Source organism: Mytilus edulis, chromosome 3, assembly GCF_963676685.1.
Source record: "Mytilus edulis chromosome 3, xbMytEdul2.2, whole genome shotgun sequence".
NCBI classification, from domain to species: Eukaryota; Metazoa; Mollusca; class Bivalvia; order Mytilida; family Mytilidae; genus Mytilus; species Mytilus edulis.
Genome location: NC_092346.1, coordinates 44051819 through 44119858, shown reverse-complemented (window position 1 = coordinate 44119858; position 68040 = coordinate 44051819). Strand labels below are relative to the sequence as shown.

At 32.2% G+C, this 68040-nt stretch overlaps 3 protein-coding genes across 3 annotated transcripts in view; 2 read left to right on the top strand and 1 right to left on the bottom strand.

The window, feature by feature from the left end:
* The window catches only part of LOC139516593 (uncharacterized), a 4337-nt gene extending 3791 nt beyond the window's left edge, over positions 1-546 (top strand). The window contains exon 6 of the mRNA XM_071306785.1: positions 1-546. This exon is cut by the window's left edge and continues 9 nt beyond it. The gene's annotated coding sequence lies outside the window, so the exon portion shown is untranslated.
* A 37430-nt stretch (positions 547-37976) lies between these two features.
* On the top strand, positions 37977-43062 carry LOC139516592 (uncharacterized). The gene is made up of 6 exons (XM_071306783.1): positions 37977-38119; positions 38348-38457; positions 38852-38923; positions 40231-40476; positions 40912-41007; positions 42574-43062. Exons 1-6 carry the CDS (start codon positions 37995-37997, stop codon positions 42615-42617), a joined length of 693 nt encoding a protein of 230 aa, XP_071162884.1. The 5' UTR covers positions 37977-37994; the 3' UTR covers positions 42618-43062.
* A 3705-nt stretch (positions 43063-46767) lies between these two features.
* Positions 46768-52737, bottom strand: LOC139516591 (uncharacterized). Its single transcript, XM_071306782.1, has 9 exons — positions 52190-52737; positions 51803-51861; positions 51441-51554; positions 51203-51257; positions 50906-50964; positions 49433-49539; positions 48300-48914; positions 47811-47920; positions 46768-47420 (listed from the first exon to the last, which is right to left on the bottom strand). The coding sequence occupies exons 1-9, from the start codon at positions 52686-52688 to the stop codon at positions 47020-47022; spliced, it is 2019 nt and encodes a 672-aa protein (XP_071162883.1). The 5' UTR covers positions 52689-52737; the 3' UTR covers positions 46768-47019.
* Positions 52738-68040: the final 15303 nt, after the last annotated feature.

The following is a 68040-nucleotide window of genomic DNA, read 5'->3' as shown; positions in this document are numbered from 1 at the left end:
TGAACTGCAACAATGGCAATAGTCACGAACTATGAACTTTGAACTATGAACTATTTTCTTGACTTTCTTTCTCTATTTTCACTAACGTTCATATATAGAATATTTTACTGAATTTGCAATTTGTTACTTGTATGTATTTTACTTTCTAACTTTTACTCTTCTTGTTATTGTGATTGAATGCTTATGTATTACCTGTTTTTATGTTAAAAAAATTAAAAAAATAAATAAATGTATACTTTCAAACGACATATGTATATGGGAATTTCAACATTTACTATTTCGTTTTGGCTATATAAATACATATATCTAAATTTAGCAATACATGATTTGCAGAACAGGATGCAACCCTCTGGCGCACCTTGAAAAGTCGTAAGGTTGTAAGTCCCTGGCGTAGATGGAATATATGCTGGTAAACTTGGCCTGCTGCAAATCAAATCATGCACATGTTGGTTATTTTTTATGTGAGGGTTGGGAGGAGGGAACATTTGATTAAAAAAGTAAGCTTGTATATATGTCGTTTGGTGGGGTATATCAATAGTATATTAATTTGTTTTTTCTTGGAACATACAGACATTTTAAATAATAAAAAAAAATGTTATTTGGTGTTTCACTGGCTGCTGACAAGAACGATTTCACACAATAACAGTACTTCAGTTGCCTCTCAATAGGGGATATACATACTAACTATCTTTACACATGTCAACCAATACATAAAAGAAACTGAGTTTTTTCATAAAAGTTTACAAGGATATTAAATTTTTTTATTATAAGATTTTCATATTAACAACAATGCAGTATGTTTATTTTGAAAGTATTGATATAAAAAGACCATTTGATATGATTAAGACATCTCCCCACAACAGGCCAAAGACATCGACATTAACAACTGGGTCACCGTACAGCCTTCAATCAATAAGCAAAGCCAATACCGCATAGTTTGCTATATAAGGCCCGAAATGATAGTTTTCAGTGACAGATTCAGAGGGGGGCGTAGAGGGCGTACCCTTTTTTGCTTGGATTTTGTTTTTGTAAAATAATTAATCAGACTAGACTTCGTGAATTTTACCATTTCCCATGTATTTAATTTTATGCGACAATTCTTTACTTATTAAAATATTTACTGATTATGTCAAAGTCATGTGATTCTCTATGGTGGAGTTGACCAAATTCATACGTGCGTCAAAAAAGCGTTACTCAGTCATTTTGAAAATTCAAATTACAGTAACACATTGCTTAGGCTGAGGATGTCAACCATGATACCTTCAAAGCGACACAGGACTGAGCAAGAACGGAGTGATTTCTATTTCACAATTCAACCAAACAGAAAGCAATACTCTAGAACTCTCATGGAAAAAAATCCACAGCAATATTATGTACCTACGAAAACGTATTGAAGCCCAAACGGCCCAGCCTATTTTAAAATAACTTGCATGATAGCTGAATAATAATATCCATTCAGTAGAAACTCTAGATAGATTTAAAGTCTAAGGTACGAACGATCTGATTTGAGGATGCAGTCCAAGGTTTTTGAGAAAAACCATCTGACTCTGATTTTTGCATTAAATAAAAATTCTGGCTGTATCTGGATTGAAAACAATAATCTTGTCCATTTTATTTTTTGCTATTAGAAACGAAAATTTCCAACAGAATTATTTAAGCATTACTGAATGAACATGATGAATAAAAAACGGACGTACTATTTTGAGGCCGGGGTTTGCCTGTCTGACCGGAATGTCTGTTTCGCCGAGCTGTTATATTGAATGCTTTTTTCAAGACCAGATTGCAACCTGACTGCTGAGTGTGGCCTTTATGTCTCTATTTGTCGACCTGTCATTCACAAATTCGTTGTCATTTCAGACTCATTCGTTGTCCAACGTTTTATTCAAAATTGTAAGACAACTAAGTCTATGAGAAACACTGGGGAAATACAACCTGATGAATTACAGCAATCAACTTTATTATGCCTTTGGTTGATTTGGAACCCCTCAGCTCCCTTAATTGCCTTAATTCTGTTGGGTGAAACATACCAATCAAACATTTGGATAAAAATGGCTTGTTTGACTTTTTTTTAACTCGTGTCGGTCGTATTGTAAATCATCGAATAACCCGGCGTATTTCTTGTTTACAACAAGACAGCTGTGAGGTTATGCTAACTTAACATACAACAATAGAGAATTTTTCATGTCTATTTTATAGTACCAGTCCCACATCAAATATATCAGTACATAGCTTTGGATCAATATAGTCTAGTCAAAATAGATGAAAAATATGGCCAACCTCAAAAAAATTGCAACAGAATTATTTTTTGTATTTTTCAAATCTAAAAGTCTTTCTTTGTAACATACTAAAAGTCTACCAAGATATCTGAGTGGGAAAATGGATTTTTTGGGTGAAAAATAGCAAAATTTGACAAAAATAGTGAAAAACTGGAAAAAGCTTGTTAAACATTCATTTTTGATGATAATAATTTCAAATCAAAAGTTTTATAGCAGGTTAAACGGTGTTCATGAAATATTATAATAAAAAAAATAGTTTTTGTTTTATAAACATGAAATTTTAGGTGAAAACATCCGATTTTTGTTGGAATTTGAGATCTTCAAAGCTTGCATTGATTACCAACAGGACTGGAAAAATATAAATATTGGTAATAGCTAGAGGTTCATTTGATAGTTCAAAAAAGACAAAATCCTTTATTCTAATCATTCCAAAACTTTACAGCAATTTTATAGGGTAAATGGTGATTTTGGGTAAAATATAGCAAAATCATCAAAAAATCGTTAAAAACTGGAAAAACACCAATTTGGAATTTTAACTGTTTTTAAATCACTCCAAAAATAAAATAATGCAAATCTTAATAGAATAATAATCAGATCAAACAAAATTCATTGTAAAACTAGTTTGAAAATAACTGATTTTGTGTAAAAAAAAAAAGAAGCAAAATTGGCCCAAAATTGACAAAACTAGAAAAAAATTACAAAACTCATAGTTTTTTCAGAAATCAATTAAGATCTCAGATAACATTAATTTATATTCTTTATATGAAAAAGTGCAATGCTTAGATTCATACTATTTTAACCAACAAGAGATGTTAAGCGAAAATCATAGATTTGTTGACCATGCATAATGAGAGATAAAAAGTATCATTGACCAAAACGGATGATTTAAAAGTAAGTGACAAGATAAATGGAAACATTTTTTTTTAAAGATTATTCCATAGTTTTCTGTATACAACAAATATCTTTTCATCAGTAAAGTCAGATTCAGCAATGGGAACAGTATAAGGAAAACTCAAACCTCAACATTCACCGCATCCTACCGACCATTTTGTCTACAGACACATCATTTGGTGTTGCAGTTTTGCTTACATTTGCATCTTACAATGTTAAAACTTTTATCAGTTGCAGGAGGAAGTTCAATCAAAATTGGACGAAGTTTTCCACTTGGAATTTGCTAACCATTGTCTGCATGATCTGTAGGATCTATGTCAACTTCTTCTTACATCCATTTTTGGCACCGATAATACATTCGAAGACTATGAAATTGCCCTGAATCAGATGCTTCTTCTCCTGCTTTGATGATATCTGCTTTAATAAAGCATTATTCATTAAAACTTGACATGCGTTTTCAGATATCCTTGGTTAAGTGTTTTTAAAACATGTCTTTACTTAATTACTTAGTCCTTACTATGCCTTACGGCACATAGGGCAAGGACAAGTTTCCTCCACTCTTCAGGGTTGCTTGCTTTTCTTTCCACTGTGCCCCAGGTATATTATCTTTCCTTTAGCTCATTTTCTATGGTGCGTCTTTATGTTGTTTGAGGTCGGCCTCTTTTTCTTTGTTCCTCTTGTGTCTATCTAAGGGCTAACTTGGTCATGCCATCAGATGTTTTGCGTATAACATGACCAAGCCACCACTAGCTTTTTTATATCAGCAAAGTCTCCATGTCCTTGGTGCTGGTCATCTAATGTAGGTCTTTGTTGGAGATTTTGTTTGGCCAGAATACTTTCATTATTTTCCTCAGACATTTGTTATAGTAGCTGGAGAGCCTGTTGATATCTTTCTCAGTCATTCTCCGGTACTCTGACCCATATAGGAGTACATAAAGTACACAGCTGTTATAGAGCCTGAGCTTGGTCTTCTTTGCAAAGGCTGTTTTCCAGATGTTGCCTAGTCTAATGAATGCGGATCTAGCTTTTCCTATTCTGATCTTTATATCTCTTTCAGCACCACCTTCTGTGATTATACAACTGCCTAGATAATTAAATGAATCTACTGTTTCCAGTTGTTTTCCTTCTATAAATATGATAGGGTGTCTTTCTGTATTGAGGTACATTAGCTTTGTCTTTTTGGCATTGATCTCAAGTCCAATCATTTTAGCTGTTTCTTCTAGCTTTTTGGTCTTCTCCTTCATATGATCTTTGGTATGGGATAAAAGTGCTAAATCATCAGCATAGTCTGTGTCCTGTGGTACAAAGTGTTCATCTCAGTCCATTGTTACTTTCTGCTGGGGTTGTTCTCATTACCCAATCAATAGCAATTATGAACAGCACAGATGACATAACACATCCTTGTCTTACTCCTGATTTTACAAGGAAACTAGTGTCAGCTTCAGAGTTGATGGTACTTGAGAAATTTGTATAGAACTGCTTGATGAGATGTTCTATCTTACCTGGTATTCCATAGTTTCTAAGAACTACCCTAAAGACTTTCCCGGTGTAAGTTGTCAAATGCTTTCTCGAAGTGCACAAAATTTACTAGTAGATTCATCTGCCACTCATGACACTGTTCTCAGTTGTTACGTAGGACCAATATGTGGTCTATGCAGCCTCTACCTTTTCTGAAACCAGCTTGTTCTTGTCGTAGTTTCTTATCAACAGCCTCTATAATTCTTGATATTAAAATTATGCAGAAGACCTTACTTGGAATCGATAGTAAGGTGATTCCTCTCCAAATATTGCAGTAAGTTAAGTCTCCTTGTTTTGGTATTGTTATGATGTTGCCTTCAGACCAACTGTTATGAATAACAGCTTGCTCCCATATTTTCAGGAATACTGGGTGTACAGAATCCGCTGCTAGCACTGTATCTATCTTAAAAAGTTCTGTATTTAGTTGGTCTATGCCAGGTGACGTTTTGTTTTTCAAGCTTTTAATGCCTGTATTTCTTGTTTTGAAGGTGGATCTATGTCTATCTCAAGGTCTAAGGGTGCCTCAGGAAAAATTGCTAGATTATCTGGTTCTTTTGTATTAAGATCCTCTTGAAAATGTTCCTTCCATCTCAAATATTGATCTCGTTCTGTTGTTAGCATATTGTCGTTTTTGCCTTTAATTGGCATATCAATTTTAGCTTTTTTATCACTTAGTCGTTTAGTTACTGTGAATTCATTTATTTTCGTGGATTGCTGAAAACTTGCATTTTCGTGGATATTTGATTTCATGGTTTTGCTGGTCTCTGTATACAAAGCCCATTGGTATTATGCTATTCGTTGAATATTTGAATTCGTGGTGCATATGTACCCACGAAACCCACGAAATTAGTTTTCAACGAATAATAATGAATCAACAGTACTTAATAAATCTGTCCCATTCTCTGATTCACCCATTCCTCTGCCCCTGGTTAGGCCTCCACAAGATTTGACACTTCTCATCAATATTTTTTCTATAGTCAAATCTGTTGAAAGACCACTCCAAAAAAGGTCTGTTGTATGTAGTATTGATGAAGAAAAAAATCTATTATCCATTACTAAAAAGGAACTTTTCATGTCAAACAGTCAAAACAAACAAGCTTGTTTGTTTTCCCGTTTGAATGGTTTACACTTAGTCTAGTAATTTTGGGACCCTTTATAGCTTGTTGTTCGGTGTGAGCCAAGGCTCTGTGTTGAAGGCCGTACATTGACCTATAATGGTTTACGTTTATAAATTGTTATTTGGATGGAGAGTTGTCTCATTGGCACTCACACCAGTGACACCACATCTTCCTATATCTTATTATCGTGATTTGTGACGAGCTAAAAGATAATAACATTAGATGTAAGAATGCGACTGGTGATGCAGATTGTGCAAACAGCTTTGGATTGTGCTTTGTCTTTAGTAGTCATAGTAAAAGTCATGGTGAAGATACGGATCTATTAGTGTTACTTATTCATCATGTTAATCAGCAGTGCAAACGGGTTATTTTTAAATCTGAATAAATGACAATCAACCAAATCAATGAAAATATGGAACATAAAACAGTCTAAAGGATTTCTTGTGGATGATGTTTGTAATTTGTTGCTCTTTTTGCTTCTATAACAGGTTGTGACTCATCATCTAAGCTTTTTGGAATAAGCAAAGGATTTCCATTAAGATCAAGTTTTCATGAATAAGGCTTCATTAAAGGAGATATCATCAAAGCAGGAGAAGAAGTGCTCATATGTTTATATTGAGGACTTCCTTTAGAAGGACTTGACATTCTTCTCTGGAGAAAATTCAAATCTATAGTAATTACTGGAAACACATTGGTTCAGGTGAAAAGTTTACCACCAACATCAATTTCTGGGCAATTTCATAGCCTTCAAGTGTATTATCAGAAGAAGTTGACATAGATCCTACAGACCATGCAGACTATGGTTGGGAAATCAAACATGGAAAACTTTGTCCAATTTAATGGAACTTCCACCTGCTCCTGATAAGCTTCTTAACATTTAAATATTAGATGCAACTGTAAACAAACTGTGACACCAAATGGTGTGTCTGTTGAAAAAATGGTTTCTGAAAAATATAAATATTTTTTTCCAGTTTTTACACCTAAAATCAGTTATTTTACTATTGTTTTACAATAAATTTTGTTTGATCTGATTATAATTATATTTCTCTTTTTGAGTGATTCAAAAACAGTTAAAACTCCAAATTGGTGTTTTTCCAGTTTTTAACGATTTTTGATTGATTTTACTATATTTTACCCAAAATCATCATTTACCCAATAAGGAATTGCTGAAAAGTTTATGAATGATTAAAATAAAGGTTTTTGTCGTTTTTAAAGAATAAAATGAACTTCTATTATCATTTTTTATATTTTCCTGTCTGTTTTGGTAATCAATTCACACTATGTGAATCTCAAATTCCAACAAAAATTGTACGTTTTCACCTAAAATTTCATGTTTATAAAATAAAAAACTATTTTTTTGTTATTTCATTTCATAAACACTGTATAAACTGTTGTAAAACTTTTGATTTGAAATAATTATCATCAAAAATGAATGTTTTATAAGCTTTTCCCAGTTTTTCGCTATTTTTGACAAATTTTGCTATTTTTCACCCAAAAAAATCCATGTTCCCACTCAGATATCTTGGTAGACTTTTGGTATGTTATAAAGAAAGTCATTTTGAATAGAAAAATACAAAAACAAATTCTGTTGCAATTTTTTTGAGGTCAAATGCTATTTTGACTAGACTAATACTATCATTTTATGAGAGACAATCAATAGAGAAAATACAGTATAAAAAATGTCCAACCCCTTCACTTTACAACAACTATAAAATATACATGCCCCACGCCAGGAACCGTTTAAAAAGTGCATTTTACACTTATTTTATGTTTTAAGAAGATATTACCAAGTAACTCACTGTATGAGCGATTTTTATAATAAAGATACTAAATGAAGTAGAAATGACCGCGCTGAAGTACGTTCATTATTCATAGTTCATTATTCATTATTCAATAATGAATAATGAAATAGTTCACTATTCACTATTCAATATTGAAAAATGAATAATGAATAATGAAATGGTTTATGTTTCATTATTCAAATTGAAGCGGTGAATAGTGAAAAAAATATAAAAAAAAATTGACTGTGACACTATAGCTATATTTTGATTCGAAATGACCATAAGACGGTTTACGGAGGATCTAAATGCCACAATATGCATAAAAATGATGAAATATAAAAAAGAAGATGTGGTATGATTGCCAATGAGACAAATATCCAGAAAGACCACACTGACACAGACATTAACAACTATAGCTCACCGAAGAACCTTTAACAATGAGCAAAGCCCATACCGCATAGTCAGCTATTAAAGGTTCCGCAACAAATATTAGAACACCTAAATGCCAAAATACGTGTGAAAAAAAAGAAATAGCCAATTTTGAATAATGAAATGGATATTTTGAATAATGGAATGGACTGCTGCGACCCTTTAGCCACTAATTATAGATAAACCTTATTCCTCATTCGAAAGATGATTACAAAAGGAACAAAATGTATATAGTCAAAATGTTCCGCAAAGAATATATTAAGAAGACCTAAATGTCAAAATACGCGTGAAAATTAAGAAATATCCAATTTTGAATAATGAAATGGATATTTTGAAAAATGGAATGGACTGCGGCGACTCTTTAGCCCCTAATTGTAGATAAACTTTATACTTCATTCGAAAGCTGATTACAAGAGGAACAAAATGTATATAATCAATATGTTCCGCAACGAATATTAGAAGACCTAAATGCCAAAATACGCGTGAAAATTAAGAAATAGCATATTTTGAATAATGAAATGGATATTTTGAATAATGGAATGGACTGCTGTGACCCTTTAGCAACTAATTATAGATAAACCTTACACTTCATTCGAAAGCTGATTACAAGAGGAACAACATGTATATAGTCAATATGTTCCACAACGAATATTAGAAGACCTAAATGCCGAAATACGCGTGAAAATTAAGAAATAGCCAATTTTGAATAATGAAATGGATATTTTGAATAATGGAATGGACTGCTGCGACCCTTTAGCCACTAATTATAGATAAACCTTATTCCTCATTCGAAAGATGATTACAAAAGGAACAAAATGTATATAGTCAAAATGTTCCGCAACGAATATAAGAAGACCTAAATGTCAAAATACGCGTGAAAATTAAAAAATATCCAATTTTGAATAATGAAATGGATATTTTGAAAAATGGAATGGACTGCGGCGACTCTTTAACCCCTAATTGTAGATAAACTTTATACTTCATTCGAAAGCTGATTACAAGAGGAACAAAATGTATATAGTCAATATGTTCCGCAACGAATATTAGAAGACCTAAATGCCAAAATACGCGTGAAAATTAAGAAATAGCCAATTTTGAATAATGAAATGGATATGTTGAATAATGGAATGGACTGCTGTGACCCTTTAGCAACTAATTATAGATAAATCTTACACTTCATTCGAAAGCTGATTACAAGAGGAACAACATGTATATAGTCAATATGTTCCACAACGAATATTAGAAGACCTAAATGCCGAAATACGCGTGAAAATTAAGAAATAGCCAATTTTGAATAATGAAATGGATATTTTGAATAATGGAATGGACTGCTGCGACCCTTTAGCCACTAATTATAGATAAACCTTATTCCTCATTCGAAAGATGATTACAAAAGGAACAAAATGTATATAGTCAAAATGTTCCGCAACGAATATAAGAAGACCTAAATGTCAAAATACGCGTGAAAATTAAAAAATATCCAATTTTGAATAATGAAATGGATATTTTGAAAAATGGAATGGACTGCGGCGACCCTTTAGCCCCTATTATAGATAAACCTTATACCTAATTCGAAAGCTGATTACAAGACGAACAAAATGTTTATAGTCAATATGTTCCGCAACGAATATTAGAAGACCTAAATGCCGAAATACGCGTGAAAATTAAGAAATAGCCAATTTTGAATACTGAAATAGATATTTTGAATAATGGAATGGACTGCGGCGACCCTTTAGCCCCTAATTATAGATAAACGTTATATCTCATTCAAAAACTGATTACAAGAGGAACAAAATGCATATAGTCAATATGTTCCGTAACGAAAATTAGAAGAACTAAATACGAAAATACGCGTGAAAATTAAGAAATAGACAATTTTGAATAATGAAATGGATATTTTGAATAATGGAATGGACTGGCAGGACCCTTCAGCCCCTAATTATAGATATATATTGACTATATACATTTTGTTCGTCTTGTAATCAGCTTTCGAATGAGGTATAAGGTTTATCTATAATAGGGGCTAAATGGTCGCCGCAGTCCATTCCATTATTCAAAATATCCATTTTATTATTCAAAATTGGCTATTTCTTAATTTTCACGCGTATTTTGGCATTTAGGTCTTCTAATATTCGTTGCGGAACATATTGATTATAAGCATGTTGCTCCTCTTGTAATTAGCTTTCGAATGAGGTATAAAGATTATCTATAATAGGGGCTAAAGGGTCCTGCCACTCCATTCCATTATTCAAAATATCCATGTCATTATTCAAAATTGACTTTTTCGTAATTTTCACGCGTATTTTGGCAATTAGGTCTTCTAATATTCGTTGCGGAACATATTGATTATATACATTTTGTTCGTCTTGTAATCAGCTTTCGAATGAGGTATAAAATTTATCTATAATTAGGGTTTAAAGTGTTGCCGCAGTCAATTCCATTATTCAAAATATCCATTTCATTATTCAAAATTGGCTATTTTTTTAATTTTCACGCGTCTTTTGGCAATTACATAAAGGTCTTCTAATATTCGTTGCGGAACATATCGATTATAAGCATGTTGTTCCTCTTGTAATCACCTTTCGAATGAGGTATAAGGTTTATCTATAATTAGGGCCTAAAGGGTCGCAGCAGTCTATTCCATTATTCAAAATATCCATTTCATTATTCAAAATTGACTATTTCTTAATTTTCACGCGTAATTAGGCATTTAGGTCTTCTAATATTCGTTGCGGAACATATTGACTATATACATTTTGTTCGTCATGTAATCAGCTTTCGAATGAGGTATAAGGTTTATCTATAATTAGGGTCTAAAGGGTCGCCGCACTCCATTTCATTATTCAAAATATCCATTTCATTATTCAAAATTGGCTGTTTCTTAATCTTCACGCGTATTTTGGCATTTAGGTCTTCTAATATTCGTTGCGGAACATATTCACTATATACATTTTGTTCGTCTTGTAATCAGCTTTCGAATGAGGTATAAGGTTTATCTATAATTAGGGGCTAAAGGGTCGCCACAGTCCATTCCATTATTCAAAATATCCATTTCCTTATTCAAAATTGACTATTTCTTAATTTTCACGCGTAATTAGGCATTTAGGTCTTCTAATATTCGTTGCGGAACATATTGACTATATACATTTTGTTCGTCTTGTAATCAGCTTTCGAATGAGGTATAAGGTTTATCTATTATAGGGCTAAAGGGTCGCCACAGTCCATTCCATTATTCAAAATATCCATTTCATTATTCAAAATTGGCTGTTTCTTAATCTTCACGCGTATTTTGGCATTTAGGTCTTCTAATATTCGTTGCGGAACATATTGACTATATAAATTTTGTTCGTCTTGTAATCAGCTTTCGAATGAGGTATAAGGTTTATCTATAATTAGGGTCTAAAGGGTCGCCGTACTCCATTACATTATTCAAAATATCCATTTCATTATTCAAAATTGGCTATTTCTTAATTTTCATGCGTATTTTGGCATTTAGGTCTTCTAATATTCGTTGCGGAACATATTGACTATATACATTTTGTTCGTCTTGTAATCAGCTTTCGAATGAGGTATAAGGTATATCTATAATTAGGGGCTAAAGGGTCGTCACAGTCCATTCCATTATTCAAAATATCCATTTCATTATTCAAAATTGACTATTTCTTAATTTTCACACGTAATTAGGCATTTAGGTCTTCTAATATTCGTTGCGGAACATATTGACTATATACATTTTGTTCGTCATGTAATCAGCTTTCGAATGAGGTATAAGGTTTATCTATAATTAGGGTCTAAAGGGTCGCCGCACTACATTCCATTATTCAAAATATCCATTTCCTTATTCAAAATTGACTATTTCTTAATTTTCACGCGTAATTAGGCATTTAGGTCTTCTAATATTCGTTGCGAAACATATTGACTATATACATTTTGTTCGTCTTGTAATCGGCTTTCGAATGAGGTATAAGGTTTATCTATAATAGGGGCTAAAGGGTCGCCACAGTCCATTCCATTATTCAAAATATGCATTTCATTATTCAAAATTGGCTGTTTCTTAATCTTCACGCGTATTTTGGTATTTAGGTCTTCTAATATTCGTTGCGGAACATATTGACTATATACATTTTGTTCGTCTTGTAATCACCTTTCGAATGAGGTTTAAGGTTTATCTATTATTAGGGTCTAAAGGGTCACCGCACTCCATTCCATTATTCAAAATATCCATTTCATTATTCAAAATTGACTATTTCTTAATTTTCACGCGTAATTAGGCATTTAGGTCTTCTAATATTCGTTGCGGAACATATTGACTATATACATTTTGTTCGTCTTGTAATCAGCTTTCGAATGAGGTATAAGGTTTATCTATAATAGGGGCTAAAGGGTCGCCACAGTCCATTCCATTATTCAAAATATCCATTTCATTATTCAAAATTGGCTGTTTCTTAATCTTAACGCGTTTTTTGGCATTTAGGTCTTCTAATATTCGTTGCAGAACATATTGACTATATCAATTTTGTTCGTCTTGTAATCAGCTTTCGAATGAGGTATAAGGTTTATCTATAATTAGGGTCTAAAGGGTCGCCGTACTCCATTCCATTATTCAAAATATCCATTTCATTATTCAAAATTGGCTATTTCTTAATTTTCATGCGTATTTTGGCATTTAGGTCTTCTAATATTCGTTGCGGAACATATTGACTATATACATTTTGTTCGTCTTGTAATCAGCTTTCGAATGAGGTATAAGGTTTATCTATAATAGGGGCTAAAGGGTCCTGCCACTCCATTCCATTATTCAAAATATCCATGTCATTATTCAAAATTGACTTTTTCGTAATTTTCACGCGTATTTTGGCAATGAGGTCTTCTAATATTCGTTGCGGAACATATTGATTATATACATTTTGTTCGTCTTGTAATCAGCTTTCGAATGAGGTATAAAATTTATCTATAATTAGGGTTTAAAGTGTTGCCGCAGTCAATTCCATTATTCAAAATATCCATTTCATTATTCAAAATTGGCTATTTTTTTAATTTTCACGCGTCTTTTGGCAATTACATAAAGGTCTTCTAATATTCGTTGCGGAACATATCGATTATAAGCATGTTGTTCCTCTTGTAATCACCTTTCGAATGAGGTATAAGGTTTATCTATAATTAGGGCCTAAAGGGTCGCAGCAGTCTATTCCATTATTCAAAATATCCATTTCATTATTCAAAATTGACTATTTCTTAATTTTCACGCGTAATTAGGCATTTAGGTCTTCTAATATTCGTTGCGGAACATATTGACTATATACATTTTGTTCGTCATGTAATCAGCTTTCGAATGAGGTATAAGGTTTATCTATAATTAGGGTCTAAAGGGTCGCCGCACTCCATTTCATTATTCAAAATATCCATTTCATTATTCAAAATTGGCTGTTTCTTAATCTTCACGCGTATTTTGGCATTTAGGTCTTCTAATATTCGTTGCGGAACATATTCACTATATACATTTTGTTCGTCTTGTAATCAGCTTTCGAATGAGGTATAAGGTTTATCTATAATTAGGGGCTAAAGGGTCGCCACAGTCCATTCCATTATTCAAAATATCCATTTCCTTATTCAAAATTGACTATTTCTTAATTTTCACGCGTAATTAGGCATTTAGGTCTTCTAATATTCGTTGCGGAACATATTGACTATATACATTTTGTTCGTCTTGTAATCAGCTTTCGAATGAGGTATAAGGTTTATCTATTATAGGGCTAAAGGGTCGCCACAGTCCATTCCATTATTCAAAATATCCATTTCATTATTCAAAATTGGCTGTTTCTTAATCTTCACGCGTATTTTGGCATTTAGGTCTTCTAATATTCGTTGCGGAACATATTGACTATATAAATTTTGTTCGTCTTGTAATCAGCTTTCGAATGAGGTATAAGGTTTATCTATAATTAGGGTCTAAAGGGTCGCCGTACTCCATTACATTATTCAAAATATCCATTTCATTATTCAAAATTGGCTATTTCTTAATTTTCATGCGTATTTTGGCATTTAGGTCTTCTAATATTCGTTGCGGAACATATTGACTATATACATTTTGTTCGTCTTGTAATCAGCTTTCGAATGAGGTATAAGGTATATCTATAATTAGGGGCTAAAGGGTCGTCACAGTCCATTCCATTATTCAAAATATCCATTTCATTATTCAAAATTGACTATTTCTTAATTTTCACACGTAATTAGGCATTTAGGTCTTCTAATATTCGTTGCGGAACATATTGACTATATACATTTTGTTCGTCATGTAATCAGCTTTCGAATGAGGTATAAGGTTTATCTATAATTAGGGTCTAAAGGGTCGCCGCACTACATTCCATTATTCAAAATATCCATTTCCTTATTCAAAATTGACTATTTCTTAATTTTCACGCGTAATTAGGCATTTAGGTCTTCTAATATTCGTTGCGAAACATATTGACTATATACATTTTGTTCGTCTTGTAATCGGCTTTCGAATGAGGTATAAGGTTTATCTATAATAGGGGCTAAAGGGTCGCCACAGTCCATTCCATTATTCAAAATATGCATTTCATTATTCAAAATTGGCTGTTTCTTAATCTTCACGCGTAATTTGGTATTTAGGTCTTCTAATATTCGTTGCGGAACATATTGACTATATACATTTTGTTCGTCTTGTAATCACCTTTCGAATGAGGTTTAAGGTTTATCTATTATTAGGGTCTAAAGGGTCACCGCACTCCATTCCATTATTCAAAATATCCATTTCATTATTCAAAATTGACTATTTCTTAATTTTCACGCGTAATTAGGCATTTAGGTCTTCTAATATTCGTTGCGGAACATATTGACTATATACATTTTGTTCGTCTTGTAATCAGCTTTCGAATGAGGTATAAGGTTTATCTATAATAGGGGCTAAAGGGTCGCCACAGTCCATTCCATTATTCAAAATATCCATTTCATTATTCAAAATTGGCTGTTTCTTAATCTTCACGCGTTTTTTGGCATTTAGGTCTTCTAATATTCGTTGCAGAACATATTGACTATATAAATTTTGTTCGTCTTGTAATCAGCTTTCGAATGAGGTATAAGGTTTATCTATAATTAGGGTCTAAAGGGTCGCCGTACTCCATTCCATTATTCAAAATATCCATTTCATTATTCAAAATTGGCTATTTCTTAATTTTCATGCGTATTTTGGCATTTAGGTCTTCTAATATTCGTTGCGGAACATATTGACTATATACATTTTGTTCGTCTTGTAATCAGCTTTCGAATGAGGTATAAGGTTTATCTATAATAGGGGCTAAAGGGTCGCCACAGTCCATTCCATTATTCAAAATATCCATTTCATTATTCAAAATTGGCTGTTTCTTAATCTTCACGCGTATTTTGGAATTTAGGTCTTCTTATATTCGTTGCGGAACATATTGACTATATACATTTTGTTCGTCTTGTAATCAGCTTTCGAATGAGGTATAAGGTTTATCTATAATTAGGGTCTAAAGGGTCGCCGCACTCCATTACATTATTCAAAATATCCATTTCATTATTCAAAATTGGCTATTTCTTAATTTTCATGCGTATTTCGGCATTTAGGTCTTCAAATATTCGTTGCGGAACATATTGACTATATACATTTTGTTCGTCTTGTAATCAGCTTTCGAATGTGGTATAAGGTTTATCTATAATTGGGGCTAAAGGGTCGGCCCACTCCATTCCATTATTCAAAATATCCATTTCATTATTCAAAATTATTTCTTGATTTTCACGCGTATTTCGGCATTTAGGACTTCTAATATTCGTTGCGGAACCTTTAATAGCTGACTATGCGGTATGGGCTTTGCTCATTGTTGAAGGCTGTACTGTGAGCTATAGTTGTTAATGTCTGTGTCATTGTGGTCTTTCTGGATATTTGTCTCATTGGCAATCATACCACATCTTCTTTTTTATATTTCCTCATTTTTATACATTTTGTGGCATTTAGGTCCTCCGTAAACCGTCTTAAGGTCATTTCGAATCAAAATATAGCTATTGTGTCACGATCAATTTTTTCTATATATTTTTCACTATTCACCGCTTCAATTTGAATAATGAAACATAAACCATTTCATTATTCATTATTCATTTTTCAATAGTGAATAGTGAATAGTGAACTATTTCATTATTCATTATTGAATAATGAATAATGAACTATGAATAATGGACGTACTTCAGCGCGGTGTAGAAATGTCTTAATTTTATTGTTAATTTGGGCATGATTATGAGTTTCGCTTTATAATCTGATGGGTTAAACACGAATGCAAGTTTTAACGATTTAAATTTGGTTAGAATAATAGCAAACTTTTCAAGAAATATTTTTCTTTGTGTTCATCTCGCCAGAAAATTAAAATGAACATGAGTTTCGCTTTATAATCTGATGGGTTAAACACGAATGCAAGTTTTAACGATTTAAATTTGGTTAGAATAATAGCAAACTTTTCAAGAAATATTTTTCTTTGTGTTCATCTCGCCAGAAAATTAAAATGAACATGACATCTACATCTACATCATACGACGATCCATCAGCACATTGATGACTATACGTCGGCGCATCGCAAACAGACACTTAATAAAATATAATAACTAATTTTGTGCAATAATTCAAAAATAATTTTGTGCAAAAACAAAACAAAACTTAACGCATTTACATTATTTACAAACAGGTTAGATATCTAAATATACTGACTCTGGATCAGTATTTTAAACTGATCCAGGGAGTTAACGCTGATGATGTTTTGTGGGAGTGAGTTCCACAGTACAACAGTGAATGGAAAAAAGCTGTACTTGAAATAGTCTGTTCTTGTGCTAAATGTCTGGTATTGTAATGGATTAGTGAATCTGGTGTTTTTGACTGGCTGTGGTACAAGGTAAAGGTTTGGGTCTACTGCAATGAGATGGTGAGAGATTTTGTAAAGCATAGTGACTCGATTGATGTTTCTGCGAGTTTCAAGTGACTTCCATTGAAGATGGTCAATCATGGAAGTAACACTACTGGTGATGTGGTATCTGTTGGTGACATAGCGTGCTGCCCTTCTTTGTACTTTTTCAATGTTGTTTTTTTGTTTTGGGGTGTGAGGTGACCAAACTGAAGAGCAGTATTCTAAATTAGAACGTACCATGGATTTGTATGCCAAACTTTTAGTTTCTTCCTGGTTTATTTTCAAGTTTCTTTTTAGAAAGCCTAAGATCTTATTTGCTTTTGAAGTAATATTGTTTATGTGTGTATCCCAAGACATATTGTGAAAAGGGTGATACCAAGATATTTTGCAGTGCTGACGGATTCTAAGATGTGGCCTTTTAATACATAATCATGTTTGAATGGTGACTGTGATCTTGTTACAGTGAGGGAGTTGCATTTTTCAGGATGGAATTGCATACCCCAAGTTTTTTCCCAATTGGCTAGGCAGTTTAGATCATTTTGTAGTATGGTGCAATCTTGTTGGTTTGTTATGTTTCTGTATAAGATACAATCATCTGCAAACAAGCGTGTTTTTGATGTTACTGCTGCAGGTAGGTCATTAATGAAGATGAGAAAAAGTAGTGGACCCAAAACTGAGCCTTGGGGCACCCCACTTACCACAGGCATTTGACTAAATACCTCTCCGTCAAGGGCAACCTGTTGCGTCCTGTTACTAAGGAAGGCTGATACCCAATTCCAGGTATTTCCCCTTATGCCATAATTATCCATCTTCCTTAATAACTTTTTGTGAGGTACCTTGTCAAATGCCTTGGAGAAGTCTAAAATAATAAGATCAATTTGTACACCATTATGGAGGTTACTAAGTAGTTCATGACTTAAAGTAAGTAGCTGTGTTTCACAGCTGCGTTTTGATCTGAAGCCATGCTGATTGTCCACAAGGATGTTATGTGTGTCCAGATGTTTTAGTATGTTACTTACAACAATGTGTTCGAGCAGTTTGCAGCAAATGCATGTTAGAGAGACAGGTCTGTAATTACTGGCTAGGTATTTTTCGCCTTTTTAAAAATAGGGATCACATTTGCCTGTCTCCAGTCTGTTGGTACATCTCCTTTCAAAAAAGATGTGTTAAAGATGAAAGCGAGATGTGGTGCAAATTCTGGTGCAAATTGTTTAAGAATTCGTGCTGGTATTTCGTCTGGACCTGTAGCTTTAGATGGATCAAGATTTTTCAAAAGTTTTTCTATGCCATTTGGTATTACATGTATTTCTGCCATAGATGGATAGTTGTCGGAAAGAGTTGGTATTTGTTCTTTATCATTTTCAGGTGTAAAAACAGAGTGGTATTGTTTATTGAGTATTTCAGCTTTTTGTTTTGTGTCGTCTATCAGCATACCTTCAGATCTTAATGGTGCAACTCCTGAACTGTCTTTTTTGGTGGCTGCTATGATAACCAAATAAACAATAAAACTCTAGAAATTTCTGCATCTTTTGATACCTATTTGATAAAAATCGCTAATACAGTTACTTGGTAATAATTATTTGAAAAATATTAAATTTTAATTGAAAGAGGGGGGATATGAACTTTATCGGGACTCCGCGGGGATCGGGCGTTTTTAACTCGGGATTTCGTGATTGACCCAAGGTTTCGGGATCCGGGAATTTTTTGTTCAAATTTCGGGACCTCGGGATTCGTGCTTTTAAGTCCGGAATTTCAGGATTTCGCGTTTTTAAGCCCGGGATTTCGGGATCAGGACCCCTCATATCTCCCCTCTTGAAATAACAGGACTTTTTTTTTACTGGGAACTCACTTTTGTCCCATAATGAGAAAAATAACGACCTATAATTTATGTACAAAATAATGAACGAAAACTAAATATGTAAAACAGCAACAAACGACATTTGGAACACTTAAGGTGGTACCTAACACTACAGGGAGATAACTCTGTAAAATCAGCAGAACGTTTTAATGACGTTTTGTTGTTAAGGGAATATCAAGCTTCTCAATGATCAAAATAAGTTTTTGTCAAACTGCTATATAACCAGTGTAATTTTTCTGATTAAACGGTTGGTTCAAAGTTTTTGAAATTTTTATATTTTTGTCAAAGGGTCAAACTAAATACTTTGTCAAAATTTAAAGAAAATTAAACGAGCCAAATTAATTTTAGTTCAGGTGTTAGGTACCACCTTAATTACAGGCCCTTGACTTGGGACAGAAATATTCAAAATGTGGCGGGATTAAATATTTGAGCGGGTGAGATTGGTCACCGCGTTAGTTATTTCCGGTGGCTGTCCTAATGGGAGTTGTCTCCCGTCGGATGATAAACACAACGGAAAAAGTCAAAGATAAGTTAAAAGGTAAAGTGAAGGTCAATGCACCTTAGCAGTAAATATTCATGCATATTATTTTTGTATTGCTGGTTGCGATAATGGAAGTGAGCGATAATCAGTAGTTTAATGACATAACCACAGGAGTTTGAAATCCTATCAATAAGGGGGTAAAAATATACCAAAGTCGACTATCACAGTATACTATAGAGATTTATCGTAATTTAATAGGATTTCAAACTGTACTGTGACATATAAAACACACAGAAATCTGTCCCGTTCGGCGACAAACATTTTTTTATTCAGTTCGACAGTTTGTGTTTTCAATGACAAATGTAAAGTATATTCGACGCAGAACATGCAGTTAGTACATTTGAACTTTCAGTCAGGAGGGAACCTGATAGCCTGAGTTACGGCAAAATATTCAATAAGACAGCAACCATTTGATTTACTGGGCATTATGCTATAGATTAGAACTAAAACATTTTCTGTTGCAATTAGTTTGAGGTTTGATCTTAGTTTGACTGGACTAAACTATCCATCACAGATATAAACTGGAATCCGCTTGTATTCGCTTCACTCCAAGAGTCCCAATAAGATCCTACCCCTCATAGAAGCATTTATAGGTCGCCGTGAGGACTTTATGAATGAGCAAAACCATAGTCGGGTATAACAGGCCTTTGAACATGTGCAAAATGAATCCAACAATTCGTTTTTCCTACGCCTTTTCGTTAAACTATATAAAAAAACCCAAGAATGTGCATGTCCATTGTACACGGATGCTCCACTCGCACTATCATTTTATGTGCTCTCATTTGACATTAGAATGATCATATCATAGGAAACATGTGTACTAAGTTTCAAGTTGATTGGACTTCAACTTCATCTAAAACTACCTTGACCAAAAACTTTATTCTCAAGCGGTACAGACGGACGAATGGACGCACATACTAGAAAACATGATGCCCCTCTACTATCGTTCTATCAAATAGTTAGGCAGAACGTACAGATTAGGTAAAGTAACAGGTGACATATACTTTTTGTATCGGTATCGGATTCGTCCCGGACCTGTTATTATTGGTAATATTAATTATGTGGATAACAAAAGGGCAAGGAATGGTGTAACTTTTAATCAACACCTCCTATATTAGTTACATATTAAGTCGAGTTCCTTGATTCGTCGATTTTACCCTATACCGGCTTACAAATTGGACCTCTATATTTTAAAAATATTATAGATAAGATAATACAATTTATTTTTAGATGTCTCATATATAGGAATAATCTTGTTTTTCATTGTAAATATTTATTAACTTCCTAGAATCACTGACTTTAACAATACTGAAATCAGTAGTTAAAATTATTTAAGATTATATACGAACGCCTTTCCCATTGTATTTGAGACTAGCATTTTATTACTTGATCTGTCAATGTGTATTACCATTGGTTCATTCAGTCCATTCTCACTAATTAAAAGCTCTTTGAAGTGTTCGCCACCGGGAGAGATAATAACAACGTTGTTTGTACGATTTCCTACTACATACACATTTCCATCTCCATCTACGGATATACCAAAAGGGCCTACGAGAACACTTGCATTGCTGAACACCCATCGCGTATTACCTTGAAAATCACAGCAGGTAACAGTTTTGGTAAATTGGTTTGTATAGTAAATATTGTCTTTGAATGTTTCGACGTAAGAAAATTTAGCTACACTAGATTTAATTACACTGACAATGGATTCATCATTTAAACTAATCATTTTTATTCCATCCTTTCCAGCACAATAAATCAACTTGTCATCACTGCATGCTAATCCACAGTTTACTGAATTCACTTTCAGTGTTTTTTTTTACTTTCCTTGTTTTTAAGATAATCAAATTAATTTGAATACAATCCTTTTCATAACCAGATGTTACAGCAACTGAGTCATCCCCTATGTATGTCACATCGAAAACCCAACCGAAGTTTCCAATCTCAAAATCCAGGGAACCATCTGGCTTAAAAACTTCAATAACTTGTTTTGCTAAGCAAGAAAGAACCATTCTACAATCAGGCAGCAACGAACACCCAGTGGTAAAAGTCAGTGTTGAATCCAGTGTCTGCTGCAATGAAGGTTTCAGGCTATTGATAGTTAAAGGTGTTACGGCTACCATCATCTGAACTTGTTTATCCTATTGTTTCAGGATTATCATTTTACATGGATCTGCTGTCACCATGACATCTCCAAATTTCTCAATTGCAGATACAAAACCTTGCAATGTCGGATTAATTTTGCACGAAAAGTCAACTTGGTTCGCACCATCACTTTTGACCATTGATTGAATGTGCTTTTCTTCTGCTACGACATCTTTTTCTATGTGTTTCAAAGCAAGGAAGGTTTGCAGCTCTGATGCATACTGCTTTATATTGGAAATATTTGTTTGGAGTTCTGTGATCTCTTCTTCCTTATCTGTCATTGACTTCAGTAATCGTCGTATTTTGTTAATGTCTTCTTCTTCTCTTGTTTTCAGATCTTTCAGTATGGCATTCTGCAGTTTATCTAAATGAAGATTGATCCTAGCACGAGTTTCTAGAACCTCTTTTTCAATATCTTTTCTCTTTTTCTCTTTCGTCGACAAATTGTCTTCCCGGTCATTTCGAAGTCTTCTTATATTCTCTACTATTTCTGACAAGGTATGTCCGATGTCTGTTAACGCATTTGAAGAATTGATATTTCGTGTAATATCATCGATATCGGTCAGTTCTTTACATTCCATATGTGATTTAATTACACATTTCTTGCAGCACGGACAGTCATGCTTTTTACAGAATAGCACATATTTCTCATTGTGCTTATCACAAGAACGTGTCAATTATAAAACATCGTTTGGAAGTTTCTGGTATTCGGTAATAGATACAGTGTCATGACTTCTTGTTCCTTTGGAAATACTATAATGATCTTTACATTCTTCACAAAGCCCTTCATCACACTCAGAACACCAGCCAACTGATGGTTTGGTAATGTAGCGATAACTCCACAAACATTCCAGTTACTTGCCATTATTCTGCAAAGATTTAAGTTTATATGAATTCACAGACTCGTCAGACCTATTTTATTTTGAACTTTCATTCATGATTCTTGAAAAGTATTGATTCAAAAGTTCTACCAAGAAAAAGAATGTTTCTACTGAGAAAAAGAATGTTCGGCAAAAAAAACCATACGAATTAACAAATTAAACGTTATTAAGTTATAAAAGATATGTTAAATATAAGAAAAAAATAAAAATAAAGGAAGTCAGGGACAATGAAAATATGTAGACCGAAACTTAGTGACGTTAGGGATCTGTAAAAGGTATGAAGCAAACAGATCTTTAACCAACAGATATATCGAGTATTCGCCTTCGAAAATTAATCCCTTTGTCTCACTTCTGAAACTTTCGTTGTAGGCGAGACCATAAAACTAGAGACTTTAAGGAGCATGTATAGTTCATCAGGTGTTTTTATTTAAGAATTGAATGCTTCTTTTGTAACTTCATTGGGGTGTTACATTTTGTATGAAGCGTGGAAGCTCTTCCGTATATCGTCAGGTTATCGGAATTACAATGGGGACTAACTGTGCACCATTTATTGCGGACCTGTTTTTGTATTGCTATGACGGTTACAATTTATGTTAAAAATCAGCAAAGACCCATGGAAACAACATCTTATAACAAATTTAATAATACTTTTAGATATTTGGATGATATTTTGGCTCTCAATAATGACGACTTCAGTATGTATACTAAAGAAATTCATCCTGCTGAACTTACTTAAAGCTAATACTAACAATGACCACTGTCCTTTCATCGATCTTGATATATGTATCACTAACGGAAAGCTTAATACTAAAATTTATGATAAAAGAGATGATTTTTCATTTCCTATCGTTAATTTTTCAATTTTAGATGGTGACGGTGTGTATATAAATTATCTCAACTTGTACGATTCGATCGTGTATGCAACAATGTTTTAGATTTTAACGAGAGAAATTTATGTATTACCCAAAAATTATTACACCAGGGTTTTCGATATCACAAACTAGTCAAAACAATCACTAAATTTTATCATCGGTATAAGGACATCATTCGTAAATATAGCTCAACATGCAGACTTCTTATACGTTCAGGTATTTCACATCCATTTTTTATGAAAATATTCTTTATACAGCACAAAAATGTCAATATTTACCTCAGAAACTAACAAAACCTTTAAATAGACTTATTAAGAAGGGATATAGTTACGATACAGTTGTCAGGTCATTAAAGATTGCATATTTTGGCGTTAATATTGATTCACTTATAGCTAGGGTCTTTACACCGGAACTAAACACATTTATTAAAAAAAAACAGTTGTTGGCACGGGTTATGTTCTTCTCATATACATATGTTTTGTATGTAATGATGGTATGATACTAAATCTGATATTCATATGTTGAAATTATAATCTTTCAATCAGTTTAATTGAAGTTTGGAGCTGCCATGTCAGTTAACTGCTAGTAGTCTGTTGTTATTTATGTATTATTGTATTTTTTTTTATTTCCTTTGGTCACATCTTCTGACATCAGATTCAAACTTCTCTTGAACAGAATTTTAATGTGCGTATTGTTATGCGTTTACTTTTCTACATTGGCTAGAGGTATAGGGGGAGGGTTGAGATCTCATAAACATGTTTAATAACAACTAATAAAAAAATCATGAATCTAAGACGTTAAGCAATGTTGATATTATAATAATCTAGACGGTAAAGCATTATGTTGTAGCATACACTATGTTGCAGCATCCTGCAGAGAATGCATGTTTGAGATACTTAGCAGAAATGCACAAAGTGTCTTCTGTTGTCTATTCATCAGGTATCAAGCTAGTATTAATGATTGTTGAACACATTTTTTTTTACATTCTATGGCCTATTTCTGCTGGCCCTCATACCTTTTATGTATTGAATCCATATTATAATTTTGTTCTCGCCCATACTTAAGTTATTATGTCTTTCCATTATGGATGTAACGGTTTGTTTAGTGATACATATTAAGGTGATGTCTACTTAGTTGATACACTTATTGTGAACTGTTCATTCAATGTTTTGCTCTGTCATGGTTGTTTTCTGCCGGTAATTAGACCTGCTTTTGTCTTTAGTGGTATACTTTGAAGGAGTTCTTTTTTTAATATCTTACCTGGCCCTGCTAAGTGAGCTTTGCTCGTCACTTGGCGTTCATCGTCCGATTTCGTCTTTGTTAACTGTTACGAAATTGAAGGATCGCCTGCTAGTTTTGGTTAAATTTTTCAACAATTACCATTGGTGTATCTAGTTTAAAAACTGTCTTTGATAACCCTGCCTGTTAGCCAAGATAGCCGATAAGGTTAAAATTAAAAACATGGGGACAAAATGCATGTGCTGTCTATTTAAATACGTAATGAATAACGAAAACCTGATGTGGAAAACATGTCTAATCTAACATCGGACTCGGACTTCTTTTAAAATTAGTTTTACTGCGTGTATTGCTTCATATGTGTTTCTTAATTCTACGTTGGCTAGAGGAACAGGGGGGGGGGGGGGGGGGTCTAACAAAACATGTTTAAACCAGCCGAATTTTTGTGCCTGTCCCAAGTCAGGAACCTCTGGCCTTTGTTAGTCTTGTCTTTTTTTTTCCGACGTAGTCGGTATAGTTTCGGTTTGTGCCCTTTGAACTTAAGGACGCCTAACTATGACAACAGAATACGCATGCTCGAAAATCTGCATGCTCGAAAATCTGCATGCTCGAAAATGCTGTCATGGTGGGTGAATTGGTTGTGTTTGAAAAAAAAACGTCTCGTTAATTATATCGTGATGGAAAGCAAGTGAAAAACTATAAATATTTGAACTAGATCTTACAAAGATTTATATTTTTATCAAAATAATTGTTTCTCCAATAGCTCTTTGCATCCATGACAGCTGTTTATTCGGGACAATTATATAATTTTTAATGTAAACTTTGTTGTACTTGACTTTTAGAACGCACAAATTTCCGCTGGGTTTTGGTGAATGTAAACATTCGTCTTGTTCGATATGTACAATGTATTTTACTTTTTGTAAGAACAATGACTGAAAGCAAATCAAAATATTATAGTTGAGTGCTTCAGCATCTTGGAAGCTTCTACTTATACTAACAATAGATTCTAGTTTTGTTAACCATGTATTAAGTTTAGTGTAAACAGTAGTAAATGTATATTTGTTTCTTGTTATTTGCACTGGATTTTTTTACAAATAATTTTTTTAGGTATCATCACAATATTTTTTATATATTATTGCCTTAATATAACCACACTTAGTAAAGAATTTCTTTTAGTTACATTCAGATGTATAACCAGACTTAGTAAAGAATTTCTTTTAGTTACATTCAGATGGAGATTTAATTAAAGAGGTCATCAGGACCGTCCTGCATCATTAAGTCATTGTGCTTCTGAAGGTTATCGAAATGATAGTTTTAAACATATACTCAAATTTAAATACGTCGGATATCTTTTTTAAACGGATAGTTCTTGTTTAACTTAATTTCATTTATATGTTAGTTTAATCAAGGAGGTTACCGTAACTAAAGTACTTTGCATATTCGTATATTTTCTATGATTATTACCTGCCAATTCTCATAAGCAGAAATTGACAGGTGAAGCGAAAATCTGTGTTTAAAGCAATGTAGTGTTGAATAAAAATCGCTCGCTAACTTTCCTTTAAACCCTCATAACTTTGTCATTTCTTTATCTTTTTTCACCGTAGACAGACGATTGATTTTGAAATTGCGCGTCCGATCTTTTTACATATCATAAACACCTATAAAAGGGGCACAAATAAGATCACGAGTTAAATGGATAGAAGAGGGCGAAAAAAATACAAAATATTTTTTGGGATTAGAAAAATCAAGACAAACAAGGAAAAACATTACTGCTATAAGAGACAGTAAAGGAGAATTAACAGAAGATCAAGGCAAAATATTAGAAACGGGGAGAAATTATTATGTCAATTTATATAAGTCAACTAATCCTGATCTAACAGAAATTGAAAATTATATTGAAAAAACTAAAATAAATTACAAATTAAGTACAAAAGAAGGTAATGAAATTGACGGCAACCTGACAATAGAGGAATGTACACAATCTGTTCTTAAAATGAAACTTAATAAAACACCAGGTATCGATGGTCTCTCAATTGAATTTTATAGAGCTTTCTGGTCAAATTTACAAACCTTTGCTGTAGATGTTTTTAATAATTGCTATGAAAAAAAAGAATTAACAAATTCTCAGAAACTTGGATTGATTACCCTTATATACAAGAAAAATGACCCATTAAATTTAGATAATTATAGACCAATTACATTACTAAATGTAGATACCAAAATTATAGCATACTCTCTTGCACAAAGACTGAAACCAATATTGCATAAAATCATTCATAGTGATCAAAACGGTTATGTAAAAAACAGATATATAGGATTTAATATTAGACAAATCCAGGATATTATAGATTATTCGGAAAAATTCAATGTAGATGGAGCTATCTTATTTTTAGACTTCACAAAGGCATTTGACTCGCTAGAATGGGAATTTATGTATTGTTCTTTAAAGAAATTTGGCTTCCAGGAATCTCTTTTGAGGTGGATAAATACTTTATACACAGATATAAAGGGTTGCATATTAAATAATGGCTGGATTTCAAGACCCTTCAACATTGAGCGCGGTATCCGTCAAGGGTGTCCCGCGAGTTCTATAATTTTCGTAATTGCTGTTGAAATTTTAGCTAGTAGATTAAGACAAAATAAAAATTTTAAAGGCTTTCAAATTAAACTAGATAATAAAACCCATACATTAAAATTAAGCCAGCTTGCAGACGACACCACTTTATTTTTAAATTCAAAACAAGAAGTGTCATTAACTCTGAATATTATAGAAATTTTTGGATCACTTTCAGGCCTAAAGCTTAACCGAAATAAAACAGAAGGAATATGGCTCGGCAATTTAAAAGCCTGCAAAGATAAAGTTGAAAACATTAATTTTACACAAAAACCTATAAAAGTTTTAGGAATATACTTTGGACTTAATAAAAATGAGTGTAAAAAATTAAACTTGCAACGACAATACGAAAAATCTGAAAAAATAATTAAAGATTGGAATAAAAGAAATTTAACTATGTTAGGTAAGATAACTCTTGTTAAATCATTAATCTTACCGAATATTACTTATGTTGCATCTGTAACCGAAATTGATAACGAATACCTAGCAAAATTTAAAAAAATAATATACAGTTTTATATGGAATAATAAATCTGAAAAGGTTAAAAGGGATATAATAAGTAAAAATTACCATGCTGGCGGGCTTAAAATGATAAACATAGATAAATATCTAGAAGCGATAAATATTAGTTGGGTAAAAAAACTCATCGAAAACAAAGATCTATCACCCAATTGGAAAGTATTACCAAGATTTTATTTTGATAAATTTGGACAAGAATTCTTTATATTTAAAATGAATTTCAACAATATTAATTTGGTCTATAAACTGAAAGAACTAATTCCACAATTTTACTTAAGAATAATCAAATCATGGATAAATACAAAATCTGAAAAGGAATTGGATCATCTATCATATAAACAAATAAGACAGCAGATTATATGGGGCAATAAAAATATCAAATTAAACGGTAAATGTCTCATCTTCAAAAACTGGATAAACAGCAAAATTCTTTTTTTAAATGACATTATTGATAATAAAGGAAAATTTAATCAAAACATGATCTTAGATAAACTTTCCTGTCATGCTAACTGGTTTTCAGAATATTCTAAATTAATGAAAGCAATACCAAAACAGTGGTTACAAGAGCTAACTAAAGAAGAATCATTAAAAACAAAAGTTGCCACTGACTCCGAATATAAATTTAAAGATAAAAAAGGAAAAATGGTATCACTTAAAAACATTTCCTCCAAAGACATTTACATCTCCCTCTTAAATAGATATTATGAAAAACCAATAGGATTTCAAAAATGGGACAACATATTTATCTTGGAAAACAACACAAACAAAAGACAACAAATGCTAAATTATATCTTTTATTATATACAAGATAATAAATTCAAAATGTTAAGATGGAAATTTCTGCACTACATTTTACCAACCAAACAATTACTTTTCTCTTGGAAAATAACTAAAACTCCGCTATGTAATATTTGTGATGTCATCGAAGATTATGAGCACTACTTTTTAACATGCAAATTTCTGAAATCATTTTGGGATAAAATAAAACTTTTACTTGATAAACTTAAAATAGGACATCACATCATATCAATTAAATCACTTTTGTACGGATACAAAATAAACGATACAAGTTACTACAGTATAAATGATTTAATTACAATTATTATTTTTACTGTATACAAAGGATACTATACATCCGAACAAAAAACAAAACAAATTAATATGTTTGAAATTTTCAAAAAAGAATTTCTTCAATATCACGAAATATTGATAAATAAAGAAGGCAAATATGAAAAATTCCATAATCTGGTTGCAGAAAAAATTAAATTAATTTCATAAATTAGAATTTATTATACATCTTGTTATCATATTTCTATTCAGTTACATACATGTCATTATTACTATATATACATATTGTGCACTAACAAGTACTAACTTATCAATAAAATGCTATATACTAACGTTAACGAGGCCGCGATAAGGTACCGGTACTTCATGTATCTCTAACAAATGTAAAATTCAAATAAAATATTTTAACATTTAAAAAAAAAAAAAAAAAAAAAAAAAAAAAAAAAAAAAAAAAAAAAAACACCTATACACTGCATTGTTACCGAGAATACACCTGCACTTTAATGCCCCAGTCACTGATAATAATCACGTGACATATGCGATTTATCTAATAGCCCGAACTACTCGCGGTGACAGCCCGGTACATCAGAGGGCCATGTCAAGTGGGTGATAAACATGTCGGTTTCTTTATAATTTTATCATTTTTCTCTGATCGAACTGCTATCCTTGGGATGCTTATTTTGTATCAAGCAGAGAGTTCACTCTCCTTCTAATATAACCTCCTTGGTTTAATTAAGTGTGAAGCCCATTTTCACTGAACTAGTACACACTTTAATATAGGGGCCAGCTGATACCACATCCGGGTGCGGGATTTTTTGCGTAAACCCCTGAGGGTTTACGCAGTATATATTGGACGAGTGATGTAGTCTTTCGGAACACCGGATGTTAGTCGGAACACTTCTGGTCTTTCTATGACCACCTTTCAAATACATGCGCAATAGCTATGACCACCTTTCAAAGGCATGCGCAATAGCTTAATAATCTGTTGAATATGCATTAGCATCTTAAGTTGCTATGGAGATATTTTACGTATGATCTGAAATTTATTATGATATAATATTTTCTTGCACACGATTAGAAGCTGCTAATATTAACCTACATGCGTAGTATTTTAATTAGTCAAACGATGTAACCAGCTGTGTTTAGATATGAGATAAGATTTCATGTAAACAATGCGCTTTATATTCTGAACGAGAATAATTAAAATTAAAATCTTTAGAAAGAGTTTTAGTAGCATTTTATTTTAGATTTTACGTTTAGTGAAGATGTACATGTTGTAAAAAGCAAGCTATTTATTTTTTTATACTGAAATTAAAGGGAAGTCTTTCTTGCATATGATTAAATTACAGTTATTTTTTTTGGTTAAATATTGCAACTTTAATAAAAAAAAAATGGTTATTAAAAATAAAATTAAATAGATATTGAATATGAAAAAATAAAATATTTTGAACGAGAACAATTAAAAATAATATCTTTAAAAAAAGTATTAGCACTTTTTGAAATTTTACGTCTAGGATAGACCAAGGACATGGAAATATAATCATAAATACGTGCCTCAAATAGGTGTAAAAACGAGGATTTAAAAAAAAATTCGTTTATTGAAAATAACGTTAAAATTAATTATGAAAGTTGTGTCCGTATTTATTTTCATTAATATTGCAAATTTAAAGTTATTTTCTTTGTTTAAATATTGCAACATTATTTACTTTTTTTAATAACCTCTGAATCCTTTTCGTCATTAAAATGCGACTGATAAGTATAGGTAGCATTCCACAGTTAGAAAATAAAATTAAAAATGAGCCACAAAATGTTTTATCATCTCCTATTCCTGGATTTCTAATACATTAACCTAACTGTTTGTGTTGTACATGTGCATATGTATGTAATCAGTATATTCCATAGATTTGATTTTCAAAAGTTAAAAGAGTGAAAATTAATTCCTTTTATGTGTATCCATGGCAACATTCTACATTTATTTACCATAAAATATTGCAAAAAGGGGGGTTGACATGTCACATATCCCCCCAAAATTTGGATCAAACTAGAATTTCAATGCCTTTGAGTGATACCTTTTTAGAAACTGTTTTCATAAATCTTCCTAATGATCAAATAAAAAATGGGTGTCTTTCGCCTCATTTTTTCGTAAAATCCAATCACAAAGTTTGTGCGAAAAAAAGTTGGAAAAAAACATTACAATAATTGCCGGACCAATGTATGGTAGGGACATGCAAATACGGACTGTCATACAGAAAACAGCCTATATTACATACATTACATAATCTTGATGTTCATATAAACCCAATACAAAGGCTATTTTAATACTCAGCTATCCAAAAATGAATTTTACTGCACACTAGCTCTCATATTTGAAAAAACCACAGGGGTCAAAATGCGAAACTACACACCTAACTGTGGAGTGCTACCATAGATATTCAATATGAAGGGGGAAAAATAACCGTGACTGAAATCTAAATCTAAAATTTATTTTAAAAAAATACACATTTGACCATGCAGATGTAAGAAATGATACTTCAAGCAATGAAACAACGAATTAAATGTGCCACTTTAATTACGACTGATAACCTAAAAATGAATCATGCATGCATTTTTGGCATGTCGGCGATAAGATATCGAATATAAAAAAAGAAGATATCGGGTTTGGTGTCAATGAGACAACTATCTACAAGAAACCAAATAACACAGATATACAAACTATGGGCCACCGTACGGCCTTCAACAACAGGCAAAGCACGTACCGCATAGTCGGCTATAAAAGGCCCCGAAATGACAATGTAAAACAATCAGTCAAAAAAGAAAATTAACAAAGTCCGTAACATCATATGCGTAACTTAGTTGCTCACCAGAGGAACTCTACGCAAGCGTTTAAACACGCGTTCCATAAGTTTGAAGTACGTCGAAATGCAAAGGTATACGCTTGGTGAACGCTTTTACTTCAGGAAAATTTTAATGGAACATAAAAAAAATCATTCAGCTCAAGCGTTTGTCAAACGTATATACCTGTAAACTACACGCACATAATATACACGCTACACGAGCGTTGAAAACGCTACAGATAAGTTTTAGACACGTTAAGGGCACATTGCATACAAAAATACTCGTCGCCTTAAAGCTTTCATTTAGGAAAAGAAGTCCGATACGGGTGAAACTTTATCAAACCTACAGAAGATATTACACCCTCTCCAACCATGCAACATGGGACTAGACATAGAAGTACAGGAACTACTCATATTAGTTTAAGCTGTACAAGATCGACAAAAATATCCCGCCTGCCTCAAAGGTACATATAGAATCGACCATGGTCCAGCACTAATGATACAAATACCAACCAGAGTTACAATGACGTGGTAGTAAGTCTTTAAAGGCCACCGAGCGGCCTCCAAAAATGAAAAAAAAACACTATTTAGTCGGCTATTAAATGCCCCGACCATTAAGATTTAAAAACAAAAATCAAACAAAACTAAACAGCCTTATTGATAACAAAATAATTTACGAAAACAACTTGACCGACATGAATTATGAACAACAACCAGTGTACTATATACATGTTTCTGGCTTTAGAATGGACATTGGCACATAAACAATGTGGTGGCCATAAACCCAACCCTCCCAAAATGTTAAGGACAACACATCGCAAGAAAAAACTGTAAAATATCAGTTGCAATTCGCGTCCCTAAAATTATGGGTACGGTGCACAATAATCACTTACATAAAAACAATAGACACAAATCACTGAAATAATCGCACTTACCGAAAGCTATTTCAAAGCTAGTGAACATGTAGACGAACCAGTGGACATAGACGGACTGGTAAACATGTAAACATACGGGCGAATGTGACAGACTTATTGACAAACATTCACATATAGACAGACCTGCAGTTGGGAATGTAGGAAGACTAGGAGAAACGCTAAGGTACGCTTTACGCACACCCAATACACGCTTTAAGCTCGTTGTGCACACGATACAGATATGATTGACAGGTTGAATGTATCAAAATTACTAGCGTTTTGGTAGCGTGCATGATTTTTTTTACCTCGGCCGACGTACGTCGGATCTATACGTTGATGTGTGAAGCCGGTATTACATTATTTAAACCACTAAACAGGCAATGTCAGTTTCTAATTCTTATGCACAACAAAAGTAATATAAGACAATACATCTTTATTAAACAATTATCTAATATATATATAATGCCAAACAAGCATTTGGGTTTACGATTGCATTTCTTTTTTTAAAGAAAGCAACTTGTTCGCTGCATTGAAGACACATTGTTGGTCTTGGAACGTTGTCTGCTCTTTGGTCGGGTTTTGTTGCCTCTATGAAATATTTCCCGTTTTCATCATCTCAATTATTTTAGAACGTTGAGCTCTGCCTTATTTCCATTCGCGTCAAAGCGGTCAATTATAGGAGTTATCGACATTAGCAAGGAATTGTATGACATTAGTAATATTGTATATGACGAGTTTTCTCACGTCTTGCATTTTCGCCTGTTATATTGAAATATATAATGAATATAGATAGAAAAAAATACCAGCAATACAAGATCTTTTGATTTTCATATTTCTCCCCCCCCCCCTTAAATTCCGTCTATATAAAAATTTCTTTCCTTTCCGTTTACCATATCTGGGTTTATTTATTTATGAAATATCACTTACTTCAGGAAGATCTTGAATATTGTACTATAAGTAAAATAAGAGTGCGTCAAAGAATAGAATTTTCTGTGTTATATGACATGCAGTTTTAACCATGATTCCTAAATCTTCGACTAGCCAGAGCCTTTGTTAAGCGGTCTCGTCATGACTATATGCAAAAATCACCTATACCCGTCTATATGTACATGATGTATATAAGAAGATGTGGTATGAATGCCAATGAGACAACTCTCCATCCAAGTCACAATTTATATATACCGTCAAAGTACGGTCTTCAATACGGAGCATTGGCTCACATCGAACGGCAAGCTATAAAGGGCCCAAAAATTACAAGTGTAAAACCGCTTAAACGGGAAAACCAACGGTCAAAAAAAAAACCCGATAAACAAGAAACTCTTATGGACGACATCAACAAACGGCATTTACTGAAGATCAGATTCCTGACATGGGTCTTACTTAGGAAAGGTGCAAACAATTATACACTTTCAAGTAACGATTGCCTTAATTTTAATTATGAAACTGAAAAATCAAAACAACTGGTCACAAATTCATATAAAAAATAGAAAACTGTAATGCCCAATACTCTAATGACAAACTTGACACAGCATGTACCTAAGTCTATAAAATCAAAAGTTTTCGGAAACTTTGCTTTCTACACTTTTGAACAATACTTAACTATTCACATTTATTTAGGGGCTCAATTAAGCAGAGGAAGTTCTCCTTGTATTGTGAATCTTTTATGATATCGGAAATTCGTTACCGGCTGAATCACTGAGCTATTGGATCGTTTTTTAAACGTCTCCCGATCGTACGAGAACATTATGGTCAATGCCTTAGTAGTTTTAAAAACACTCCCATTCGTTGAAGCAGGAACTTTCTATACTAAGTTTATACTAGAATAGAAATTCCCTGATTGTAGTTTTACACATATGTCTGTTAACTCAGCTTTCAAAAATGTTGAAATTCAAGGTCCTCGATAAAAAAAAAACTATCTTTTCGTTCTACCAGAAACGATATATTATATGTCTCTGCATGGTTCTATGATCTTGCTTTAAATGTTTTTTTAACTTACCAGTTTGATTTCTAACAAAAAAAGTCTTTAAACACAGATGATAATTATTTGCATAAAAATTGCTTCCAGGATTCAGCAGTACTGATGTCTCTTAAAGTGAGGAAATCGAAGGAAAACGGGTTAATTGTAGCCACATTGAGAAACAAATCCGCGGTCAGAACGCCAGTTTCATCTTAATTTTAATAGTTGAAGGTCAAAGTGTCAAAGTACGGCCTTCAAGATGGAGCCTTGGCTCACGCCGAACTGTTTTTGCCTAAAAAATGCTTCCAGGTTTAAGCATTACTGATGTTTCTTAAAGTGAGGAAATAGAAGAAAAACAGAATTTCCCTCTTGGGGTACCATTTTGGGGATTTCCTTATGAGCATAGTCCAGGTGGTAAGACATTGACATATTAAGGAATTAGAAAGGGAAAATGTTTTTAATTAATACCAGTTGTTGAACCTCGCATTTTCACCGTTTCTAAGCCTCACTTCATTTTTTATATTTCAAGACACTATACGTATATTGTCTAAATCTGTAAAGTAAAATAGCTGATTGAAGTATAATCATATTTATCACGGGTGTGTACTTAAAGCGATCAAAGGACGTCATGTTATAATTGTTGGTTGCTCTATGTCCAGTGGCAAATATGTCAAATCAGGTTTCTATAAATTAAGCAATTTTCAAAAGCATATGAAAATAAGGTTTAGTACGATTGCCAATTAGACAACTCTCTCTGCCAGAGACTAAATGACATATATAGGTCACTGTTTAGTCTTCAACAATGATCAAAACCATACCACATAGAAACCGAAATGTAAAACTAGAAAACAAACAGTCTGATTTATGTTCAAAACAATGAAGGAAAATAAATATGATATACAGCAACAAACGACTTCTACTGAATTACAGGCTCCTGCCATGGTACAGGTACATATATAAACTGAGACAACAACAAAATTATGAGCTAGGTCACATGATGAGAGTCCACAGTAAGACAAATCACTATTTTAACACATTATTCTGAAAGTCAAATCAGTTTCTGCTAGTTCACATAAATTATATGCTTTGTGGAGAAGGAACCATTAAAAGTTCTATTTGAGTTTCTGGATTGATGAACCCTGCTTCGTATTTTATTGACACACTAATCCTGATTTTTTAATGTGCTAGTTCGCAAGGTTACAGTCACATTATTCTTATTCCAAGCCGACCATTCTTTGCTCTTATAAATCCTTCACATTGAAGTCACGGATATTAGAAATATAAACGGAGGCGAGCCAGTTGTTTCATTTTTTTTTAATTTTGACAGTCAAATAATGAAATCAACCAAAACGTTGAACTTAAGCATTGTCTTTAATTACTTGATGTCAGTTCAATTCGTTGTCCTTTACATTATCGATTTTTGAGTGTTCTGGACGAAAGGGTTACATTAAAATCAAATTGTCTCCAGCTCAGCCATGTGATAGAGTAAATTGTTTACCTCGTATTAGCTAATCAAAATCTGGCATTTTGCGTGCAGTATACTAAATCAAAATGTCTCATGAAGAAAAAGGTGAAATGAAAATTCATTTTGTTAACCTAAGACAAAGAACTGTTTTGACCTGCATGTAGATGTATTTTTTCTATTGGTGTATCATTGATTACATTTTAAACCAGACTTGGGGTAATTTTATGTAATTGCTTATATATTCTCTGTAACTATGTAACTTGTAGTTTATGAGAAATAAAATTCATTCATTCAATGTAATTGTTATTGTAATCGTTAATCAGCTGTTATTGGTTACAATTTAAATTAAATTACATGTAATCATTAATCAGCCAAAAATCTGATTACATGTAATTTAATTTAATCAATTACTTTCCAAAATGCCCTGTAATCCTGATTACTTTATGATTACATTCTGATTACAATGAAAAAAATCTTGAACTATGTTTATGGTCAACAAATGAACCTTTTTGTTCTTCTTATAGAATGAATATTCAACAAGTTAAGATAGTTTGGTTTACTTTACAAAGCATGTTTATAATTGATTTGTATACATCAGTAAAAAATAAACTGTTACAGTATTTAAAAGTCATCATTAGCATAAGAAGAGACATGTAATACAATTTTATGTCCCTAGTAAACATATATTCACAATTTAAAGATGTACATATATATTTGGTCAAAAACTATTATATTTAAGTAATACATTTATTATACTTTTCTTTAACCCTGAACTATAATCTTTTGTTAATATTGTGACTTTTGTCAACTATGAATTGACAGGTAGGAAACCAATTAAGGTTTGTTTTTATTGCAATTGCCAAATGAGTATACATAATGTAGCTGTAGGACAATATATAAAATAAAAGATTAATCAGGCATGTGAAAATTTATCTAATTAGCACAAACTAAATAAAAAGTTGGACAAATATCTTGTTTAAAAATAATATAAGTGTGTACTTGGACTGGACATGTAAAATGCATTGATTTATAGTATTGTATTTTGTTAACAATTTGTTTAAACAATTCTATTAAAATTTTACATAGTTTTTATTTGGTAACTTTATTTCATCCATATTTTAACTTTCATAAACTGCACCATGAAATACATTTAATGTTTGGAAGAGGTCAGAAGACAAACAGCAAACTCTTTATAAAGCCAGATTCAATTGAAGTCAAAATAATTCAGAGATCAATGATGATAAAGTGTAATGGGTGACACAATGTTCATGTATGTCTGTAGTGAACTTTTATGGTTTATTAAACATGTTAAATAGATGAAGTTTGAGGTTGTCATTTTATATTATACAAAAACAAAGTCATTTTGAAAAAGTGCAAAAGTTATATTAAACGTTGATTCATTCACATCAATCAAAATGTTTTTTTTTATTCATTGTAATCAGATGTAATCATGATTACTTTGCCAATGTAATCATTAATTTAATCAGACACTTTCAGAAATGATGTAATCGTTAATTTAATTTAATCGTACAAATGACAAAGTAATTGTAATTTAATCAATTACATTGAAAGTAATCGGACCCATCTCTGTTTTAAACCTCTTTTTATTCCTACTAAATTACTTCCTTTTGAATTGTGTGTTCCATCCCTGTATGTAGTTATTGAATAACGCAAGTGTTTTAGCAGATATTTTCGAAACCAATTATCAAAACAAATCAATTAATGTTTGTGTGCTCAATGTCCAGTGGCCAATATTTCATGATGTGACACTTACTGATAAAGAATAGAGTTTGAACTTGTTTAATCAATGTATGTTAACAGTTGCCTTATGTGCTCTGTATATATATGGATGATGAGTAATCATTCACGGAAACATGGCAATGGTGTCAGTTTTCATTTTGTGAATTTTCCGTTTAATTATATTGTATAACCAACAATGCTTCATATTGGTTTATAGTTGAACCACGGAAATGGGACACTCATGGCTACATGATTTATTTATTCTTCTATCTAGCAATTTTTTACCGTAAAAAGCAAATATCACAAAATACCACAGTTAAGAAAAGAAGTATATTTGACGTTGGTGGCGTTGCTGTCTGCGCATTGTTTGTGATGTAAACGTTACCATCTTAGTAACGTTAAAGATGTCACCAATTCGAAAGATGTATGCTGCAGTAATCATTTTGATGCTATCAAATGTGATTGTCTGCCGTCCGATAGACATCAGTAAAGTAAAGGATCGTCCAATAATTAATTGGGATGTGTTAAGGTAAGAGTTTCTAATTTTAAGTATTTGAAAATGGTGAAAAAAACAAAGACTTCTTACAATAGATGAGTTAAGTTTAAATGATGATTTTTGCTTAATTTTCCTTGATAAATACTGGTCATTACGTTTTGCCAAACCAAGTTTGAAGAAAAACAAAACATTATACATTTGTGTTGCTTTGTGTATTATCAATATGTTCTTTTTTAACATTTTTTATTTCTTTTCTCACAGCTTCAGTATTATTGGCAAACTACAACTGAAGTATGTGCTATGTATCCTGGCCACTTACTTCATAGTTACCCTTCTTAAGGAGCAGTTCACAAATTCAAAGTTACTGAAAGGTTTGTATGGCTAGAATATAGTTTTATGATTGTTTAGTTGTAAGAAAGTATACGTGGCGTTTTAATAACAAAAATATTGATACACATGCACCTAATGAAACCTTAAGAGATGGAACAACTACTTTATTGTCGTTCTTCATGCTAAGGCAAAGCTTAAACCTTAAATGCGTAGAAAAGGTTTATATACCCTATCGAAGTTAAAGGAGGAACCTACCATTTCTATTAGTACATGGAATTCTCGGCTAAATGTTAACATTCTAACATTAAATAAAAAAAAACTACGATGCAGGGTCGTGGGGTTACGGAGTATTATCTTTTTTTTTAAAACTATATCTGTCAAAGTACTGTCAAAATACAATAATTTTGATGCTGTTTTAATTTCATTTATTTGCAGAAATGAAAGTTTTACACAATATAAATAAACATGGACAATGGCAAATTGATGGATGTAATGATGAAATGAATGGTAAGTTATCAGGTAACATATACAAAACAGGCACATTGTAGCTGAATATGCAGCATTGGCTTTGATCATTGTTGAAGGCCGTACGGTGACCTATACTATAGTTGTTTATTTCTGTGTCAATTTGTCTCTAGTAAAGAGTTTTCTCATCGGAACTTATACAATATCTTTTTTATTGTACAGTTTGTGTCTCACACATTTTCCTCTTTGATTTAACAAAAGTTAAGCGCGTGTTACCAATATCTTTTTTGCGGTCTACAAATTATCTTTAACTGTTAAGAAAAATCAAAGTACTGAAGTACTGAACATTGGATGAATGTTTATAGGGGTGTCTATTGGAAAAATGAATTTGAAACAAGATATAAGGAATGTTGTTTTGCACTAGATAATGTCCGCATATCTATAATTTACATAGATCGGTTGAAAACCAAAAACTAATTTGCATAATGGAAATTTAGGCGATAGCCATACATCGGTAAGACCCCACGGTCATCTTGATGAAAAAAGCAATTGGGTCAATATCTTTGTTTGTTTTTACATAGGCGGTAATGGTAACGGTTTTTCCTGTAGCTTAGTCCATATCGTTAACTTGGATATGTATGATAGCTATACATCGATATAGGAAGATGTGGTGTAAGTGGCAATGAGACAACTCTCAATCCAAATAACAATCTAAAAAAGTAAACCATTATAGGTTAATGTACGGCCTTCAACACGGAGCCTTGGCTCACACAGAACAACAAGCTATAAAGGGCCCATCTCGATGAAAAAAGCAGTTCATTTATGACTTACGAAGACTTTTTAGCGAAGGATATGTGTAAAGAGCATCTTTCTATAATTTTTTAATCCTTTAAACATACTTCGACTTTTTTTTAATACATGAAATGTTTTTATTACGTTTGGGTTTTCAATGACGTCCAAAATATTTGCTGAACAATACTTTTAAATTTGGAGTCGAGACTGACCTGATATTATAAATATGGCCTGATTGCCACTGATGAGACAACTATCCACCATATTCCAAAATGACGTTGATTCAAGAAGTTGTATGTCACCGTAATGCCTTTATCAATGAGTAAAACCATGGTTAGCTATTTGTCCTTTTGGGCATGTCAAGTTATACCATTATCTGTCACCTTTTCGTTTTATTGAATATTTAGTTGAAGAGTGCTTCATAAAAAAAATATAACATCTTTAAGTTGACTCGCCATTACAGCGGTAAGTTTTTTTTAATACTACAAAAGACTAGTGGGGGGAAATCAAATTTTTATAACTATATTCTGTCAATCGGATTACCCTCTCCTTTGTAGCTCTTCTTTGGCGACTACAAAAAAACAGAACCACCAGAACGCAAGACATCCTGAAACATGTACAGAAAATTTATATTAAACAAGACGAAAAACTTGACGCTGAAAATAAATTAGAACATGAAATTATTAGTTGGAAAACAACAATAAATGAAAACACAAGCAAACTGAGAATCCTTAACAAAGCCCTTCTGAATCATCAAGATAACACCGTTGTAGGGAAAATCCAACGCACTGGGCTCTACTCTGGTAAGTGTTTGTATTTTTAGCATTCCTTTCCTAAAAGTATTATATCATGTATAATTAATGAAAAAAATGTGCCTTTGTTTGGTTCCCTTTTAAATGATGATATCAAATTTGTAATCTCAAGTTTTTGTAAATAATTTGAATTTTTTCTTAAAGATCTCGCGAATTTTTAAAAGTAAAATAGTTATCAAAAGCTGTGAAAATTGATGAAAATGTTCTGTATGTATATCATATGATTGATGTCTTCAAAAGCCCATTACGATAAGTCTATTTATACTATATGTTTTAAAGAAAAATAAGGTTTTTTATTCAATAGAAAATACATGTTGCTTTTATATTTGCACTCTGTACGTAAATGCTCCTTCGAATTTATCGTTAACGGTAATGTATACTCATTTTCAAAATTTAGCTTTAAATCTGTCCATTTATTTACAACAGCTGAACAAATAAACAAAACAACCGAGTGCCTACATCGCCAGATTAACCTTGCCCGGAATATTCTTGAAAAGTCATCAAGGCTTATGGATTTAAAAGGTAAATAGTTCTTTTTTTAAGATCTGACCCCATTATGATACAAAAAAAGAAGATGGGACATAGATATGGGAAGATGTGGTGTGAGTGCCAATGAGACAACTCTCCATCCATGTAACAATTTAAAAAGTAAACCATATTATAGGTTAAAGTACGGCCTTCAACACGGAGCCTTGGCTCACACCGAACAACAAGCTATACAGGGCCCCAAAATTACTAGTGTAAAACCATTCAAACTGGAAAATCAACGGTCTAATCTATATAAATAAAACGAGAAACACGTATATATTACATAAACAAACGACAACTACTGTACATCAGATTCCTGACTTAGGACAGGTGCAAACATTTTCAGCGGGATTAAACGTTTTAATGGATCCAAACCTGCTCCCTTTTTCTGAAACAATAGCATAACATCACAACATAGAAAAACACACGATAAAATATTAATTGGCAGACTTAACTCAATCAAAAAACGTATGATTACACAATGAACGAATAAATTTGATCTGCGATATCTGAATACAAATCCACAGTTAATTAAATATTAGAGACAAACATTCATGACCAACAAGCTAACAAACAAATTCAAACAAAGCCATGGCAGGACATCACTGAGAAATATTTAACCAATCAATATTCACTTTAGAAAAAAACCGGTTTTAAGAAAAATAATTATAATCTTTAAGTTTATACAAATGGAGTAAGAATAAGTGAAAAATTGAAGATATTACAAATAATCAAAGCTGGTGTACATACAAGATCCATATAAATAAAAAATAACAAAAAGCATTATAAACAGTATCAACAGGTCGAGTTAACAAGAAAATACGATTTGAGAGTACTCGCAGTTACTGACAGCTAGTTAAAAGCCAAAACCAATTAATAATAAAAAAATCATGCATCAGAGACTAAAATCGCCAATGAGACAACTACTAAAGTATCTTATCCACAAGTGACCAAATGACACAGAAATTAACAACTATTGGTCACCGTTTGACCATTATCAATGAGCAGGTCCACATCGCATAGTCAGCTATAAAAGGTACTGAAATGACAAATATATTTACAATTCAACCTTAAAACTAACGGCTTAATTTATGTGCAAAATAATGAACAAACAACAACAACTGGATTACACTGCTTTAACAGGTCAACATAAAAATATATTATAAACATCATGTGAAAAGGCTGAACTCACCTGATGGATACAAATAGAAATACAAAGTGGAAGTGGATGGGTACTTTTGTATCCCCACAACAAAAAGACATTCAGGAGTATACTTAACTCTTATAATAAACATGGGTTTTTTTCTTTAAAATTTGACGGTCATGAACTGCAATTAAAATTTTACCAAGTAAATAAATTGTGGGTCTAGTTCAAAGATTCAAGGCGATTAAGACACAGAAACAGAGAACAAAACCAAAAAGATTGAGCGACACAGCATTTAAAGACATATAAAGTTTTCATATCTAACACTACATATAATTGTGTATAATGTATGCCTTTTGTTAATTGCCAATGATAACCATGTTACTTTACATTTACTTTATTTTACTTTTTTACAGGATTACCAATGAATTGCAAAAATGGCAACAGCCATGAACTTTGAACTATTTTCTTGATAATTTACTGAATTTGAAATGTGTTACTTGTATGTATTTTTACTTTCTAAATTTTACTTTTCTTGTTATTGTGATTGAATGCTTATACAATGCCTGTTTTTATGTTAGAAAAAATAATAAATGAATACCCTCAAACGACATATGTATTTGGGAATTTCAACATTTACTATTTCGTTATGGCTTTGTAAATACGTGTATCTAAATTTAGCAGAACATGATTTGCAGAACAGGATGCAACCCTCTGGCGCACCTTGAAAAGTCGTAAGGTTGTAAGTCCCTGGCGTAGATGGAATATACTCGTAAACTTGGCCTGCTGCAAATCAAATCATGCACATTTTATTTAATTGTTATGTAAGGACGGGAGAGGAGGGAACATTTTATCAAAAAATAGACTTGTACGTATGTCGTTTGGTGGGGTATGTTATTAGTATATTGATTTGTTTTTCTTGAATCTTTACCCTCCTCTGAATTCAAAGACAGTTGAAAGGATTTAAATATTATCTAGTGTGTCACTGGCTGCTGACAACAACCGAACGATTTCAGGCAACATCAGTATACATAAAGGCAACAGTAGTATACCGCTGTTCAAAATTCATATATTGATAGAGAAAAAAATACAAATCCGGGTAACAGTATGTCGGGGTCTCTCAATATGGACTGTAATCTTTGCATATGACAATTCATAAAATAAATTTCTTTTGTCTAAGTACATCGGGATTTGTTTTGAATGGAATAACACATACATTTCCAATGTGTCTTTTGAAAGATTAAGTATATTCAGAGGTGAAATCATCATATAATCGAAAGATTATTCTTTTTTAATTGTGCTTATACATGTTTGTACCAGTTGAAGATGTAGAGTAAATACCTATCTTCTATTCTTATCTTAGACTTTTGTTTGTAATAAGAACCCCTGACAATCACAAAAATTAGATATAAGTGTCTCGGTCTACATAATTTTTTTTTGCAACATTTAAATGTGATAACGAAAAAATAACACGTATACACATAACACATAACACATATCATCCAAGAAGCATATGAAATCAGCGATCCATTTCACAAACAAATCTAAAGCGAAATTAAGTCATGAACATTTCAGTATAACTTGCGGTCATTTTTGTTTAAAATTTGATGTTGAACACAAAAGACTCACAAATCGCGTGCTTCGTTATTTTTTTGTATTTTTTTTGTAATTTTTAGAATTACTTAATGTATATGCAAAAAGTAAAATCACAAACATACTGAACTTAGAGGAAAATCAATTCGGAAAGTCCATAATCACATGGAAAAATCAAATAACAAAACACATTAAAAACGAATGGACAAGAACTGTCATATTCCTGACTTGGTACAGGCATTTTCAAAGGTAAAAAAAGGTGGATTAAACCTGGTTTTATAGCGCTAACCCTCTCACTTTGATGACAGTCTGATCAAATTCCGTTATATTTACAATGATGTGTTAACTAAACAGACACAATAAATAAAATAGTCAAAATATGGGTACAGCAGTCATCATCGTGTAACAAGTTTAATAGCAATTTAATTGAACTGTATGCGACTACATAAAAGTGAGAGGTTTAACTAGCTTATAATCAGTTTTAATCTACCATTTTATACATACGAAAATAAGAAAATTGCTGTACCAAGTCAGGATTCATTTGTTTGAACTGTTCGAGCTTTTGATTTTGCCATTCGATAAAGGACTTTCTTTGTTAACTTTCCTTTATGATATCTGTGACACTTAGATATATTTTCCTTTTTGAATTTTCCTCGGAGTTCGGTATTTTTGTGTTTTTACTTTTAAGTAAATGGATCACCATAAAAGGTTTTTATAGTACGTATATACTATGTTTGGTTCATTTTGGTTTCATTTTGTCTCCAATGTCAAATGTATGATGATATATTGATGTGATCTCTCAAAATACATTGGGAACCCAGTAAAAACTATACCAGTATCATTTCGGTTTCCATACATCTAATCTATTTGCGTTGACATTACAGCTTTTCATTATATTATCATAGTGAAATATCAGTCTTTTCATATACTTTTAAACAAATGCAATGTGTAATATTGGTATTTTAAAACATCCATTAAGTATTCTTTTTTAACATCTTTTCAAATCGTTAAATCATCTATGTACTTATGATTCAAATATTACAAGATATAAAAATTAACTTCATGCACCATAAACGCATTTCATTTTTTTTTCTCTCGTCAACATCGTTGCCCAACCAAAAAGAGAGATGAAAGATATCAAAGAGATATTAGAACTCATAAGTCGAAAATAAACTTAAAAATGCCATGACAAATAGTTATCAAAAGTACCAGGATTATAATTTTATACGCCAGACGCGCGTTTCAGAAAACAGAAAACGACGAACAGACAGACAATTTTGGTACATAAAATCCAACAAAGAAAACTAAAGACAGCACGAACCTCATAAAAAAATCCAGGAGATCTCAGGTGATCCGAAAGGGAAAGATCCTGCTCAACATGTCAGAAAACCCACAAGGTACAGTCAGGACTCTACTTCGTCAAAATTATCTCCCCATTACGCCAGTTCATTTTCACATTCGTAGAAATGGAAGCCATGGTAGGGATGACGCTACCAATTTTGCTCTTGAAAACCGATAGATTTATCCACATTGCACCATTACGATCCTTATATTTCAGTTGTATTTTAAAAGACAAATGTATCAACTGGCTAATGAGCATCAGTTAATGATCTTGTCTGCATTGATTCAACTTTAAACTATTGTCTGATCGGTTGTCAGATTGAATTTTCGAAAATTCATAAACATTTAAAAAAAGTTCTAATTAAATATTTTGTTGAAGGGCAGACTAGATTTTTCAGTGTATGAAGACCCTAGTTATCACACACAAAAAAATAAAAATTTTCTAAGATATGCATTTTTATCATCCAACTTGAAAGACTGTCGTCAAGTACTTTCAGTAAAAAAAATAACTATTCAAACACACCTTCTCTGTTTTGTGACTCATTAGATTGGTATTTCACTCGACCTATATATTTCATCTTTTAGTACTGTGATTTCTTTGTGTTATAAAGTCAACCTGTAGCTTTGATATATAAAAATGATAGAATCTGAAGCGAGACGATGTATGAAATATTCTTACTTTGTACGATATCAAGACAAAATATTCAACTCAAACACGCCCTCACATAAAAAGGTGTACTCTATTTTCTCTTTTCAATTCAATTGTTGCCCATTTTTTGGAATTTTTTTCTTGAGTCATATAATAGAAGGGGAGACACGAAAATTAATGAACTAATAGATTGATATGTTTTCCGTCTGTGGTAATTTTTTCAAGAAAATCGGAGGTTATGCATTTTCTTCATCCAACTTGAAAGATACCCATGTCGTCAACTTGATATCGAATTGTTATGCTTAACTTTGTACTAGATAAATTGAAAACTTATGCAAATAATGTTTTTAAAATAAAACACCTCGTAATTGAGAAGAAAATTGTAATTTTGTTTGATTCTATTAACTTTTTAATTTTTTGTCACTATAGTAAACAATACAGTAAACATTTATCGCCTTCTCTAACAAAGAGCTTCGATTCTTTTGTTATATTTCAACCGGGTTTCCGACTGGGTATAAAACGTTAAAAGCCATAACTGCCTACTTTACGAAAGAAGCACACAGAGACCGATCGAAATTATGTGCATCAGGATTACCATATATAAATATATAAAATACGTTTTTGTCAACTAAAATATTTCAAACTAGATACACATAACAATTGCAGTCAACTAGCAGTAAAATCGACATGCAGATGGTTGTTAAACAAAATAATGAGCACTTAAATCCATTTCATTAGCACTTGATGTTCATTTTTTTCTTTTTTCTCAATTTATCATATTTTATTGAAATCTGTACATTTGTTAGTTGGAAAACATCAAGTACCGAACCTTATATGCTGGTGGACGCTGGTTTTTAAGTACATTGTAGTAAAATATAAAGATATATCAGATATATATTATAAGTATGTCTGTAGATTATTTTGAATTTAAAATAAAGAAAAGACAGAAAAACAAGAAACAAAATTTTATGAATAAATAAATAGTTGAAAGAAAAATAATCAGATGGATTTCAAAGAAATTAAAAACTTTGTTTGTTTGTTTAGTTATTTATTTGCACAAATGCATTTTGTAGTTCTTTTAGACTTTATGTTCATTTCATTTTCTTTTTTAAAATTCTCATCAATTTTATTAATTAGTATTTGTTAAAGAAAACTGACTTTAAATAACAGATAAAGAACTATCGAATAACAAACAAATTTCCATAATTCAATTCATTATCATGAAAGAAGCACTATATTCTGGTTGCTGGTCTTGTCCTGGTAAGGTCATACTTTTATACTAAATTGACTGGAACAGATTTTTCATTGAATTTTCATCATAGAAATGCACTATCTTCTTTCCCAAAAACTCCTCTGGCAGTTTATCTTGTTTTGTCATTAAAACTGGTATACACTGTCCATATTTGTTACCCTTTTTTAAGCACATACAGAGGCATTTATTTACAATGCCCTGAAAATCTGCTGAATTTTTGTAGTTTTTAGATATTATAACAAAAATGTACTGTCTTTTCAAATACGGGTTTACATTTGACTGATATTGTCCTGGTAAACACACTTCACCTTGAAATTCTATTTGCAAGTTAGGCACTCCTTTTTTCAATTCTATTTGAAAATTCCAAGCATTTTCATTGTCGTCGTTGGAATGGAGAACCACTGAAGTTCCACAGTAGCTGCCAAGATCTACAAATAAGAGAAAAAATATTTACTTAAACAATACAGTATAATATACGGCAAGTGATGTTGCGTTCAAAAGTCATAAATCGATTGAGAGAAAACAAACCTGTGTATGAACTGAAACCGAGGCAACACATCGAAGTAATAACAGAAAGACTGAAGTGCAACAATAGCCAATATTCATATAAACGAACCATATTCCTGACTAAGTACAAAACTGATTTAAGTGGAATATAGGCTTTTTTTGGTAAAGTTTATTCAGTAAAAGTTGTGAATGAAATGCACTAACGTATTGATCAACCTGGACTATTCTCTTCTAAAACTTATTTTTTCAACTCCAAGGTTTTCAGATATTTCATAAACATATTAGAATGATTGAAGTTGGTACCGGTTTACCTTGATAAATGTCACTCTCAAATTCTTTATTCAGTTCTCTATCATCCAGTCTCCAATCTACATTAAGATCATTCAACCTCTTATTTTTCTTTTTTCTCTTCTCACTTTTTCTAAATGTAAAAGAAGTTAGACTAACAATTACCACATTGAATCAGTGAACATATTATTCATCTTTTATCAAAGTTTATATAAATTATGAGATATAGTTTAAATTCTCATCTTGTACACTCTGTCAATTGTTCAAATATATTTAAAAATAAATTTTGCATCAATTGTCTAAAAATTTGGAAAACTTAAAGCATGCCCTTGGTATTAATCGTGCACAGTAGTACAAACTCAGACGTACGATATTAAAATCGAATCCTCATTATTGACTTTCCTGTCCACATGTGTAAACAGGAATAAATGTCATTCTAGCAGTGATTAACGTTCGTTTAATTTAAAACGAATTTGCCTTCATGAAAATAATAAATACAACATATTCCATACCTGTTTCTCTTAGATGAACATATGTAGTCACACAGTTGCTTTGTTTTGGATGGTATCAAAGATAATCCTTTTCTCAACCAGTGTGGTTTGGTTGATTTCTTTTTATAATTTTGAGGAATATCAATTCCATTCGAGTTAGAAACGTTGCTCTGAGAAGGAAGTGGATACACTGCATGCAGATCTGTATTTGCTAAAGAGCCTCCTACTTGTATCTGTTTTCTATTTGAAATTTGATTCGTGTGGTATGGTTCTTTGTCTGTCTTTGCTAGATTATCCTGACTCTGACTTTGAAAAGCCCCAAACTCTTCATCTGAAAGTTGAATAATCGTATCAACCAACATACTTGAGATTTGTAAAACGCTTTTATTTTCAACAATTCCTACGTGGGAGGAACTTGACTGACCCAATTCACATATATGATTTGATCCACCTTTTAGATGAACCACCGATCCTTCAATTTCATTTGAACTTCTCCCATCCCAAAACGCAGATTTTATTGTTGTAAAAGCTGCTGAATGATCCCCACATGTTACTATGGCAGTTGGATCTGTGTTAGTACTTGTTCTATAATCGTGGTCTGCACATGCATTTAAGGACTCCAGATGACATGTTGGACTGAAATTTAAATCATTTGAGTAAGTTTATAGTACAAATAATCAAGATTAAAAAATTGTTGGAGGAGACTGTAACTGAAAACGAAATAGAGAGTAAATATGAGGTAGCTGCATATCTGATAACTTTACAATTGGTTTTATGTTTTATAAAATTTCCAAAGCGGTGTTAACTATATAGGTCTTGTACAAATCATTAATTGTGCTTTGAAAAGAATTTAGCATTTTTTTTTTTAAATATATGGACAATACAAGCAAATTAGTTATTTCATAACTACTAATGTATACAAAACTATACCCCATACCGTAGTACTTTGGAAATTGTTTTGGAAACTACTCCGTATGTTTTGAAGTTACTGTTGCCATCAGTAATATCTTGATATTGGAGATATATGCTTACCATTTGTAAATAAACAATTTGTTTCCAACACTGATTCAAGTTTTGTATTCAATGTGTTTGTATCATTATTAGCTTGCTTCAGGAAATTATTTGTTTCAAGTGAATCAATTGAAAAATCTCACCTAGAAAATGGAATAATATGTTGTATATTTTCGTGCCTTTCGCAACTTTCTATTTCAACTGTTTTTGTTCCTACTTCAGGTATGTCCAAAATAGAATCTTGTATAGCCTGTAAGAAAGAAGTTGAGAATACCAAATTATAAATCAAATTTTGAAATCAAGAATTAATCAAGTTGAAGGAACATCGTGTGTAGATAAGTATGTTTTTATCTCTTTATTTGTATATATATAGTATTTAAACAGCAACAAAAAATGATCAACTGTTTAACTGTGAAAAAAATCCTCAGACACACCTAAAATTACTTTTTTTGTGCTAAAAGGCAGGAAAATATCATAGCACGTAATCCAGTCAATCATGGATAGCCAGAAATTTCGTCCAAACTTACATTCCCAAAATATATGAAAAACATTTTCTCTGGTTTTTAACATTTCAACAGTATAGAAAAATAGTAAATATTAGGGATATTAAGACACCTACCACAATGTTCCGATATTACCACTGATCTCTTTACTTGATCTGGTTTTCCTTTCCATAAAACAAATGTCTGGCAAACGTTTTCCATTCTATCTTTTTTTAACCCGATCAATATGCCTTTAGGGCCCAGTTTCACGAAGCTGTCTAAGGACTAAGACATGTCTTAGGATGGTCTTACGAAATATCTTAGTCCTAAGTGGGTTTCACAAAGTGGTCCTTAATTAGGACATCTCTTAAAGTTGGTCATAAAGTTAGGACAACACGAGAGGTGTCTTATGATGGTCTTCGGAAAGTTATACGTTTATTTATATAAATTACACTATTTTTTTATATTAATTTTGCAATTTGTCTTATTATCTAATTATCTATTCTCCTTTTCCTGCTTATAGCGTAATCTTAATAGATTGACGGATAAGTATGTTGTCAACATTGAAAAATCGATGTATTTATATCAAGAATGCACGATTTTATCCTTTAACCTTTTATAACCAGTACAGTGGAAATTGAATTCAACTCACTTGTACCTAAAAAAATGTCTTCAATTTATATTCTTTTTTTCTTAATTTTGTATTAAAAATTTCGTATGTATATTGGTGTATTATTTATAGATAATTTATATATAAATTACATTTATTTTTCATATAAATTTTACAAATTATGTCATCATATTGATCAATACGTTTAGTATGATTTATGGTAAAGACAATCTACATTAACATGATTTTTTCCCGTAAATTTATGTTTATAACTGAAAATTTAAAGAACTTCCTACAGGTTTAGGATGTCGTAGCTAATATCATCCTAAGACAGCTTTGAGACGACGTCTGAGATATGTCCTAGGATAGTCATGAGAGGATCATAAGACATATCCTCAGATATATCTTATGACAATGTCTAAGGATAGCTTTCGTGAAACCGGCCCCAGTTTTCCAGTTTTGTAAACATAATACTTCAGACCATTACTTTACCAATTACCTACTATAAAAAATTTGGGCCTTACCTTATCAGGCGGTTCTGTCTCTCTGCGGTTGAGAAAATCAGGCTCGATATATAGTCCTTCTGAAATAAATATCCTATATGCATAAGCATTGTCATCTAAGAAACGTCAGAAACTCTTAATCAACATTCTAGTAACATAAGTTTGATTCAACAAAATGAATATACCAATTTTTAAGGTACTTCAACGGTAAACTTAACATTTTTCCCTGATTTAGAATTGAACATAAAGTTACAGTTATAAATATATGCATTATTAGACATGCTGTCATTTTCTACAAAAAAAGCATTGCAATGTTACCTTGTGCATTTCGATACCAATACCCTTTTTCTGGTGGATCAAATGTGTTCTTCACCTGTAAATAGAAATTTTCACTGCATATTTCAAATTGATCAAGTTTATAAAGTACCGTGTCTTATCATGGAAAGATGAAAAAAATATAATAAATCTTTCACATATTTTACATTACTCTCTTTGAATTAATAAATCTTGAGGTTTGGATTTCTTATTCAAGAACAAATTGACTCGTAGAACTTACTTGCTGTACTAGTTTCTTTAAATTAACCACTTGTATATGTCTTTCATCTGTTTGTTTATCTATCTGACTAATCTTTTCCTCTAAGTTATATAGTCTTTCTTTATCTACCTGAAACTGTAGAATTTCATATCTATCATTTCTGCTTCCAATTAATGTGTAAACTTAAAGAAAGGAAATTAATTGAAAGTCCTACTGTTTTTCATTTAATTCAAGATTTGCAATTACATACATTTCAACAATATACAAAGGTTAACAAGAAAAGTCAAATACTTTTCTTTCAATTCTCAATATTCCAGTAGTACGATTAATTTTGAGGTCTTCTAGTCTACTGTCTTTTAGTGAATAATACAAACCAAACTTACTCCAGTATTCAGTTCGGTCAATGAATTCTTTAATGCTTCTATTTGCAACTCAGTCCTACCTGCAAAACAAAGCAAGGCTGCAATAATATTGACCTTATTTTGATACAGATATACTTCCGAAAATTAACCTCATCTTGTATATACACTTGAGTAAAAATAATGAATGCTAAGTAGAGAAATAATTAGAGCAAAACTAATTTTCTTTTAAAACTTCAAAAGAACAGTAGCATTGATTAAAAATAGTGAAAAAAGCTTATTACATTTGGTGTATTACCGTTGTACTCGGGGTATTTTTTTGCGTATTCTTTACTTTATTAGTCGGTTTTGCGTATTCTTTACTTTGATAATTTATATATATTTACAAATGACATGTTTAATGAATATTACCTTCTTTGGGACGCTTGTTAACTTCGCATGTGATCTGGAATTTCTGTACCAATAACTTAGGTTTCTTTAGGTATTCTTCCAAGGCGGAGGCTATGTCACAACACTCATCAAAATAGGTTTCAAACTGCGATTGAGTAATATCTGTGTTTGGTAAATGACAAATTTCATTTCTTATTCTGGTTAGTGATAACAAATGTCTTTCAAAATAGATTTTCTCGGGGAAATATCTAAGAAGTTTTGTTAGGATTGTAATATCGAAACATTGGTATTCAGTTCCTGCAGCATTAGTGATGAGTTCCTCTTCTCTCTGAGTAAATCGACCGATAAACGCTCTAACTGCCGTGAAATAATCTTCTATCTGAGAATCAGCAATGGAGTGTTGTAACAGTTTCCTTAGCAGCTCGGTCAAATCATCAAATACTATTTTGTGCAGTATAGCAAAATATGTATTACACTCCAGTAGTTTTAAGTTAGTTGTAGATGTTTTAAAGAATTGCATCTTCTCGTCTTTGATAGTTCTCAGGTCTACACACTATATTAAAAGTGACCTGTAATATATTACTACAAAATTTTAATGTTCTGCTTAAAACATGACATGCGTTCAATTTTAGGAATTTATCTTGTCAAACATTGCATAAAAGATCATACAGCAGTACACTATTAAATCATTTAAAAAGAAAGATTTTAATCGGAAATTTAATGACAAATTCAAAAGTTAAACCACACAAACGAATGGATAACAAATGTCATATTCCTGAATTGATACAGACATTTCCTTATGTAGAAAAATGCAGAAGTCCATTACAAGTCAGCAGTTGAAGACATTTATACACCATGTGAAACTACTCTTCCTAGCATATAACCACATACACTTTGTTTCATCTGAAATTTACTTTTTAATATAAAAAAGAAGATGTGGTACGATTTCCAATGAGACAACTCTCCACAAGAAACCAAAATGACATAGAAATTAACAACTATAGGTCACCGTACGGTCTTCAACAATGAGCAAAGCCCATACCACATAGTCAGATTAAAAGACCCCGAAATGACAATGTTAAACAATTCAAACGAGAAAACTAACGGCCTCATTTATTTAAAAAAAAAAAAAGGAATAACATTTTCTTGAGTTATTGAATAATGCAGACACATTATTTTCTACCAGTGGATACCTACATGCCGCACTGAAGTGTGTTACCTCGTTTCTTTAAAGTGATTTAAAAAAAATATTCAGTTCACTGGAAATTGTATACAGATCTTTTTAACTATAACTATACAAAAAGGTGCAAAAATTATACAGCATGAATAATTCAACAAGCCTTCGAATCGGTATCAGAATACAAATTTAACGTAATATTCAAACAATACAAGTGAAATAATGATGATAAACATTAATATTAAAAAAGTTACCTGGATTAAGAAAATGACTGTCATAATCATATGAGTAGGCGTGACTCGTAAATTCTATATATCTCTAACTGTATAATTCTATGATTGCACAATTGTTGTCGTTTACTCTAAGAATATTAGGTGCTACTTATCCTAACAATATCGGCAGAAATCCTGTATGTTTACAATGATTGCTAAACACTTCTAGCCACACTATGAGATCACACTGTGTTGGGATGTCCTAATACGACAAACGGAAACCCTGTGTTATGATCAAGATAATTAAAAATGACGTCATATTACAGGTATCTGATATGGGTGAATACACAACTTGTCACAAGTTATTTATAAAATAATATGAATCTTTAAACAACCAAGGTAATGTACAAGTGTCCACTAGTTAAATGTGAATTGTCGAATTTTCCCATTAAAACATACCTGTAGACTTATGATTCTTTTGGGCAATCTCAATTATGAGCTTTCGACATGTAGAAGTAAATTCAGTAAATACATATAAACTCATCATAGATACCAGGAATACAATTTAATATTTACGCCAGACGCGCGATTCGTCTACAAAAGACTCATCAGTGACGCTCGAATCCAAAAAAGTTATAAAAGGCCAAATAAAGTATGAAGTTGTAGAGCATTGAGGATAAAAAAAATTCCTAAAGGTTTTGCCAAATACAGCTAAGGTAATCTTTTCCTGAGGTAGAATAGCCTTAGTTGTTTTTAACAGTTAATTTATAATTATAAACATATCAATGATAATGCAAGTCAACACAGAAGTGCTGACTACCGGGCTGGTGATACCCTCGGGGAAATAAATCTCCACTAGCAGTGGCATCGACCCAGTAATTGCAAATAAACTCATCATAGACACCAGGAATAAAATATGATATTTACGCCAGACGCGCATTTCGTCTACAAAAGACTCATCAGTGACACTCGAATCAAAAATTTTATAAAAGGCCAAATAAAGTACGAATATACGTCATCAAGGACCTTCCATTTGAGGGAGAGCTTTCTGTTAAGAGTTTATATGACGTCATAATAAATATGTGAATTGAATTAAATGTATAAAATTGGTCCGGTGCTCTTCTGATCAGAAGATAATGTTTGTAAACCAAATTTTTTTAAAAACCTCAATACTCAGTGTACTAATATTTTTTTTAAAACAGGGTTGAAATGTAAAGGGGATCAGTAAAGGAATTAAGTGCGAATCAACAGTGTTTGTAACTGTTTTTGGCACAACTTTGGCACAAATTTTTTTGTTTGTAACAGTGTTTGTAACTGTTTTTGGCACAAATTTGGCACAACTTTTCGGAATTTTGGATCCTCAATGCTCTTCAGCTTTGTACTTGTTTGGCTTTATAAATATTTTGATATGAGCGTCACTGATGAGTCTTATGTAGACGAAACGCGCGTCTGGCGTACAAAATTATAATCCTGGTACCTTTGATAACTATTTGTAAACAATGACATGTAAAAGCCCAAAAATACTGCATGCCCCTATGTTTTTATAGTTGCCAAATATTTGTACTTTCAATGGTATATCAAAGCTTCTAAAAATAAATCAAGTTAACATCTGTATAAGAAGTCATGAAGCAAATAATATCTAAGTTATTTAGATACATATTTCTTGCCTTTATTAATGATCAGGTTTATGACACAATCTGTAGGTCTGTGCATCGCTAATTTTTCAAGTGCTTCAATATCAAAACAACAAAAATACAGTATAAACGTGACGTACTCTTTTGGACATATAACAAAAGAAAAAGGTGTTCAAAGCAAGACTTTCATTGTTTCATTTCAATACATAGATATGAGGGATTGTGTGGCAAATATCAAGTCAAAATTGCTGTAGATTCAACATATAGATTTCATTTTAAAACATCAAAAAGAACAGAAGCACAAATTAGGAAACAGGGCACTTATGTACTCACCGTCCGTTTATAACGAATATTACCTTTTTTGCAAGGTGTGTTAACTTCGTATATGATCTGGAATTTCTGTACCAGTGACTTCGGTTTCTTTAGGTATTCTTCCAAGGCGGAGGCTATGTCACAGCGCTCATCAAAATAGGTTTCAAACTGCGATTGAGTAATAAATGTGTTTGGTAAATGACAAATTTCATTTCTTACTCTGGCTATTGATGACAAATGTGTTTCAAAATGGATTTTTTCTGGTAAATGTGTAATGAGTTTTGTTATGATTGTTATATCAAAACTTTTGTATCCAGTTTTTTCAGCATTCCTAATGAGTTCTTCTTCTCTCTGAGTAAATCGACCTGTAAACTGTCCCCTAAATGCTTTGTAATAATCTTCTATCTGAGAATCAGCAATAGAGTGTTGTAACAGTTCTCTGAGCAGCTCAGTCAAATCATCAAATAAAATTTTGTGCAATATAGGAAAATATATATTACTCTCCAGCATTTTCTTGTCTGCTACAGACGTTTTAGGAAATTGCATATTATCGTCTTTTAGATTCATCAAGTCATCCATCAAATCTTAAGTTTACTTGTCCTATAATGGATTATTATAATGTTCAGGTTTTTATTTTAGATGTAAGATATGCATACGTTTTATAAAAAAAACTTTTCTATATCTTAAAGGCAATGATAGATTTCTTTGCATTCTTTTTTTTTTTTTTGGCAGGGGTCTTTGGTAAGGATAACAAAGTTTTAAGTGATTTTTTTATTTCAATTTTAGGCATTCAATATGTCAAACAGTGCATAAATAAAGGCAAAAATAGTATATCGCTGTTCATAGCAGACAATACAACAGTAAAATATATTTAATAAGAAAACAATGTTCTTAATTTTGAAACATTTCCTGACAGTTTGAGTAAAAGCACTTATATTTCAAGTAAAAAGAGAAAGAAAGGAATAAGATGGTCTACACTAAAAAGGCAAACCCGTTTAAATAAAAACGCTCATTTTCATGATCACTGTTAATCCATGTTATACGGTAGTGAACACTCTCTGGTCCATTACTAGCCAGTGGTTGTTGACATCCATATATACCATATGCATTTATATATCCACATTTTCCATATTTAACTACTCTCCCTAACATATAACTGTCATAACTTTTTTTGAAATTTGACCTAAAGAACTTCTTTAACCATTTTCCGATTTGTGAAAAGAAAAAATGCAGACAGTTTATTCTATATTTTATTCCGTTGGATTTGAATGACCAAGAATCTGGAGTACTAAATTATGAAACCTCGTATCTTTAATATGAGTATTGTACGATCATACAGTAAAATAATTATAATAAAACATGGATTTAAAAAAAATCGAGGAAGATAAGTTTGGACAAGCCAATCCAACAAAATCCAACAACCATCTGCTAAAATGCTTAGGATCTTTTTTAATTTGTTTTACTTTTAGAATAAGAAGTCCCAAAGCAAGGAATTGTTTACATGGCTTACAAGCTATCTTTTGATTTGTATTCCCGAAAGTAATATTAAAGCAAGCTCTAGCTCAGGCCGTAAGTTCTCTAAAATATTGTGTGCTGGGGGAATTAAAGAAGCTATGCATTCCTGGCACTTGTTGCAGTACTGAATTTGTTGTCAAAACGTGTTTTTTTTTATATTCGTCTACATTGTGTTTTTCTACAACATAAAAAATAACATGCATAATTGTTGCTGTGTTACATATTTGTTTTTCGTTAATTTTTTGGAACATTTTTATTTGTGATTTCGGGGCCTTTTATAGCATACTATGGGGTATGGACATTGCTCTTTGTCGAAGGCTGTACTGTGACCTATAAGTGCAGAAACATTTTATATGTCTCTGGTTGTACTAATTATGCATTAATTTCGGATGTTCCATACAAATCTCTTTAATGAGAGTTCCTTCAATCTGCACATTACTAGTCAACAATAGAGGAGGCCTTGATAATATTCGGGGTATAGATTGTGGCAACCGAATCATTAAAGTCACTGACTGTTAGCCTGTATAGATTTTTTTGTCATCTTTTGTAACTTTTTGTTTGTGCGTCCATACAGCATTGAGCGCTTAGGTGAACATTATTGGATTTTATCCATGTCCATGTGAAAGCGTATATAAGAAGATATATGCACATGTATTCATTTGACAATAAGATTTGTATCTACATCACGACGTTAGTGAAGAAAATCATTCTGTTACAAACCAGGTCAGGTGTTTTTAAAGCTATACATCATTCTAGTATCACGAACCAGATTGTACCTATAGGATAACGTTTGTATATTGTATTTGTACGGATGCATACATGTTGGGTGTCAGTCAAAATTGGTAGTTATACTGCATGCTAAGCAAATATCTACGTTCAGTCTTTGATAAAGATAATTAAGAAAAAATTCAAAGTTTTACATATTCGTGTTATTTTTCTACTTGTAAAAGTCGCAAAAATTAATCGCTAAAATTAGTTGGTTTACAGTTTACAATTCTTGCTCACGTGTTTGTGTTACAATGACGGATTGTCAAATAATAAAGCACAAAAAAGAGCAAGATTATTGCGAGCCAATGTATGGATTGCTTTTTAGCTAATGTGCTTTGTCAGTATGCCTTTTTGTTCTTCCTTGTTGACATATTTGTTTGTTTTTATATTGATTAAGATTATAACAAAATGTTGACTGCTGTACTCCTATTTCTTACATTTTTACCTATTATATGTGTTTGTTTTGTTCACACATCGTTGTCAATATAATTGATTTTTGCGACAGTCATATAAGTGAGAGATTTAGCTAGCTATAAAACGAGGTTTACTCCACCATTTTCTGCATCAGAAAATGCCTATACCAAGTCTGAATTTGATAGTTATTATCTATTTGTTTGATGTGTTTTATCTCTGATTTTGCCATTTGCTTATGGACTTTCCGTTTAGAATTTTCCTCAGAGTTCGGTATTTTTGTCATTTTACTTTTTAGTCTTTTTAAATGCAGTATCAATTTTTTGGTTGGTTCAACCTTTTTTCAAGAACTTTCTTTGCACCTTCAATATGGTCATTGAGATCTTCTACTGTCAGTATGATTTTCCAAGCCAAGCCAAACATAACATATATATATCAATATACATACATATGTTAAATTGAGTAATTTAATAATATGAAACTTAGATTGTAACTCCCGAAGCCAAATAGACTGTAATAGACTTGAAGAGACTAAAGAATAGATTATCTTAGCTGTATTTGGCAAAACGTTTTGAAATTTTGGTCCTCAATGCTCTTCAACTTCGTACTTTATTTTGGTCTTTTCAAATGTTTTTGATTCGAGCGTCACTGATGAGTCTTTTGTAGACGAAATGCGCGTCTGGCGTAAATACAAAATTTAATCCTGGTATCTATGATGAGTTTATTAACTTTATTTACAACCACTGGGTCGATGCCACTACTGGTGGAGTTTAAATTCCCCGAAGGAATCACCAGCCCAGTAGTCAGCACATCTGTGCTGACATGAATCACATTTGGTCATATTTATAAATTAACTGTTTACAAAACCTTCGATTTTTTTTAAATACTAAGGCTTTTCTACCTCAGGGATAGATTATCTTAGCTGTATTTGGCAAAACTTTTATGAATATTTGTCCTCAATGCTCTTCAACTTCGTACTTTATTTGGCCTTTTTACCTTTTGTGGATTCGAGCCTCACTTGTGAGTCTTTTATAGACGAAACGCGCGTTTGGCGTAAAACAAAATTTAATCCTGGTATCTATTATGAGTTTATCCATTTCAAATGATATTTTTTTTGTAATTTTGATTCTCTGAGTGATCATTTATTTCTTATTCTTTTACAAGACAACCGAAGTAGTAAGATTTAAGAATACAAAGACAATATCATTTGAAGCTTTGTCCACAGGAATAATATTTATCGTGAAGATATTAATAGAAATTTCACAGCTTCTCTGCATCTGAAAACGGACTTTGGTCGATTATCTACACATGTAATTTTGCATGACTTTATGACTTTTGAACAGCGGTATACTACTGTTGCCTTTATTTTTCAACATGTAAATTCGACGTTTCAACAGATACCTGACTGTTTTGACCCATTCTGACAAAGGGTCTAGTTCAATTTTTTATCGTTTATCCAATGCCCTGCATGCCGTAGCCAAATTATTTTGGAAGCTATGGGTCCGATTGATGTGTTGTGGTTCTCTGAACTAAGGACCATGAGATGTGGACAATAAAGTTCACTGTGTGATTCTCCACCTATCAAAACAGCTTATCGGAACAGGGCGACGAGCAAGGTGATGCATCGAAGTTTAATTATAAGTGTACTAAAGAACCGAACTCCAAGAAAATTCAAAACGGAAAGGCCTTTATCAAATGGCAGAAGCTAAAGCTCAAACACGGCAAACAAATGGCAACCGTATGTAAACCTCTGGATCACCGGTGTCTATACTTTTATACCTATAACAACACTACACAGAAAATCAAAGATTGACGCAAATTCCATATCTCGTGTATTTCACAAGCAATCTCGAATCTAATAATATAAGAATATATCGCATATCACTTATACATGCAAATTACTAAGTTTAACGAATTCTGACCAGTGTCCCTATTAACCCTTTTAATATCTGCTGAATCGGGATGTTCAACTAGATGACGGTTTAATTGTCTCATTTTCTTATGTTATGCAAAGTTATTTCTTTCCAGGAATTTATTTCAGACAGAAGTTTTATCTCATTTTGTGACGTTACATAAAATTTGGTGTACATGTATTAAAAACTCGTTACGATGCAAGGATACGGATATTCCGGTTTGTATCTAGTCTGAACAGGAGAGCTGCAATAATTATTAGAAAAATTGCAAAAAAAAAAAAAAAAAAAAAACTAACAACTACATATAAATGACGACCAAATGATATAGATTTAATGAATACTTCAGATTTAACTTAACAATATTAATATAAGGTCAAATATCTTTAAAAAGAGAATAAGAAGGAACTGAATTTGTCAAAAACGATATAAATTTGCCGAGTTAGTTAAACTCCGGTTGATCATTACAAAACAAGACGATTTTTCATCACTCACTAACTGATTTCAACTTTGTAAGTTATAAGTCGTTTAGTGGGGGCTCCGCGAAGTAACGTCTCTTGCACTGAAAAAATTAAAATTAATCTTAAAAAATATGTATGTTACTTGAAATAATAAGTTAATAATAATTCTATGTATTGTCATTAAACATTTACAATGTTTGTGGCAATTCAAGTTTAGCTTTGGCTAACTCGGCTGTGAATTTTTATGTGCCGTTGTATGTTGTTTTATGTATCCGTTTTTATTCTGTAGCTAGTCACCACTTCGGTTTTATCATGTATATCTATTTTATAGTCATTTTATAAAAGTTTACAGTTTGCAAATGTATGAATTATTCTAAATAATAAGGATATTCTTATCCCTGGCAGAAAACCTTAGTCGTATTGGAACTTTTGGTCCGCAATGCTCTTCGACTTTGTACTGGTTTTGGCTTTCGAACTTTTTTCATCTGAGCGTCACTAGTTACTCTTGTGTGGACGAAGCGCGCGTCTGGCGTATTTAATTTCAAAACTGATACCTTTTGTCAGCTATTATTCGTGTGTATCTCTGTCCTATGTGTTCTCCCATTTATTTGTATTGTAGTCCTGTCATGTAATGTTGTCATTTTAAAGTTATATTTAACATTGCTATAAAAGCGGGAGGTTCGGCATGCCACGAAACCAGGTTCAACCCACCATTTTTTTCTTAAAATGTCCTGTACGAAGTCAGGAAAATGGCCATTGTTAGATTATAATTCGTTTCTCTGTGTGTTACATTTTAATGTTGTGTTTCCATTGTGTCGTAGTTCTCCATTTATATTTTGTTGTGTTTCCCTCAGTTTTAGTTTGTAACCCGTATTTTTTTTCCTCAATCGATTTATGAATTTCAAAAAGCGGTATACTACTGTTGTCTTTATTTAACAAACAATAAACAACAAAATTGAAACAAAACAGTATACGAAAATTAATGTTTTGCATCAACAAAAGTGGATTGATTTGGATTTGAATGTTTTCTACTTAACGTCTAGTAGCAAATCAAAAGACAAAAAAACATAAGTGATAAATTTACAATATTACAATATTCTTTTAATCTTTATCCATGTTACAATAAGACCTCTAGCTCAGTTCTTATGACCTTTTAACAAAGAAGCCAATTATTCTAACCTGTTTAAAGGAGGTGGGGTTTAATATATAAAACAATTTTTGATCATCAGGGAAATGAACAAAATGCTCATCATCTAATTGTAATGGACCGTTCAATATTTATCAGATGGGTGGGCCGGTGCAAAATGAGGTGGGGTAAGCACTTTTTTTGTGGGAATATTTGAGTGAAGGAGAACTTTTTTTTAATATTTATAGTTAGTTAGTTACTAAGCAATTGTACAGCGGCAAATATTTGACAGTCGTAATGTCTTCCACCATATTTACTATAAATCTACTGCCAATCTTGTAGAATATTTGGATTTCTTATGGTTTGGTTCTTTCTAATCGAGAAATAAGAGCTACGAGTTTAAGAAGCAGAATAAAATATATCAAGGGAGTTTAAAACTTTTTGATTTTATTCCAACTAGATTTTTTGCAATAAAAAACTAGAAAATTCTTTAAAATCGTTTACAAGGGAAATAACTATTATAAAGAGTCAACTTACGATTTCGGCTATATGACTTATTTGTAGATCTTGTATTGTTGATCATTTCTGCAATTTTAAGTTTTTATCTCTATCTATCTATTATAATTTCAAGATATTAGGCAAACATGAAAAAAAATGATAAAATTTGTCATTTTTGGGTAACAGTTCCTATAAAAATTCGTCTGACAGTTTTGACGTTTATAGACAGACTTATATTTACGATTTTTGTGAAATCGATCATTGGTTCTCTCTCAGTGGGATAGTAGTGACCTGAAAAAGAGACAAGCTTCTGAAACTTTTTGGCTCAAAAGTGGTGAGTTACAGATTTAGCTAGCTATATCACCAGGTTTAATCCACCATTTTCTACATAAGAAAATGCATTACCAAGTCAGGAATATAACAGTTGTTGTCCATTCGTTTGATGTGTTTCAGCTTTTGATTTTGCCATTTGATTAGGAACTTTCCGTTTTGAATTTTCCTCGGAGTTCAATATTTTTGTGATTTTACTTTTTTGCATGCATACAGAATTAAATCACTGATAACAGTGAATTATTCTTTTAACATACTGCTTTTATAAATACTTGGAACAATTCACATATATGTTGTGGCTTCGTCGTAGTGAGAGCAAATTTGTAACTAACAAAATAAACCATGCAACAATGTCAGCAATCAATGAATGCTGGTCTAAGTTCTGAAGCGTAGGACAAATCAAACATTTTTGTTTTAGATCGAAGTATGTTTGATTATTAACAGGGTTATTTTCTAAATAAACGACTAATTGTGTTTCATCTTTTTTTCGCTAGTGTTTCCAACAGTTATTTTTCGTTTGGCTCCGTGAACAACCTACTGTTATGATGATAGGCGCTATAATTCACTATACATGCACTTAAATACCGACTTGTAGAATGTTCTTTTATAGATAAGTGATAGAATTTATACCTAACGACAAAAATATACCAATAAATCACGAAAGCAATAATCACAATTGAACTTCGTCATACTCATATTTTTCAGGGTTATACGGTTTTGTATTAAATGGATTCAGTACTTATTATTATTAGGGGGTCTCAATGGCCGAGTGGTCTAAGTAGGTAATACTGTAATCACTGGCCAGTTAACACTGAGGTTTTGAGTTTGAACACCGCTCGTACTAGTGTACTCGACTCCAATCTTTTAAATTGACTAGGATTGTCAGTTTTCCTATCGAAAGTCAGTGGTTTTCTCCGGGCACCATGGCCTCCTCCACCAATTAAATCTGGCCGCCAGGAAATAGCCTTAAAAGTGGCGTTAAGACACCAAAAATCGAATCAATCAATACTTATTATAAAGCAAAACCTAAGCCACACCTGCTTTCATTATTTGAAATCAAATTGAATACATGATGATGATGTGCAAACTTAACGAATAGTTCAAATAATTATAATAAATATAAAAAAAAAAAACCGAATCATTTAGAATTAAAGGTATTTTCAAATATCATTTTTTTCTACTCCCCTTTAACGTCTTTCTCCACCTCCAATCTTTCCCTGTCATTTATTTTTCACTCTCTCACTCACTCACCCTGTCATTCACACTCACTCCACTCACTCACTCATCCTCTCTCTCACTGACTCACTCCACTCACTCACTCGTCTTCCTCCTCTCTCCCTTTCTCTCCCACTCAGTCTCTCACTCTCTCTCTCACTCACTCACTCATCCTGTTTCCCCCTCTCTCCCACTCACTCACCTATTACTTACTTACTCACTGACTTACTCAGCAACCTATTACTCACTCACTCACTCACTCACTCACACAATCACACACTCACTCACTCATCCTCTGACTCGCCTGTTCCGCCAAGTATCAGACTCACTTACCTTTCCTAAAGAATCTTTATAACTTTTCACCATCTGGGTATGAATTATTAACCCGTCCGATAACAAAATCAGAGATTCAATACTTGGCTGCGACAATGCATATGCTCAGGGCTGTGAGAGACACATTCCATCGGGGAGAACACCACTATCTACCAATGTATGAGAAAGGTTTGCAATCTTCCTTCAGTTACCTTCATTAGGAAAGACTGCATGTTATACCCGGTTATAAAATAAAATTTCTTTTCACTGCAATTTATAATTAAATTTGTAATGGTATTTTAATGTTTCATCTTTTGCAGTTATTTTTTTATAATGGAAGTATCGCTTTATTTTGTAGTCATTTATAATTACTTTGTGCATATTTTTTTACTTTTTTTAGTCAATCAATTAAAACTATGTCTAATATTGTCACTTTTCAAAAAATATTGAAACGCGATGAAATAAAGGGTGTTAACTGTATTTGATATATATTTCATTAAACAATGTACTTAAATTGTTTTAAGAAAGTATAACAAATGCAATATGGCTTCAAGCACATAATTAAAAATGTATTATAAAAACAGTTCACATGTAAATAGTGAAGTGTTTCAAGTTATTTTCGATCATATTGAAACGCAAGCAAGATTGTTTTTATGTCCTTTCTTTTTTTAAATGTATATTCATTTCTTCATTTTAACCATTCGTGTATTAATTATTAGAATGACATTTATGTATCACTTAAATATCTAATTTCACTTCTTGCAGGTGAAACTAACCATACCATACTCCCTTGCTAAATCCTAATATACTTTATAATTTGTAAAACTACGTACGGGAGACATAATTTCTTAATTAAAGTCATTTTCAAAGCATAAACATAACAGTTCTGCATATCAAAAGAAATGTAATTTTTAATTATATACAAACCTACATTAAATATTCTACTTCAACGACTTTAATTAGTGGAGTAGATCAAATTAAAAAGTCACAATGGTTAAAAACTCCAATGGCAGTCTTTCCTGCTAAAATCTTGATGTGTAGAATGTGATATACCATTTTTGGGTCTATATACTGTCCTTTAAATTTAGGTCATTTTGACACGGCAAAATATGAAAAAAAATGTAAACTATGGTCTGGAAAGCACACAGTTTGTGATATTTTAAGGTATCTTTACTAAGAAAACCTGCAAATCTCAGTGGCAGATCCAGAACTTTTCAAAAAGGTGTGGGGGCTCTGATGGACCAGAGGGTTGCCCACTCCCATCAAGCTTCAATGATTTCTTACATATATGTCATAAGCTAAATTTCCCCCACCCCCTTGGTCTGTCTATGCATCTGTTTATCGTTCTGCGAAATAGTACTAATACTAATTTTTCCCCTCCCTTACCTGGCCCTAGACAGTTGCTTACCTTTGTAAACATTTTATAATTATAGTCAGGTATATATTGATTGAGAGTAACTTACATAGTAGTTAATGGGACTCTTTTTCACACGGTTCTGTGAAATATAATACGGCAAATATATACCCGCACATACTATCCACATAACATAGAAATCTGATAGATTTTCACTCCTCTGGGAAAAATCAACCTGTGAAATGAAATACCATGCCTGGAAAAAAATTACCGGGACAAATTATCCTCAGGATAAAATATCACAGAGGACGAAATAAACCGTTACATTACATGAGAAGCCGGTTTGGTTACAAATAATTATGTCACGTGAAGGCGCACTGACGTCACAATTTGCATTAATTTTGCAATACACTACAGTTCACTCATACAGAACCCATTATCATGCAAACATGCAACGTGAATGTGATTGGTTATCAAATAATACAGAATTTATGCACGTACAGTTAATATAGAAGAAATTAGTTCATCAAATGTGAGTTCGTGATCTTGTGGTTAAGACCGATGGCTACAGTGCTGAAAGTCCTGAGTTAGATTCTCACTTGGGGTGCTAAAAATATCAGTACATCAGAAGGGTAATTTTCACCCTCTCACACACATCTTTGTTAATGTTCCGGGATTGTTGAAAACTTGCATATTCATCAATATTTGATTTTGTGGTTTTAACAATCCAGACAGACAAATAGCAATAAGGTGTTTAGGAAAACATGACCTAAAACCTCCTTCATATATGACAAAAATACATGGGAACTCATATTGAATGGTCAAATGTGTTCAATATGAAAATTGAAATTAAGATGGTAAAATCAAATATTAGCCGTTACTGTAAATGGACTTAAAGTATGACTTTTCAGCAAATTTAAAGGGAAATGACACGGAAGGGGCCAAATAGTGTTCAAGGGGAGCAAATGCTATTTAAATTAGTATGCAGGTTTTAAATATAGAGGGAAGTTGAGTCATCTTTTTGGGTGAAGTTAAATACTGACTAGTGTGTGGTTCTCATTGGGTCTAAGCGTGACCAATATTGACAATTTTTCGCAAGCGTGAAACGTGAAAGTCAAATTATTGTGTCATGAAAACGGGAAATGAGGTCTGTCGTGAAAACGGGAAATGGGGTTCTGCAGGACCCCGGAAATGACAAAAAAATGAAAATTGCTCATGTACATAGTGTAAGCGGGATATGGGAATCTGACAAAACAGTAAGTGGGATCTGGGATCAGAACCCCCCCCCCCCCCAATGAGACCCCCTTATGTAGATTTACCTTCTAATTCTATATAAAAAAAAACACAACTAAGAACTACGTTTAATTCACTTTGACTACTGATATGCAAACCTAGAAATATTTCATAAAATAGTGATTGAAAGATTCATAACACTTTGAAAGGATAATTCAGACACGTGTTACGCGGGGAGCATGTTTTAAATTTGTTTACAAATAATAATGTCACGTGATCGCGCACTGACCTCAAGTTGCATCGCCCTTACAATTCACTAATACATGACCATTTTCATGCAAACATGCAACGTGAATGTGATTGGTTATCATATAATACAGAAATAATGCATGCACAGTTTAAGAAGAAATTAGTTCAATAAATCGATGCGATTTTCACTTTTGACACGAATAGGTCGGGTTGACATTACTGTCATCGGAGATAATATTGAGATAAATGGGATAAAACGGACCGTCAAAAAGGTCTAGAGGAGCACATCAGTAGAACCTTAACATTAATAAGTAATACTTACCAAAATTTCTCTAATTAAAGAACTATATAACTGAAATTTCACAAAGATAACGGTAAACATTTTGTTGATGGTGATGATGCTATTATCGATCCGTTGAATTCAGGGTCAACGGAATTTTTTGCAACATTTTCAGCAAAATATAAATAGGATGGAGGATCTGTGTATTCACATTATTTGTAAAACTCTCCTTATTCATGTGAAGCGTGTGCTTTACATCGAGGCTTGCTATGCTTATCATTGACGCCACAGTACTTCAACCAATCAGACAATGTTTATTTTGGGCATTTGACTTTTTTTAACTCAGATTTTGGAATATTTTAATCGAAATTATAGAAAAATGGAATGTTGTTAGTACATATAAAATAGAAAATGATGAATACTTTTAGCTAAAGATAATTTGGATGGGGGTTCTGTGTATTCACATTATTCGCACAACTCTCCTTACTGATGCCATATTTTGGAATTTCCGTGACCTAAATGGTTCGCGAAAATTAATATTTTTATATATAGTATAGTAATTATTGAGGCAACTCCACTTATTGTTACCTAATGAAATACCCTTATTTTAAGTTGATATTCTATTGTACTACTTTATCATGTTAATCGTAGGTTTTATCTGATAATGTGTTGCATGTATACTATTCTGTTAATTTCAAAGATTCTGCTGCCTATATATTCGTAATTCAGTTCTTTGAATATAACTCCTTATATCAATACCGTGCTCTGATGATCATAATTACCGCAAATACAAACCTTGTTCCATTTATAACAATGCCATTAGTGTAGTAATGCAAACTATTTGTCAAAGCAAACTATTAAATGCATAAAGTTAA

Coding starts and splice junctions, on each gene's coding strand:
- LOC139516591 (XM_071306782.1), bottom strand. CDS start 52,688: ATGCAATTCTTTAAAACATCTACAACTAACTTAAAACTACTGGAGTGT. Junction 51,555..51,802: donor TGACCGAACTGAATACTGGA/GTAAGTTTGGTT, acceptor GAAATTCTACAG/TTTCAGGTAGATAAAGAAAG. Junction 47,421..47,810: donor TGAGAGTGACATTTATCAAG/GTAAACCGGTAC, acceptor TCTTATTTGTAG/ATCTTGGCAGCTACTGTGGA.
- LOC139516592 (XM_071306783.1), top strand. CDS start 37,995: ATGTCACCAATTCGAAAGATGTATGCTGCAGTAATCATTTTGATGCTA. Junction 38,120..38,347: donor ATTAATTGGGATGTGTTAAG/GTAAGAGTTTCT, acceptor CTTTTCTCACAG/CTTCAGTATTATTGGCAAAC. Junction 41,008..42,573: donor AAGGCTTATGGATTTAAAAG/GTAAATAGTTCT, acceptor ACTTTTTTACAG/GATTACCAATGAATTGCAAA.